This window comes from Drosophila takahashii, chromosome 3R (assembly GCF_030179915.1).
Source record: "Drosophila takahashii strain IR98-3 E-12201 chromosome 3R, DtakHiC1v2, whole genome shotgun sequence".
NCBI lineage: Eukaryota > Metazoa > Arthropoda > Insecta > Diptera > Drosophilidae > Drosophila > Drosophila takahashii.
The window spans coordinates 19392491-19453438 of record NC_091681.1 but is presented as its reverse complement, the minus strand read 5'-3'; the positions used below and the strand labels follow the sequence as shown (position 1 = coordinate 19453438).

The following is a 60948-nucleotide window of genomic DNA, read 5'->3' as shown; positions in this document are numbered from 1 at the left end:
CAAGGCGAGTAGCTCATAAAAAAAAGAAGCAGAAGGACTTCTTGGTAGTGGAAATGGGATTGGGATTCGGAATGGGAATGGAAATGGGAATCTTTTAAATGCAATTTAAGGCTGAGCACGGTGCAGCAGTGCGGCAGAATGAGTCGCTAGAGTTATATGCATTGTGCGGCAATGGGAATGGAAAATATGATTATAATTATAAATATTGCATAAGCAGCACAAACTCACGCACTCAGGAGAAGAAAAGCGGGAGTAGGAGCGGGAAAACCTCACGCAGGACGTGTGACGCATGCGAGCACAAAAACAAAAACGCACAACGAAAAGTGCGTAAGTTGTGCCGCAGAATTGCATATAATGGCCGAAGTATATATACAAAAACCCCTCCAAACACATTATATACCTATACCAATACCCCGTATGCATTCTGTTGAACTGAAGGGGGAAAAATTATACAGAAATGCGAACGCAATTTTCGAGGCCTGCAGCACTCTCGCTGTCTTAGCCAACTCCTTCTCACTGCGAAAAAAAAAGTTTTGCGGCTGATGGTATGCCCCACAGCCCACAGCCCACCGCCCCCTGGAAAAAAACCCCGGCTGATGCATAGCGGTCGCTTTGTTGGCTGGGGGCAGATCAATATCCTTTTATGCGTTTACACATGCATTATGCATGCAGACTTCAACCAACCCACCCAAGCCCAAACCCAATCCAACCCAAACCCTCGGCTGCTTAGAAAAATTACAAAAACAGCAGCAGCAGGGCTAAAAAGAAATGGCCAAACAGAACATCATGCGTAAGTGCCGGCGAACCGGGGGCGTATACGCAATATTTGCTTTCAATTGCAGCTGGTTGGCCAATGGCAAAAAAGAGAAGCTCAACACAAAAAAAAATCGTGGAAAAACCCATTGCAAATGGGCATCAAATTAGCCGTCATCAATATAAGCAGGGGGAGGTTAGGAGGGTTTGGCAATCGAACAGATATTTATTTTAGAATATATATTCATCGGCATATCGAGCACCGCATCGAGTGCCTTCCGCCTGACTTTCAGCTCGAGTCCTATTTGATTTAGTTTTCCATTTGGCCCGATTGGTCGGTTAGTTGTGAAAACTTATTCGTGCGTTCAGTTGTGGGCAAAAGGCCTTTGAAGGACCTCAATCGGTTTGGTATTTGAAAATGGCCAGGGGTTATTATCCACTTACGAGTAGCAGGCTTATGGAATTTGAAGGATGTATAATGAATTATTTTAAATAGGAACGGATTTTATTAAGCTTTTTTAGCATCATTAAGCTGATCAGTAGTCAATCGTTTGTTCAATTTATTAAAAGGAAGTATGGGTGTTTCTCTTTGAAAAATCTTTTTAAAATATATTATTCACCATAAGGTAGTAATTCAGATATCCTAGCTTTAACTGACCATATGTTTTATTAATGATACTCCTAGAAAAATAATTTAACTGAAACTCCACTGACAGATGCTTTTTTGAAAATAGGAGACCATCTGCAAAACTTTTCTCCCTACAACATATTTACATAATTAGCACCCTTGCAACGCTCGAAAAAAAAACAATTCAAGCTCTAATTGTGCAAGCCATTTACACGCCGAAAGTTAATTTCGCATAAGCTGAAATGGCTCGCCATCCCACATCCCACGCCCCGCTCGCCCTCGCATTTGGCTCACATTTTGCGACCTACAACAACAGAAAGCTTGTTAACAATGAAAACAACTTGGCCAGCACACTCGCACACTCTCCAGCAGGGCGAAATACTGTATGGCTTCCTGTGGCAGGCTGTCAGGCATTGAGGCAGGCTACGGCAACCAGTCCGTGGCAGCAGCAAAAGCAAAAGCAGCAGCAGCAACTGCAGCAGCAACATCGGCAACAACAAAAGCAACCACCGCACATAGAGAGAAATTGCATCTGCAGATCAGAGATTAATTTGAATCGGTGAAAAAGAAAAGATTAAAATTTATTAGGCAGGTATATTTTTAGTGTCTTAATATAATTACCCAATACCAATATAAGGAGAAAATAATCTGAAATACTTTGACACTATTAAATATTAATTTAATAAATACAAACTTAAAATGTATTTATTTATATGTTCTTGAATTTTGCAAATCTTATGCTAATAATTTAAAAATTACATTTCAGAATTATTTTGGGATTGTACGTTTTTTAAAATTTTACAGAATTAGATTAGAATTTTAAACCTTTTAAAACCCTTTAAACCTAGACCTTTTATGCATTACATCATTACAGAAATGAAATGAATATATTGTAGTGGATTTAATAATATTTAAATAATAAATAATAATATTTAAAGCCCTTTGTTTTTCTCGCTGTGCAGCAACAGCAATACCTTTGACGCAATGTCAAACACCTGCTGCCAATGTTAACGCCAAACACGAAAAAAACACTCACACATACAGACGCACACAAGGAAACTAAAAAGCCAAAGAGTAGGAGACCAACAACAATAAAGGCAACAAATACAAAAACAATAACAATAGCAGCAGCAGCAATAACAACAACACAAATTGTCCGCCTGTGCGTTTGTTCTTCGGCTGGTTAGGCAACAAATTCTGCGCAAAAAGTGCAATGAACTTTAGCCAAAGCGATGAATTGGGGGAATCCCAAGGGGAAAGGGTTAAGGACGGTGAGGGGAGGGGGGGAGTAGCAAAAATGTCACAGGCTTAGCCAATGTGTAAATAAATGCCTGCATGTGTGCCTGAAAAGGGAGTGAGTGACAGTGAGAGTGCCAGTTGAAGAACAAATTCATTGAGTCCAGCCACAAAAGATATCAAATGCCCAAAATGCCAGCAGAAAAAGAATCTCGAAAAACAGGCATGAGGATACAAAAAAAGGTCAGACTGAAATTAAAATAAATATTATTTACGTCCAATAAATATAATATAACTAATAACTAACTAATATAATAAATACAAATATAGCCAAAAAAAGATCTTTTAAATATTATAATTTATAAATTGATATTTATATTATGTTGTAATTTTCTTCTAAATTTTTTCATTATAATTGTACTTATGTCCTATTCTTATGCCTTACAAAAACTTAAATGGACTGGACTGGGACATGCTTCGCTCGAGAGCCATTCTAAACTTTTTTCGCATGCTAAAAAAAAACAATGTCAAAAGGAATTAATTCCCAATTCATCAAGTTTCGGAGCCAAAGGAACTTACAAAAAAAAAGGCTAAAAAGAAATGCAAATAAAGAGAGTGCAAAGTAAAAACGCAAACCAAGAGGCCCAGAGACCGAGGGAACGAAAAGACCAAAAGACCCAAAGACGGACATCGGCCGAGTAGACGCTGAAAATAAAGTCAACTTGAAATGCGCCGCCAGTTGACGTTGTTGTTGGTGTCTCCTACCCTTGGAAGCGCCTACTCCAAAACCTAAGCCTAAGCCACTCCACACTATGCGATGCCACACCACTCCACACCATACCGTACCATACCACACCATACCATACCGTACCACTTGGATCTGCTCGACTCAACTCCATGGTCGCTGTCAGTTTTCGTCGGCGGAGCCAAGTAACCAGCCGAAAGCAGATGATGAAGCCCTCAAAGTCAGTTACAATAGCAGCAACAACTCGACTACGAACTACCAACAACCAGCAACAAGGCGACATCGGTTTAGGCCTTTGAAAGCACTACACCATGGACATGGCCGCCGAGATATGTGCCCACAGTCGGGATTGACTAAGTTGCACTGGTATAATCAGTAGCTTTATAAGGCCAATTTTATTTACTGACTTTAAAGGTAGAAAGGATTGCTCTAGGATTTTTTTTATATTTTTTACTTATAATTGGAATCGTTACAATAAAATTACAAACTCAAAAAAAACCGAAAGAGGTAAGAAAAAAAATTATTATTATTATATTCTTCAAAATGATCTTCAATATATTTTATGTTAATATTATAATATTATTTATATATAAAATTCTAACAACGGCTTAAATCTTGTCTTAAATTAATCTTATTGTTAAAATGAGAGTAATAGGATTATAAAATATTCAATGTTTTAAAATTCATATTCTCTTTTGTAACAAATAGTTATTATTATATTACAAAATATAAACTTCAAGTTTCTTGTTAAAAATGTTTGAAATATGAGTTAACGAAGACCGACTGTAGATATCCAGGCCAAAGCAGGCGACATGTGCACATATTTTTCTTACTGGATCTTTCGTTCTTTTTTGCCGGCTGCACTCTTTCTTTTATTTTTGTTTTTCCCATGCAGTTAAAGCGCAAATGTTCTCAAATTACCCATATGCAAAATGAGCGTAGAGCGGTGTATGTGGAAGTAGGGAGCAAAAGCAGAAGATTGGTCTACTGGTTCCGACCCGGCTTCGTTTGCCATTTCGGTTGCGCCTCATATTTCGTCTATGAAAGCTTTGGGCCTCCGTCACTCGGGTCTTCTGGCTGCAGCCAACTGACTTTGCCTCAAGACGCCACCAATCCGAACCAGGCCTCCTGCCTCTGCCCCTTTCCCAGCCGCAGATTTTGTGGTAAGTTGGCGTTGACTTGTGGATCTTCGTCGGTGACAATTGAAAGGCAGCGGAATCAAAGCAGAGCAGAAGCCATCAAGGCGTACGATTTCATAGGACAGAAAAAAGGGCTTATTTGGCAACCAGATCTAGCTGGAAATATTTTTGGGTAGAAGGAATGTCTGTAGCTAGGTTTGCAAAAAAAAATTCCAAAAATTTTAATAATTATCATTTAAATGTTTAATAAATTAAAAAAAATTGTTTTTTAAATTTTGCGTTTTTGTTTTTAGGTATAAAAAAAACTTTGAAAATCTTTAAAGTATTTTTTTTACAATATGAGTCATATCAAAGTTCCTTGTTTAACTATTCGCTTTTTATAAAGTAAAGAAGTACTCGATTGATATGAGGTCGAGATTTGATATGTCCATAGTACTCGAGAACTAATAGGTTCATTGGTCTTTTATCGATATCTTGGAAAACTGCAGAACTGAGCCGCTGTTTGTTGTTTTATTTGCGTTACGATCAGTGTTTATTTTGTGCCCTACGCGGGCTGTCCGGCCCCCAAAACCCCCGATTGACCCCCCTGAGCCCCCAGCGCTTAACCCACACTTGCCAAACATGCGACACATGGAGCAGGCTGCCCAAACGTCGTTTCCTCAGTGCCATAAAGTGCTCACTTATTGCTTTTTATGCGCTTTTGATATGTGCATTTGTGTATGTGCCGTGTGTGTGTGTGAGTGCGAATGCATTTGCCAATGCACTTTTCGTCACAGTTTTCGTCAGTCAGTCAAGTCAGTTTGTCAACCACCCATTCATTCATTCCGTTCGTCTTTTGTGCGTTCTCATAAATGCCAAATACTCCGCGTGCGAAAGAGACAGCAGCAGGCGGTGAAGAAAGAGAAGGACATATGGGCGAAGAAAGAGAGGGAGTGAGGGTGCTTAACTCGCCGCAACTTCATTTCGTGAATGCACAATGGGCGACTGACTGCCACTGCCTAACTAACCTACGACAACCGAATATTCGCCATTCCATTTGGCCAAGTTCAATGAACCGAACCTTTGGTTGAATAAACTTCCCACACATACACATAAACTCACTGACACGCACACACACGCACTGTAAATCGGTGACGCGTCGAAGCGCACAAAAAGAATAAGCAACAAAAAAACAACAACAGAAACAAAAGCCAAAAACAACCAAAAGAGTGGAGATATAATGTCTTTTAGTAGGGATGGTCAGGGGTATATTTCGCTTCATTATTCTCTTTCCAAAAGTCTTAAAACAAAAAAAAGAGAAATCTTTATAGAAGGATTTGCGAATTTTGTATTTTTCATTGCATACTTGTGGGCACTTTTATAAGAGATTTCAAAACCCTAGTGATTTATAGAAAACTCAAAATATTTATAACCTCTTAACGATTGTTAAAATATAACCTATTAAATTCTGTACTTATTATAGAATTTATAAAGCAATAAATACACAAGCATATCAACTTGATCTTTAACTTAAAAAACTCAATGTTATGTCACAATATTTCAAATTCTATAAAAATAATACCGTCTATGCTAATGAAGTTCCTATACATTTTCGAATTTTACCAAGTATGATTAGTTTTGTTGTTCCCAAAGTGTTTTGAAAACAATCAATACTAAGCCAATAATTTCCATCATAAACCAAAATTGATGTGCATAGTAAATGGCACATTTGGGCAAATGGAATATCCCTACTGCCATCACATTTGGGGGCGCGATGTTTGCTACTTAAATGATATGCCATCGCTGTATTGGTGTGTGCAAATTGATTGTGCAGCTGTATGGGTCTGGCTCGCCAACTTCTTCGCACTCAACGCAGACACACAACACTTTCTGGTGTTTATGGAATGGCTGATTTCCCTTTCCCCACTCACATTATTTTTATATTTTTTGCCTTTTTGACTCTTCCAATTTGTCTAATTTTCAATGACGTCGCCATCGTCATCGACGCTCCGTCGATGCAATGAAGTAAAAACAAATTAGTTGAACTCCGAACGCTGATGGGAATATGGAATATAGCTATGTACATGAGATAGAGAGATAGAGAAGATACTCAGATCCGGATACATATGCTATGCTGCAAGTGATATGCGGCAGCCAGCGAGCAAATCGAATTTACCAGCTGCTGGCGAAATAATTCAATAATTCGCGCTGGCTAAGCCCCGGATCCCCAGATCCAGATCCCCAACCATCCACAGCCAGATGCAAAACCCAGAACCGCAATGCTCTCTTACCATCCTCTTCCGCACATATATGTATTCTCCTCACTAAGCTGTGAAGACACAAATGAAATTTAATTTCAGCATGCAGTTTGATGGGGCAAATGGAGCAAGAACCCAACTAACCCGTAGCCAACCAACGAAAATAACTGCAAGATATATTAATAAAGCAAAAATTCATATATGAAATTTTAATATGCAAACGAGCAAAAAGCGAACGGAAAAAGAAAAAATAAAATAGGGAAGACCAGCAGAAAAATACCCATACGCCGGGCGAGATGAAGTTGCTAGTTGGCGACGGAGTCGGAGAATCGCAAAGTATCGAAGCATGTAAATCGAATGGTTCGGTTCGGGGAAGTAAGCCGAAAGACAGACGGAAAAACGAAAAAACTGAAAAAATAGACAAGACAGCCATGTGGACGGTTTTTGGCCAGACATTGGAAAAAATTGTGCATATTATCGTAAGGAGAGTGAGATTAAAAATGGGAATGGATTCGCATACGAGGGCGAAAGACAACTTCAAGCGGAAAGTTGTGGAGTGGATAAGTTGAAGTGCCTAAGTCGCAAGTTCTGAGGATATTCAGTTCGACTTGAAGAACTCTACGAAACTTTTTAACGCGACATGGAGGATCCAACTTAAACATAATGCCGTAATCTCCATTCATGCTCTTTCAATGGAATCATTGGGGGTTGGGCTCACGCGAAAATAGACCAGACGCACATTACGTATACGCAGTGTGGCATCCGAATGGCATGGCGGCATGCACCAAGCCAAAAATACAACCGTTGCGAAGTGTGCCTGCCTGGTGCCACACTTTCGCCGCCAATGTCAATGCCACCACCTCACCACCAGCATCACCACCATCGCCACCGCCAGAGGATGCAGCGCCACACAAATCAGAGTCCAACTCCAGTGCCCGGCATCGCCCCAATGCCACAGATATAAGTGCACAAGAAGAAAATGTTTGGTAGAATATTTCTTGAATGTTTTAAAAGTATGCTGAATATTTTAGTTACTGAAAAAATTGAAAAATGAAGAAACGGTCAATAACTAAGGGCAGTCTCTCATTTAAATGTAAATATATTTTGTTTAAATAATTATTATAATTATTTATAATTAAATTTTACCTATGCTGTACAAACTTTGCACAGCTTTTATTTGGGCACTAAAAATTTCTCAGTAAATACTTCCAATACCTATACAAAAATAAATCTGAAGAATCTACCTTTAACCTGAACCCATTTTCAAAATAAATATATTATGGACAATTTGTTAGATAAAATATTACATTTTGTTTTGAACACCGAATATTGGATTTTCCTTTTTAGACCTAATAAATGGCCAAAATGTTTTCCGAAATCTACACTACCTAAATGTTTTGCCGGTGCATCGCCAACCGGCAACAGGCAGCTGGTGGCACGCGGCCAGAGCCGGGAAATGCAGTCTGGCAGGCGGCACGTTTCGTTTCGTTACCATGCTGATGCTGCTGATGCCAAAAATAACAACCGAGAGGCATGAGAGCTGGGGCCAGACGGAGTAGTATGGTCATGGCCATGGCCACGAATGGACGCCGTTTTGGGCGTTTTGTTTGGCCAAAAACTGCAGTGGGGAGTTGAGCAGGGGGCCTTACCCCCTCCAGTGAAGGTCGAAAAGTGGCAACACAGAATTTCATTAGACCGACAGACGGAGTGCAATGCAAATGGCCAACAAGCAACCAGCCAGAGGATGCGCTAGGCCAGAAAACAAGCATAGAAAGCGAAAGCCGCATGGATTTTGGCCGGGACTCTGTGGGTCCAGGTCCCAGCTCCCAGTAGAGGGCCACTACCAGCCAGTGTAATCATGTAATCGGGTCTATCATTGCTGGTTATGTAAGTGGCTCTAACTGCAATTAGGGAGTGGCTGGCATGAACGGGACAATCAACTTGTCAACGCAAATTACGGCGACAAATTAGACAGCTGTCATGGAATTTTCACGAAGAGTGGGTGCCAAAACATGGAGTTTTGTTCCTCGGGCGGTGGGTCAAGGGTTGATAGTTAAATGCCATTAATTGCAGTGACTATCTGGCAAGTTTTTGTTGGGTTTTTATGCTGGAATTACATTCACTTGCAGTTCTGCGTAATGGAATTAAACCAATAATCGTGAAAAGTATTCGCGATAAGACTTCTGCGGTATTGTGACTTTTGCAGCTATTTTAGAAATCATTATGGTTACTTTTCCAAGAACTAGCTAAAATAAAAGCTAGGGAAATCGAATTCCAAATAAGACGATTATTTTATGAAAATTATTAGGAAGCATTAAAAAGATTAGGAGATTCATAATCAGGTCATTGTGCTTAATAAATTTAAGGCCGGGCTCAAGGAATTCATTCCGTTACATTGCACAGCTTAAATGTTAAAGCTTTTAAAAAACTATTAGCATTAAAATAAATTAATAGTAGTTTTTAATCAATGGAACATTAGTTTGGATTATTTTTTTTCGTTTCTAATATTTATAATAATCTTCCAGAGATTTTATTAGAAATATTCACAGTTCCAAAAACTTTATAAAAAACAGTTTCAAGTTTATACAAGCATTTTTTCTTAGAACCTAAACCCTTAGGAGTCTTAAGAACAATCAGACCGCCTTTTTCGAAAAACGCAGACGTCAACTTTTGGATCCGGCATCTGCAGCTACTTATTCGTCCGAGTCAGAGGCTACTTAACCCTACGAGCACAACTGTACCCCAAAAAGAACAAAGCCAGCTAAATGAAGGGCATAGAAAAATGAAGCAAAGTACACACAAAAAATGGCAAAAATGGAGAAAAATGTGAGAAAAAAAATAATGGTGAAAAACGAAACATACACATTCATACGCTAAAAAGTTTGCCCACTCGACGACAGACGTCAGTGGCGAAAGAGACGGGGATAGAGGGTGTGAAAGAGAGCGAGTATGCAACTTGGGCACACGTAGTAGACATTTGTGGAAAGGTTTCGGAGGAGCTCCATGGAGGTACAAAAAAAAATCCAACAGAGAGGCCAGGGGATCCGATGTGATGTGATGTACATGGGAGCATAGAGCATGTAGACAACTGGCAACAATAACGGCATTTTCGATGCACAGAGGCGACGTTGACGAAAAGGACGCCCAGGAAAAGTGGGTGGGTTTCGGGCATGGCTTTTTCTTTTTTCCGAGGGGGTTGGGAAGTTTTGCCCGTCGACGACGAGTTGCCAACAGCCACTTGACACTTCCGTCGTCACATGAATGGAGCCGTAAAAATGCGACGCTTCTGCATTCGTTTCATTTTTGTACTCCCTTTTTTTAGGTTTTTCCTCTTTTTGGGGGGTGCGGCACTTTTATATTTGGCTAGAAAGTAAAAAAAAAAAAGTGTAGAAATGAAGCAAATACATTCATGCATAATTTTTATGGCACTTTGAGTGATAGGGGAGGAGCCGGGCGCCCCGACATCCATTTGGGATGCCAAAACGTTTTGGGAACACGCTCTCCAACACGACTTCCTTTTCCCTATATGTTTTACTCGTTTCGTTTTTTATTTTTTGGTGCATTCACTTAAATGGGAAGCTCCGCAGGGAGTTGGCGCAGGCAAATCCAAGGCGAGTCATTAACGCAGCAACAAAGTGATGATTAGTTGGGGGTGGCGCCGAGTTCTGGCCTCTTGCGGTTCAATGTACGCCCAAAAGCAAATAGGCGGAGGGCAAACAGATAGTGCAGCCGAGCGCACGAACATGTGTTGGCCAGGCCAAGAAAGCCAAGGTAGGTCAGGAAATGGGAGTGCGAGTGGGAAAAGGAATAGGAATGGAAATGGGACAGCGATGAGGTTTTCGCGCACCACTCACAAAAAAAGGCCTAGCAAGTACAGTAGAAATTGTATTGTAGGGAAAAAAATATTTAAATAATAAAAAAATAAGAAGATCGTGTTCAACCAAAAAAAAAACTTGATATGTAACGATGATCGATTTTACATTATGTGGTATCAATTTCGACTTGATATGCTCGAAATGTAAATAACAAGCCAGTTCGAATTTCAAATATGACTTTTTCCCTCCCACTCATGTAACATTAGGCGCTTTACCGCCCTATTTCGAACCTCTGAGAGAAAAAATTTGTAATGCATGGTAAAAACGATATGCCAGAAATTTACCGCGTTACCGCGACTTGATTTTTCTTTTTGGGTGTAGTAAACAGTGACATGGTAGTACCTTTATTCTTGTACAATGAAAATTTTACTCTTATATTTAATACTGTAATTATATCTTAAAGGAAGAGAAGGCAATCAATTAATTTTACACCTCGAAAAAGTAATTACATTTTTCCCCCTGATATATTAAAGATCTTCCGAGGGCTCCCTGTACTTTTATTGAGGCGGGTGTTGATGGTTCGGCTTCTGGACATGGACATGGATCTGACTCCGAATCGGCTACTGGTGGCGACTTGCTCAGCGTTGCATGCGGAGTGGCACGCACTTGGAGGGATCTCCCCTCGGACAGAGGGCAAACACAAACACTCCCCAAACCGAAGGTGCAGACAACTCCCAGGCCGAAGAGGAGTGTTCTTAGGCACTTTTTTCGTTTTTTTTTTTTGTTTTTTGGTTATGATTGACTGAGTTCTGTTGAAACTTTGGCGTCTGCTGGCACGCATGAATTATAATTTTCGAGTAACGAAAAGAAAACCCCTCGAAAAGGGGGGCTTACAATTAGCACTTTTTTGTACTCGCTGCCTCGAGTGGTTCCAGTTGCCCTGATAAGCTGCAGACAGCAATTGCCTTGAGCGAGGCGCTTGAACTCCCCGGCGATCTCGCCCTCTCTTTCTGGACACATCTGGCCCTCTCTTTCTCTTAGTCACCGTGCGGTGGCAATTTCTAGCTGCAAATAGTTTCACGACCTAAAAGTGACAAGCCCCCCCCTTCGCGACCATTTTTGCACAGAGTTTTCCGGCGGGAGTTTCTTTTTTTGACGATAACAAAGTTTACCAACTCGACACAAAAAAACGGTCATAAAATGAAAAAGTAAAGCCCAAAAGCAAAGCCTATTTACGCACCATGTGTGCGAGTCGCCAGAACTCCACTGAACTGCCACCCAGTGCATTATAAGATAAACATTTGTTTTTTACTTTTTCATTTGGCAAATAACATAAAAGCGTTGAACTCGCTCGCAGACTATAAAGCGGAAAATTCGCTTATAGGATCGTGAACACAGATAAAGGCATTAATAAGTGGTGGGAGGCGCAGGAAGAAATGTATCTTAAATAGTCTTCTAAAAATTAGAAATATTCAATATATATTTTGGAGATACACAGTTATAGTATAAAGAAGATTCTTAAAGTGTTTTCTTGAATTACACAAATGTCGTTTTTAAAATGGTAAACACAAAAAATAAGTAAAAAAAACTGTACTTCATAATGACTTTTAGAGAAACTTAAATCGCAAGCAAATAGGTTCATATAAATCCTTATTATGTCATATTTTATAATCAGCTTAATTGCTATCCGCTGAAACATAAAAGTTTCTGAAAAATTCCATTTCAAGAAAGCTTACGCAATCGAAAGGAGCGTTTCCCAGTCGAATCAATTGAACTGTTATCAGAACGAATATAGCCCATATGCCACGCATGAAATTCCTATCGAAACCTTCGCATGGAACGCACTTCCACGAAATCGAAATAATCACAAGTTCTCGCCGAGTTAAAGTTAAAACAAAGAAAAAATCCCAACGTCAGTCGTTTGTTCGGTCAATCAGTCGGTCAGTCAATCAGCCAATCAGTCATTCAGTCAGTCGAGCGAACGGCTCAAGTGCTGAAAAGTTTATTGCCCTGCGAGCGTCTGACTTTTGCTAAGGCAAATATTGTTTAATAACATTTTTAAAAATACAATTTACTGATTAAATGGGCAGCGACGACGAACAACGTCGACGAACGTTGGCACAATGGCGGTCCTACCCCAAGACGAAATTATTTGAGCTCTGTTGTTTTGATGGGGCAATATAAACCGATGAAGGAGAGCAATAAACAGGGACAGAGTTCAGACCCGAGACTAAAGTCTAATGACCCTGACCCTGGGAATCGGAATATTCATGAATGCGTCCAACGTGTTCATCATCTCTATCAATATCACGAGCATCAGCGTGGTCCGGAAGGAGTCCCTCATCAGCATTTTCACCTGGACCTCCATGCTATCCCCTTTGCTCCAAATCAGATGCTCATTGTGCAGCGCTTCCTGCAGCGAACAGCCCATGTATCCGTCGGGATAGAGAATTTGCACTGTCAGGCGCCAAATTAGGATGCAAAATACGCTGGGACTGGGAATGGAAAGGGAATTGCTTTCAAGGAACCAGATCCTGCCGCGATCTGAACTTACGGCATGCTCAAGAATGTTCCGTAGATCCTGGCCGTCCTTGGTTTCAGTAATTTTGTTCAACTGCAGTGAAAGGAGAAAAATTATTTCGTGGCCTACTTGTCAAAGAAAAGTCAGTCCTGATCAGTCAAAAAAATTCAATTTTACATGACTTTACACTACTTAAGTAATTACAAGTATTGCCAATTTCTTTACGGGACGTGCCCAATTTATTTTGTTCTGTAAGTCACTTAAAACTCAAAAAAAAGTATTGCCGAGTATTTATTGGCCATGCTAATGCTAACTGTCAAACTGGTTTCGTGGAATCGTAGAAACAACACGAACAACAGCAACCAAATTGTAAACATTTTTTAATTTTACACATTTAAAATCATACATGAGGAATCTATATAGACAATATGTACATTGTACAATGACCGTTTTTAACCATATTTCAATTTGCTAAAATCGTTTTAACCCTAAATAAGATATATAACTGCCAGTTCTTAAAATGATCAAGATTAAAAAGATTATGTGAAGTTATGTACCAAGTATTAGTCGACAACGGCAACATGATAACCAGAATAATTATGGAATCGAAAACTTTGTTCCTTTACTTCTCTACTTTACACGGTTCCTTTACTTCTCTACTTTACGCGGTGAAAAGAGTGTAGTAGAATGGTGGGTGTCTTTGCAGTGTTAACAATTGAACAGCTTTTACAAAGCTTTTTCAGTTGAATTTAATTATAACAATAAGCCTTTTAAATAATTCTTTTTATTTTAGAAAATTTGATAGAATAGTTTTTAAAGAAAATATAAGAGAGAATTTTTTTTTTGCTTTTAAAAAGAAACTTACCCTCTTAACTCTTAAATTTATATTGTATTGTATATTCCTCTTTAACGAGACAGGTGTTCTCAATTTCTTAGTTCCTTCAAATGAAGCACCGTTGACCAAGGACCGCAAAAGACATCATCGGAGGCAGTGTTCATCATGATGCCATCCAGTGCCTGGAATGCGTCAACGTAAGACAGGTTTTGGAGCTGCTTGCCCATCTGACCGTGCTTGCACCAACCACTGGCCCATGGCCGCCCGCACCGGCGGATCAGTAGAGTGTGACGAGATCCAGCGAACACCCTCAGCGGTGCACAGTCATCGCTATTCTCCGCCTCTTTGGAGCAACCACATTCGGGCAGATCTTGCAACTGGGGCAGCGGATATACAGTAGGCTCTTTTAGGAAGCCACCGGGTTTCATCACACGCATCCCCAGCTGACCGCTGCAGTTGAGGCCCCAGGTGTAGAGGTCTCCGAAGGCGGATATGGCCGCACTGTGCCAACCACCGGCAGCAATTTGAGTTATCTGCAAGACACTTGAATGTGTGACAGCCAAGATAAGTGGACAAGGCAAATATATACCTTGATCCCCGCCAGCGCCTCCAGCAATTGCGGCGTCTCCTCCACTTTTAGTACGGCCTGACCCAACTGTCCGCGCCTGTTAATTATAACACAAAAGTGCAGAAATTGTAAGAAATTAGTATAGGAAAATCGTTAGATTGGGGCTTTAAAATGTGGTATACCCTTACAGTAAGTCTTATTGCAAATAAGAGGTTTCCCCGAATGACTTGGGGTTATAAAGATAAAATGAGAATTTATTAAATAAATCTTGAAGCCAAAACGCAAATAATTTATAAAAAATACATATTTTTCGGAGAAAATGTTCCCCCTCTATATACAAGCTTCCGGTAAAAGTAAGACACCCCTCTCCAAAGGTATTTTTTGCACAACAAAGAGAATTTAAGGTCTTTACTTACAGTCCGTTTCCCCAGGTAAACACGTCACCGTTGACATTGAGGAGTACGGCGTGTTCATGGCCACATTGGAGCTGCTTTACTCGAAACTGACGCTCGGAAAACTGGTGCAGGCAGCTGGGAATGCTGTACACGGAGTTTTCCGCGCTAATCGCTACGTTTATATGCGAACCACAGGCAATGTGCTCTATGATCGGCGATGAAGGCGCCTTGGGAGCCCCAAAGATAAAGCGCTTTGTTCCCGAATTGGATCGGGGAGGAGCTTCTAGTCTAACAACCAATAGTTCCGCTTGCAGTTTTGGTTGCACTCTATAGAGTTGTCCGCTATGCAGTAGCACTAGGCAGTGGGAATCGCCAGCGGCCAGGGCCTTAATGTCCCCCGTTGCCTCGAGGGTCACGCACTCGTTTGGGCCATCATCCAAGAGCCCACGCAGCCACAACTTCCGGCCAAGAGCGAGGGCCGCATACCGCCAGCCGATCGAAATCGTGCACTGGTTCTGGGTCGAGACTGGCACATTTATTTCTGTAATAAAGGCAGGACTGAATTAGTAAGCGTACGGTGAAAACTCTGTATAAATTGATTTTTCTACTTTTCTATACCTTTTTAGGGGAAATTTTTATGTTCTGTTAATTATATTCCCTTTTACTTAAGCATTATAAATTGGGATTAGCTGGTTGGTCAATTTATTAAAGTTCATAGCACTGTTTTAGTTGATTAAAATTTATCAGAACCAATTAAAATACAGTCTGTCTTCTATGCACGGCTCAAAACATTGAGTTATAAAATTGGCTTTGCAATTTAAACTATTGAGGAACAAAAATTCTTCATAAAATTTGCTTTAAAGTTTAAACTATTGAGAAAAGAAATTCTTTGACTTTAAATCTAACTAAGATAAATATAACATTTTAAATGGAATCTTTAATAATATTACTATTTATATATGAATGTATGTAGCATTTGCAGAAGAAAAAATACTTTAAGTCAGATATTTGCTTGATATCAAATATTATAGAGGTTCTATAAAATGTTCAATAAATCGCTTATTTAAGTGGTTTCAAGTTCTATATAAACAAGGTTTCATTTATCGAGTGCCCACTGTGGTAACTAAGTGATCGGCTTTTGTTGCCGGTTACAAACCGCTGAAGCCGGCCGCGCAGTCGACGTCGCCGCTTACACATTCATGCTGGCCAAATGCGTTGAAGCCCGTAAATAGCAGGGGCATCTTCTTCCCGTTCCCGTTCCAATTCCAAATCCGCTCCCCCACCTACCGCCACCTCCTCGGCCCCTCTCTTTCGCTCCTTTGCAGCGGTTGCCTCGGCGACGTACTGTTGTTGCTGCCGGAATTTGTTGGAGCGTTGAGCGAATTTGTTTTCAGTTGTTGTGCAGCGCTGAACTTGTGATGTTGTGTTTGGTGGTTGAAGTAGTCGATCCAAGTCCCGAACTCTCCTGAAGACACCTCCTCCACCAGAAGACACCGTCGCCGGGCAGTCAGCGGATCACCGGATCCCGGGAATCGAAGATATAGTGACGCCGGAGATCGTCCCGCCTGCTGGCCACCGTTCCCGCGTAGATTATAGGATGGTAGGTTATCGCCCGGTTCCGTAACAGCCAATTAAGTGCCTTGTTATTCCGTAATTGCACGATTTGTTTTCATTTTGCGATCGTCTCCATGGTAACACGCTTCCGAAACTTTCCAGCACTTTTTCGTTATCGAAAATAACTTTTTTTAGCACTACCCCGAAAGTTTTTGGCGCGCACTTATCGATATTTAAATAGAGGCAAAAAACAGAAAATCAGGAAAAATGTTAACGGGTTTTTGTTACTTAGCTTTATAAAACCGGAGTGCTACAGAAATAACTTACAATCGACAACCAATATATGTATATTTTATCTAAAATTAATGTTTTCATCGTCCTAAAGATAAGAAATTTATTTTTATTTTATTTTCTAGCGAATAATAAAAATGTATATTTAATGCAAAAGAAATTTTTGTAACACTCTAAGATATCTTAAATTTTAAATTCGGTAAAAATAGAAAGGTATGCATATTTTTTATTAATGCATTATATTTAATTAGTGGAATATGGCTGGCTTTTTGTAATATCAATAAATCCCAATCAATCACAATTCTGTTTTGCTTTTGTTGCACGCTCTTATCTGAAATCAAACAATTTTTTTTTGATAAGTGCACAGGTTGATAAGCTCTTTCCAATCTATTACTAAGGGCCTTATTGTTTTTCACTCTTTTTTGTTATTTAAAAAAAATTGTTTTTGTTTTTATTTAAATAGAAGGCGTTGGTGGTAAATAAATACCCTCAAGCTTTTTAATAATTTCTTGTTGGATTTTTATTCCAGTTAAGCAAGATCTAATTTCATTTCGATTATGTGAAAATTATTATATCTTATCATGAACGTTTTTTTATTTTACATCTCAATTACAAATTTTTTAAGAAAATAATAATCTCTTAGATGGATCATACATTGCAAAGTTGTATTGGAGGATACTACCAAGAATAGGCTTTTTAAAGAATAACTTGTTTAATGGTATTCGGGCTACGGTTTTTTTTTTCTTCCAAACATTGCATAGAACATATTAATTATATTTCAAATATTTTAGGGTCTGCTATCGCTGTTGCGTAAACTGAGACCCAATCCGGAGAAGGAGGCTCGCATCCTGCTCCTGGGCCTGGATAATGCGGGCAAAACAACGATACTGAAGCAAATGGCCTCGGAGGACATTACCACGGTGCGTATAAAAGCGGCGAACTTCTTCCGTTTCCCCCATAAAATACGGAGTGAAATCCCGCAGGTTACGCCCACGGCTGGCTTTAACATCAAGTCCGTGGCAGCCGATGGTTTTAAGCTAAATGTTTGGGATATCGGCGGCCAATGGAAGATACGTCCATATTGGAAGAACTACTTTGCTAATACCGATGTGCTGGTGAGTCTGTTATTGATTTCAATCCTTTATTGTTATAAAATAAAATATATTTATTTTAGATCTATGTAATTGACTGTACGGATCGGGCTCGATTGCCGGAAGCGGGTAGCGAGCTGTTCGAGATGCTGATGGACAACCGTCTAAAGCAGGTTCCCGTGCTGATCTTCGCCAACAAACAGGACATGCCGGATGCCATGAGCGCCTCCGAGGTGGCTGAGAAGATGAGTTTGGTCCAACTGCAGGGACGAACCTGGGAGATCAAGGCCTGCACCGCTGTGGATGGCACTGGCCTCAAGGAGGGAATGGACTGGGTCTGCAAGAACATGAAGAAGTAATCTTAAATATCGCAATCGTCGCTTGTTAAGTTGTCTTTAAGATCTAAATATACGTACCTACTTTTATTTTCACTTAATATAAACAAGATTTTAACCTTTTATTTGAAATAATATATTTAAATTCTTCACGATTTGGATTTGTTTATATTTTAGGAAGAATTGCGAATTAATTTTAATGTTCGATGCTTTCAAAACCTTATAGGAAACAGTTTTATACAAAAATTTTCATTTTCAAATCTAAAATAAATTTAGTGAGTAAACAAAATATCAAAACAACCAAGAGGGCAGTGATTTGTAAATCACTTATTTCTACCTGATAACTTAAAATCATTCTAAAATTTTACAAAAGACACTTTAAATTTCGATCTCCATGTGCTTTAACGGACCCGTTTCGCTCATCAAAAAGATCCTGCCCAAGGGGTCACAAAAATCCTGTCTGCTCATCTTAGGATTGGATAATGCTGGAAAATCCACCTTGACAGCGCGCCTTGCAGAGGCTTTTAATGGCAATGTAAGACTCAAGGTTTTTTCCTTCTGCCAAATGTAGCCTTGAATATTTACAGGCCAAAGAAACTAATAAGCAGGCCAATGAGTGGAGCTTCACAATCAAAAACGCCAAAGTGCAGTTGTGGGATATTAACGGGGAACTGAAGAACAGGCAAATCTGGCCAAACTATTACAAAAAGGCCAAGGTCTTGGTGAGAAAAGTATTTCGGAAATTATAGATTCGACTTTAAGCGTAGAACCGTAGATTTTCGTACTGGACAGCAAGGATGCAGTGCGTCTAAGCGAGGCTCGTTGTGTGTTATGCGATGTTCTGATGCACGAGGAGCTCAACAAAGCTCCTCTGCTGATCGTGTCCAACAAAAAGGACATTCCGGGATCTCTGCCATTATCCACAGTGACCGATTTGATGGGTCTGGATCGCTTAGATGGTCGGGATTGGGCTTTTAAAGAATGTTCAATGCAGACAGGCTCTGGTATTCAGGTGGGTGGTGTTCCATATTGTATCGAATAATTTATATAATGGTTTACTGTTTTGCGTCAGGACATCGTGGGCTGGATTACCAATGAGATCAATAGGAACAAATAGTTATTCAACATATTTTACATTTTTTGATAGTTGTAAATAATAAGTAAATTGCCTAAAAAAAATAAAATATAAATTTTATTTTGTAAATAATGATTCATTCAGTTTCCTGATGCTACCAAACATTATGTCGTCGATTTAGTGTGTCGTTATTTTAATTAATATATTAATTCAAACGTCTGCTAATCAGTGGCTTGACATTGACCCTGTCAATTATTGAGACGCTCGTGCCTGACTAGCAACATTGTGAGGACAAAGCCCTTTTTCCCACAATAATTCTAGCAGATAGCACAGCAGGTGTCTTGTTGTTGTGTTGGGCCTATAAAAAGGTTTGTTACAGAATGAATTTCCACAGTTTAGCAACAGTGGTTGAAATGAATACTACCCTGGCGATTCTAATCATCTCTGCCCTGGCTTTGGTCCAGGCGAGTACTTTTCCCGGATCTGATGAGGATTACTCGGCATGGCCGGCTGCAACTTTAGCGGAGTCTCCCCATCCGCACTCCTCCAATTGGCCCTGCGATGTGGGTCATTTCCCCGCGGCATACGCTCTGATGCACAAGGTGGATAAGCGATTGGAGCGTATTGACAACGAGGACACCAAGAAGCGGATTGAGGACTTTGCGGTGGATCAGTTGAGGCGATGCACCTCGAATGGACAGATGGACGAGCATTGCGTGAAGCGTTCAATTGGCTTTACCATGTCATTTATTCACCACCAGAAAACGCAGGCGAATCGGTTGTAAGAAATACTGTAATTTGGCAAAATCAATTGCGGGCATTAACTGAAAATAAATAAAATGTATTTTATTTTATCAATTTTATTTCGGTGAAAGTTTCTCTAAAAAACATCAACTTTTTATAAAATTATCAAAAATAAATAATGAACGAAAACGAAACCGAAAAGTTAAAAATATGAATTTGAAATCACATCTTAGGACAAGTCTGACTTTTAGAACTAGGAATACTGGCATCCGTTTCACTCGACGCTTGGGACCTGAGTTTCTGGTACTTTTCCTGTTCGGCCAGCAGCCGATCCTTTTCCATTTTGGCGAACTTGCTGCCCGTGTAGAGCAGCTCCTTGAAGCGATTCCTTCGCCGCTCATCCATGCTATATCGCCGCAACATATCCCGCCTGTCCACGATGGACATGCAGATATCCTGGCAATCGCGCGACGGCTGGCAGAAGCTCCAGGAGCCAAAAATGGTGTCCACACAGCCGCAGGTGCGACAGTAGCCGATGAAGTGGCCGATCAGGTTGGAATTGGCCTTGCGGAAGGAGAGCGAAAGCGGTCCGCCGAGTACCATTAGGGTGTGGCCGGAAAAGTGCCAGTCGGTGAGATTGTCGAGGAGTTCGTGGGCTCGCGGCGGCACTGTTTCCTGCACACTTATGTTCAGCGAGACGCCTTGAAAATTGGGAGCCTTGGCCTCGGCAATATCCTTTAACTGGGTCTTGTTCATCTTGACGCACTGACGCACAAATCGACAATGACCACCTTTGTGTTGACTACACGAGGGCCTCGCCTTTTCCTCGCCATCCGAAGTCATGGGTGGGGATTTGATATTTATGCGAACTCCCAGGACAAGGGACTCCCAGGAGCCGTTTAGGTCACAGGGGGAACCTAAAGTTAATAAGAGTTTTTACATATATTAGCTTGATTTAGGGAACTTACCATCGGCTGGATCCACAAAGCAGCAGGGCAGGTTCTTCTCCTCCTCCTCTTCCGCGGACTTGTTGCATTTGGTAGCCTGAATATTCTCCAAACGCTGCAGAATCTTGTCTAAAACCGGGGAAATCCCCGACTGCTCCTCCTGTTGTTGCTGTTGTTGCTGCTGTTGTGGCTGTGACGGTTGACCCATCGATTGACACGGAACTTGGCACAAGACCTCAGGTCCTCTTTTGAAGCTACTTCCGATCTGACTTGCTTTTAAAAGGAGTTTCGTAACTCAAAATAATGATATAACTATAGTTTTACTTGCTTACCTGGTTGTAGGTGATTCTGCACTAGTTTAGCTCGTCCATCTCCTGAATTTACTGCTGCGTTTTGACCACCTCCCACAATTCTTTGGGCCAGCTCCACAGGTGAGAGATTCATTTGGGTGGCCATGTTATCAATGACATTATTACCACCACCCATTAATTGTGGAGCCTGATTAACTAAAACCTCGGGAAAAGGCGCTGGGAGTGAAGATCCGGAAGGGGAATTACCCATGAGTATATTCCTCTTCGCGGGTGTCCCCAGTGGAGATTTGCCTCTCTCGAGGACCTCCTTCCACCAACTCTGCTTTGTTTTTAACGCCTGATTAAGGTTATCGATCTGCTTTTGGTACTCATCCACCAAGTTAAAGAAGGAAGATTGCTTAATGGCCTTCAATCCGCTTATAATTTGTTTGGGATCCATTCCAGAGAAAACTTCTTGCCAAGGGTTTATAGACTGCGCTTTGGTCTCGATCTTGGGAACACACCCTATGAATTTAGTTTCTAATTTTGGATCAGGCTTAGAGGTAGCTGCTTTATTTGGTGGTTCCTTTTCAGGTATCACATTCTCTTGAATGGGAGTGCTAGAGGGCTTATATTTCGACTTAGTCTCCGAAGTTTTCTTGGGTGTTTCACTAAGGCCTGGCTTTATTAGGGGAATGTCATTCCAAATGAGCTGACGGTTTTTGGAATTCGGCAAGTAATAAGGCTTTAGGCCGCCGTTCTTATTACTCTCCTTGTTCAACTTGATAAAGGTTTCCAGAGCCCTCAGATAATTATTATTGTTGTTTGTGCTTGGAGCTGCCACCGGAACACAGATCTTGGTGGGTGTCCTTATTTCAGGTTCGATACTCTTAAAAGGAGTGGCTTTCGTTTTATCACTCTGACTGGGAAAGTTGTCGTCCCCATTCATCCTGCGACTTGATTCGCTGTCTAAAGGATAATCGGCTTCGCTGGTAATTAGCGACTGCCTAGGGAATTTATGATCACTAAATAGCTGACAAAAGCCCTTCTTGTACTCATCGTAAAGCCCACCAGCCTTAATGGTTGATCTTCTTGAGTTTATATCATCTAGTAAACTTTTGAAAGCTTTCGAAGCACTTCCGGGTTCCTCGTTTTCAAAGATCCCGGATAGATCATTTTTTTTAATAGCTCTCAAAGAAGCCCTACTTTCTGTCACCAGAAGAGCATCCTGCTTGATTTGATTCTGTAGGTTGGGCTCCATTTCCTCGCTTATCTTTTTGGCCAATTCTTTAACCAAATCGCTTTTTTGAAGGCGCTCGATCACATCCATTAAATCGGACAATGCGCTCAATCTTACAGATCCCGAAGAACTAATGGGTTTGGTTGGGTTTTCCGTCTTGGAGGCCGAGGCCAAACTGGGTGTTGGCTGTTGCCAGGCTTTCAGAAAATCCTTGTAAATGCGATTGAGTTCGAAAATTCGTCGCTCGCCAGGATCCTGCGCGTTTTCCGGTGTTTTGACTCGTAACACATTTTCGGGCACATTCATTTTCAGCAAAATCATACTACTTACCAGGGGAGTTTTAGCCTCGACTTTTGCCTTAACACTTTGATTTTCCCTATTTCGATAGGGAAGACGGGCCAGGCATTTTGCCGATGGCATGGGTCGATCTTCGGTTGCATCGTATTTGATAATGGGAAGTTCTGTAGAGTCTTTCTCTGCAGCCAAGGGTTGGCTTGATTTCTTAGTTAATGCGACTACATCTCTTTGGAGTGGTGCATCTTTCGAATCGATTTCTACCTCATCCTCGGTATCATCTCCCTCTCCCTTTAATCGCTGTCGATATGCATCATACAATCTACTATAATGCGTAGGTCCCATGTCGTTTTGGTTTTTCGATCCAGATGAGGCCTCCTTAGGACCCACACTGAGTTCTTGATTCTCTGCCTCTGCAGAACTGATTGGAACCAAAGGGGGTGTTACAAGTATGAACGAAATAATAAGCAGATATCTAGACATCTCATGTTTTTCTCACGAATTTGCGGTTTTCGTTTGAGTGGTTAGTATTTATTAAGTGTAACTATACAAAATATTTGACTTTATACGAAAAGATATTTAGATGATTTGTCACTATCGGGAAAATAAAAAGAGAAGTTAAGTTTTAAAATAGTACCTAATAAAATAAAAATTCAATAATTTTCCTTATTTTATTTATTGCACAGAAATTTGATTATGAATGGCTGTTAATGAATGTTATATCAGACGATTGTCCTCTTTATCGGGATCCTCAAAGGAGCTTCTATCCTCGGAAATCACCTCGTTTTGCTCGTTCTTCATGTGAACGACACCTTGCCTTACCTCGCTGACTTCCATATACGGATAATAGATGTTCATATGTGGCTTGTAGGATTCCTTTATCACCTGCGGCGAGGTCCAACGCAGCAGGGAGTGAGGGGAGCCCAACTTATCGCTGGTACCTGTCATGTGACCCGCTCCGAAAGGCTGCTTTCCCACCATCGAACCCGTGGACTTGTCATTCACATTGAGGCTGCCCACATTGAATCTGAAGGCCTCGTAGGCCTCCTCAATGAATCTCTGATCCCTGGCGAACACCGATCCTATTAGTCCATGATTTATCTCGACCACCTTGGCCATGGTCTTCTGGAGCTCCGCATCCGGATAAACGTAGACACCGAGAATGGGCGCCAACAGCTCCTCACGACATATAATATTATCCAGATCTCTGACCTGCACAACCGTGGGATCCACGTAGTAACCGACTCGCTTGTCACAGTTTCCGCCGATCAAGACCCGACAACTGGGACTCTGGGCGATATATCTTAGCCACATGTAGATGCGATCATACGCCCGTCGATTGATAACCGCCGAGCAGAAAGTGTCGCAGTAGGTGGCTTGTCCGGTGACCAGGGAACCGGTGACCCTCAGGAGGGGCTCCCGAATGTGGTTCTCCCACAGCGATTGCGGGACATACAGCATCGAGCAGGAGGAGCACTTCTGGCCGGAGTACTCGAAGGCCGCTCGAATGGTGCAGGCCACCGCCGTCTCGGGTTCCGCCGAGGGATGAACGAAGTGGAAGTTCTTGCCACCACCCTCGCCCACCAAACGGGGATAGTTCTCGTAGTAATGGATATTCTGGGCCACCAGTTGCCAGAGCACTTTCAGAACCGTCGAGGTGCCAGTGAAATTAATCCCAGCCAACTTCGGATGCTGCGTCACTGCGGCGGCGAAGGTCGTCTCCTCGGCGGGCACAAAGTTCACCACCCCCTTGGGCACGCCCGCCTCCCTCATGGCCTTGAAGACGAAATAGTTGGAGAGAATGGCCGAATCGGAGGGCTTCCAGAGCACCGAGTTGCCCATCAGGGCGGGCGTGTAGGCCAGATTGCCGGCGATACCCGTGAAGTTGAACGGACTGATGGCGGCCACAAATCCTGGAGATTTCAAATTAATTATTAAATCTATTGAATGGAAAGATATATTTTCTCTTACCCGACAGTCCTCTCAGCCTCATGGAATTCCTGCACTCCCGTAGGGTATCGTTGACAGGTTCATAGTTGGCCAATTCGCGCAGGAATACCGGGTTAATTCGCATAAAGTCCACCAATTCGGCCACATCCATCTCAGCCTGGCGCAGCGTTTTTCCCTGGCCCAACATCGTGGCCGCAATGATGTTGTAGCGGTATCTTCCGGCTATCAGATCGGCGGCCCTTTCCCAAATATCAATCCTTTCGCTGAGTCTCGTCTTGTCCCACTGCACCTGAGCCTCCAGGCTCTTATCGATGGCCATTTGGATGAGAACGCGGTGGGCGTGGCCGTAGTGGGCTATGGGCTTCTGGATATCGTAGGGCAGCACCTGCTGCAGTTCCTCGTTGGCCTGAAACTCCTGACCGTTAATAACGATCGGAACGTGTTCCACTTTATTGAGGACTCCCAGCAGGGCGGTCTCAAGTTCCAAACGCTCCTTTGAGCCCTCTTCATACTGCAGGAGCTCCTCGTTGGCCACCTTGTCGTCCAGCGTAAAGTGCTCCGTCAGATCGGTGCTCTTGCTAGTACTTCTAACCGCCAGGAGGCTAATATAGGAATACTTTTTTTTAACTTTTTTTTTTATCAACCATATCACTTTTTTTTGCTATTACTCTGGTCAAATATGAAAATCAGCCCGAACATATTAATTCAAAATATAAAAATCATTTTTTAACTATCTCAAATAAGCCATAAATCGTTGTTTAATAACTTTTAGCGATTACGATCCCTAACGTCTCTATAAGAACTTATTACAGAAGTTACCAGACAAATATTAACATTTATTCTGGGTTAAAATAAATTAAATATTCCAAAACTCTGATATTTTTTGAGAAATATAATATAATAAAAGTCTTAAAGTCTATCTGATATTCTTTCCTTTAATATTTAAGTCCGAAGTAAGTTTTTATAAAAATTCAATTATTTTTTCATTTTTATATTATGGAATCCAGGTTGTTGAATTGCTAAAGTTTTTGAAAATTGAATTGCATTGACCGAATCTCAACCATTCAGCAAATCAACGGTTCGGGGAATCCCCTAATTAATAACTGGCTTTTTCTTCTAGCTATTTTTCTGCACAGGTCTGATATACCATCCCTGAAACTATCGATAGCAAAACAGCTGATAGCTCGATAAGAGCACACAAATAATAACAAACACGCTGCTCCCGAAGCCAAATGTTATTATTCTGTGATGCAATAAGGTTGTAATTCGTTTACAAAATGCAGCTCACCCGCCTTTTACTGAAGCCTCGAGCCTCGGAAGTATTGACCGCATATTTGAAACAATGCCATGAACCACCCTGGACATCATATTTCGTGAAGGTAGGAGGCGCTTATCTCCAATACCAATTAGCTATTATACCAGGATAACCAATTCCAGTTCCGGGATGTGACCAACGATCAGCGGGGAATGTCCCACTTCAACTGGACTTTGGAAAGTGGAACCAACTACCACATTCTGCGCACCGCCTGTTATCCGTATATGAAGTATCACTGTAGCCGAAGGGAAATTCAGGATCTTTGGCTGGAGGACAAGTTCTTTCGCTTCCTGAAGGTGATTAATTTGGGTAAGTCTAAGTACCAGTTCTTGTATTATAAACCATATTCTATTACTACTTTAAAGTGAATTTATCCTTGCATTCTAGGCTTACCTATGCTCTTCTACGGACTGGCTGCCATCCGTCTAATTAGCCACACAGAGATCGTTCATGTCAGCGATAAGGTGAAAGTTCCCATATATTTTCTGTATGCTGAGGACAAAGGTGCCAGCTTTTGACTTCAGAATAGTGAAATGTCAGAAAAAGCCTTCTTGTCGAACTATTGTACATATTTTCCAAAAGTACTATAAACTTAAAAAAGAGGAAAGCTTAAGAACAAAGAAATTATAATACAATTACAATAGAACATTGGAAAATGTTATCCAATTTATTTGTCTTTTTGAGAAATTCACACAAATCCCTTTTCACTTTACATCTTCACTTTATGTGTTAACTTGACTTATATTTCTGTTAAAGCTATTTAATATAACCATAGATTTTATATTTAGTAACCCAAAAGTTAACATTTCTTTGAAATGTCCTGAGCAACACACTTTCAACAAAACAGAAACGATAACAACCAACAAAAATCTTTAGTTTTTGCAGTCAGTCGGATGATTTTCGCAGGTCTCATCATAGTTATCCAGGAGTAGGGCCTTCACAGAGGCCTCGAACTGGGTAAGCGAGCAGGGTGCATCGCAATTGGGAATGGTCAGCTCCTTGGGGAATTTGTCTTCGCTGTTGTAGTAGTAAACCAACTGCAGAAAATATAAATTAAGTATTTAAAACCTTCGTATTATTAGTATTACAATAACCAACCTTCACTTCAAAGTCGCCATCACTGAAAGACTTGCTGTGATGAAGCTCAAACGCTAGTGCCGATGCATATTCAGGAAGCTTAGTGGTCTGATCCAATATCCCCAAGGAATTCATCACATTAACCAACGTCACATCATGTCCTGAATATAGGAATATTTTCCTATCGGGATTCAGGTTCCTCTTCCGCTTATTCTGCATTTTGATGAGAATTTCCGTAAGAAAGGCTCCACCCTTAATCCGCTTCATCAGATTGGTTTCGGTAAAAAGCGTATAGCTACGTTCAGCCAGTGGTCTGATCTCCTCGGGATATATGTTCTCAGTCCAATCGGGCAACACCAGCCCAGCCTCCTCTTCGGTTTTAAGTGTGCCATAAAGTAGTTCCACATCCAATACATTTGAAATGTTCTAAGGGATTTCAGTATGTGGAATAAAAGAATAAAGGGAAGGTACAATTTATATTAGTAATTTAAAGTTAAGTAAACAATTGTATACTCTCTCCCACCTTGCCTGTATTCTTTGTCAACAGTTTGTACAACTCCATGTTATCCTCGTTCAGTTTCTGAAGTTCAGCAGGCGGTGATTTATAGAGCTTTTGCAGGATGTGGTCGTATTTCAAGCATGGTTTCTTTTGGGCCAATAACTGAAAGAGATATCGTACTGTTAGCTTAATGACTTGCACTTGGATTATGGATATACGATTGCACTCACAATATCATCATTTCGCGATAGCGTATTCACGGCCACCGGCTGCCACGGAATGGGCAGCACATTGTTGTTCTCCAGCGGCGGCATCATGCCCGCCAAGACGCTCTGGGCGCTCATCTAAAAGATAACACACGGCCAACTGATTAGGGCACCCCCATCTCGGACAGATAGTTAATAGTTAAGAGGGGGTTTCTTATCGGAACGATTGACGCACCACACAGCGTTCCGCCGCCGAACTGAGGACATGCACCTGCTGCTGGGTGTAGAGGCTGTTCGAGGGCAGCAGCCGGTAGTAGCGTATGCGCAGATTCTTCCCCAGGTTGTAAGCCTGTAGAGTGCCTTTCTATAAGATTAAGTAAAAAACAAGAAAACAAATTAATTTAAAATGTTTAACTCATTAAACTTTTTACTTAAGGGATCCAGACCTTAAGGCACATTTAGAATTTTAGAAACACCAAAAAGTTCGCAAAAATCAATAAACAATATATATCTTAAACTTTTATATTATGATCTATTAAGCATTAGAAAATTATATCACAATCTTTGCTAAAATCTTAACTTTCCTGAGAGATTTAGCACTACTTTTTTATTGGTTTTTTGGTAATTATAGGACTTGGGTAGATTTTTAATGATTTAAATTTTGTAGATTGGATACTAAAGTGAAGTAGAAAGCAATTGAAAAATATAATTTTGGCATTCATGATCTTGATAAATATTTCACACATTTTCTCTCAAGTGGTTAGTGGATCACTGATTAGTTTCTAGTTGTTTAATAAGATAGATACTATGTTTATTACCAACCGGTGTAAGAGCTCCCATGCCGCCCTGCCAATCGTGGGCTGCATGCGGATCCAGCGGATAGAAGCCACTCGGGTTCTTGGCCCCGTGTCGGAACAGCTGGTGGGGATTGATAAACACAGTACTCAGTTGGCGTTGCTCATGGCAATATGTTAGTCGCAGCTCCAGCTTACTATGGATATCATGCGTAGATTCCGCAAACCCTGCTCGTCGTTGCTGTCGCCGAACACAAAGTATGCCATCATAACGAAACAGAGGGCACTTCCCAGGGCGATCACCGAAATTTTGGTGCCGCGACGCGATTTGCAGTCCATTATTAGGGGTTCTATGCTCCTGCTGCAGTTGATCGAGAAAATATATTTCAGATTTGCAGCCTAAAAATAGTTTTTTGTTTATTTTATAGCGAGTGTTTTCGATTTCGCTGGCCCGTCTACGAAAATAATAATAAATAAGTACAAGTCACGTCCGATGGCAACAAAAGCCGTACAACAACTGAGCGGCTGGCGATGGAGGGCAGTCCCGTCCCACAACTAGAAAGAGAGGGGGCGATAAGTGGAGATAAAGAGGGCTATACAAAAAAGAAAGAGAGAGCCGAGAGACTGGGAGACAACTTTTCGTGTGATTTCAGCGATGTGATGTGAGCAACTGAGAGCAAAGTCGATGGACATGTGCGAATAATCAAATTAGTTGCTCAATGGGAGTGCAAATTAGGTCTCGACTAGGTGCTACTGTGTACTAAAAGGGGGTTTAGCAATTGACACTTATGTGACGAATATTCGAAGACAAAAGATTTGAGTAATCGTTTATTGTCTTTGAACTTTTAACAAGTCTTTGAATTTAGTTTACGACGAGGCATCCCATTATGCTAATTATTTAAACTTCCTAGTTTATTGTCTGTAAAGATCACTCTACGACGAAAAATCGTTCTTTTTGTCAAAATTAATCATCCAAATTGATTTTGCAAATTTTTATAAAATATATATATTTAGCTCACTATCAAATTGCAACGATAAATCAAATTTGAACAGCTTCAACATTTCTACACATGCAATATGCAATACAGGTAGTGTGTATGCTATATGTACATCTGAAAACGCATCTGGAAATCGGTCTGCTGAAAATAAATTGGGAAATAGGAACGTCAACGCAGAGCTGAAATTTTCGGAACTCTAACTGGGATCTATGTCCTGGATATGTGTGGCAGTTCGGTATCATCTTCAGATTGTTCGCTGGTGGGCTCCTCGACCAGGTAACCCTGCTCGGCCTCATAGATGCGCCTGTGCGAGATCTTTTTTCGCTTCTTGGGCACCTCCTCTTCCTTGATTGGTTCAGGTTCCCCTGATCTCGACTCCTCGCTGATCTCCACCGACGAGTAACCCTTCGATGAGTGCTGGGAATCACTGGACTGATGCACTTCCTCCTGCTCCGCTCTATCGGATTCGGAAATAAGATGGTCTAGGCAGAGATCAAGCTGGGGAATCTCATAGCCGTAGCCCTCATCATCCACTAGATCATTCTCCACTTGGACATAGTGATGGATATAGGTGTCGGGTGACATGGAGCTAATGGTGGTGTAGATTAGACCAGTTTCCAGGTTTTGACTGGTGGGCAGAGCCAAGTGCGTTTGAACATCTGAGAGGTAGTTGATCACTCCCAATGGTCCGGCCACATAAAGGGCATCTGTATCGGGAATGGACCAAGAGGATGAGTCGCTGTCTAGTACTGGATCAAGCTGATAGGCACTGATTGTGGCAGCGGCACTATGGGTCACTCGATAGTCATAAATTCCGGGCATGATGTATTCGTAGATTCCCAAAAGGCTGCGGCTTCGTATTGATCCAGACATTACGTTGTCTAGTCACTAGATCTTGTGGATCTTCCTTATGTTACAAATAATATCCAGTAGAGGACTCCTCAATGGGTGCCAACTGATTAACCACGTTTAGACTAAATCTCAGAAAATATACGCGAACATCAAACTGTCGCACCAAACGGAACTGCAGACAAATCTCAAGGATCATTAGTTCTGGTGATCGTTCTCTTGAGGATCGGTGAGGATGCTTCAGCGTGTATGTAAGTGCTGAAATTAGTTTTGGTGATGGCAACGTTGCCCAAATGAGGACTGTGTCTGCCAGGAACGGAAGACGAAACGAATTTGGAATTTCATACGACGAAAATTTTGAACTTTGCTCAACTAGCTTGCCTTAACATTCGAACACAACCATCACATTCAAGCAAATGACACTAAACTAGACGTCTTCCAGGAACTCAAATGGGATCCCAAGTGAGGTAAGTTGCTCAGTTGACTTAACTTATTTATTTTATTTATTTTAAAATTTAAATCGTAGTTTAAATCGTATAAATTAACTCTACACACAGTCTTTATTCTTAATAAGCGTAATGCAGCTTCCTTCGGTATTGACACCTCGTATTAATTTCCTCCTAGGACACACCTTTCCGTATCCAACTCCTCATCCGAATTCATCCGCTGGCAATCGCCGTGACCCTCGGAGCAGCGTTTGTACAACACATAACTGAACCACACGGTTAAGGGGAGCAATGCCAGTCCCAGTGGCATCAGAAAGAGCAACAGGAACTCCCGGGGATCGCTAGTTGGAACACCCTCCTCACCACCGCTATCGTAGTCCGACCAGTACTCCTTCTCCTGATCCGGATCATCCTGTACGGGCAGCACTTCGAGGAATGCCTCACGGATCTTGTGACCCCGATAGCTGATGGCCACGCAGGCGTAGTGACCGGCATCTCTGAGTCTCACCCCATCCAGAATCAACTTGCTGAGATATATCTGTGGTGCCATCAACTTTTCGGGATCAGTGGACAGCAGCTCATAGGTCCGGCCATTGTAGCGGACTATATGTGTGCTGAAATTGGAGGCCGTCGATGACGAGGAGGATGCCTCTCCAGCTGACTGGGTGCCCACGTAGGTGTGCCGACGGAACCACTTGATTGTGGGATGCTCCTCGCTGTGAACCCGGCATTGGAACACCACCCGACTGCCCACCAACGTGGTCTTGTTGTTGGGATACGAGTCCACGAACTCGGGAGCAGCCAAGGAGGTGTCTAGAAATAGGAACAAGATGATAATTTATATGACATATTATTACCTTAAGTGAAAGTACTCACTCTTAACATCCAGCTGATAGGTGCGAACCAGTTGAACATCCACAGCTTGAGATTTATCCCAAAAGGGAGGATTAATGCTGCACTTGTAGAGTCCCGAATACCGCTCCGTCACATTTCGGAGCCACAGTTCCGGACGGCAAAGACTCGGCTCACAGGGCAAAGCAGTCCATTCGTCCACAGACTCCAGATGATGGCAATTATTCTCACTGCATTGCTAAAGAGTTAGGGTTCAGTATTTAACAAAAATGATTTTATTGAAAGTTAAAAATCTAAAAATACCTTGAAGTACCAATGTATCTTGATGTCATCCAACATTCGCTCGTCCACGAGACCCTTGAGATTGCACTGCAGTTTGACATCAAACCCGGCTCTCTGTTGAATTAGCTCCGTGTTCTCTGCACCAGCGAAAAATACAGAAAAAAAAATTCCAAACCATTCAATCAAGGCAATGCCAATTGTTTACTTTTTTCTGTGTCAATGATAGCCAAAATGACAGTATCTTATCAAGCGCTGTGCTACCCGAAATTGCGATTAACCTTCTGAACATTTTGACGAATGAATGCGGAAACGTGGGGTTACAAAAAGAGCTGGCTAAATAATATTGAATATTTTATTTTCGTAATCCCTTTGAATAGGGATAGCGTAACCTAATTTTGTATAATTAAGGGTAACGCTAACTCACCTGTATAGTCCACAAAAAAACCACTGGATTCTTCAAAGCCGCAGAAACAAATGAGAATCAATAGCCAGATGTGGCGAGACCACAGATCACAAATCATCGTATCCATTTCCATTTAGCATATCCGCGACATTGTCTTCCACTTATTATCGCTTAAGGAACCTGTCGAACACTTTGATTAGTTACTTTGGGGCACACACAATGGCCTGGCATTTATTTATTTGAATTCCACTGACTGGCCATTCGTTTATTTCCCAAATGATCGATTTTCATTTAATTTCTTAGCAAACATCCGAGGCTCTCCTCCAAGTTTGTATTTATTTATTTATTTATTTGGTCTACGCGGTTGCATTTCCACTCGCTCTAGCACATTTTTCACACATTTTATTGTGCGCTGTCGGTGATGAGTGTAAAAATCCACTTTTGTTTATTTACTTGGCCATTTGAAGCGAACGGGTGCTCTACATTGGCTCACAAACACAAGCACTGGGGCACAAATCCTTGGTGAACACTGTTCATATATATAAATTATCAGAATTTCGCCTCTCATTTATTAATAAATAGTGAGTGCCATTTATGCAACAATAAATCATTGCCGCAGCGATAATGCCCGTTTATCAATTGAATGGCGGCTACCAAAGAACTTTCGGTGGCACTCGATAGATTGAGAAGCGCGTAGAACGGTTGAGAGCGTATGAAACGTTTTCAAAAATTAATGTTCCATTTTGAACGGTATGCTGCTGGAGAATATTTATGATTTCCATTGGGGATATAAAATATCAGAAATACACTTTTAAATACAACTTGATTGGAGGTAATATAGAATGAAATGATCTTTGAATTCATTTAGCTTTTGTTTTGATTGTTTTTTTATGTTGGCAATACATGTAGCCTTTGTCTTTGCCATTTAAATATTCTGTATGCATTCTAATATAATAAATAAATTTATTTAAGTAGAATGTCACGAACAAATCATTTCTCGATCACTCTCCCCGACCACGAAACACAAAACTCATAAAACACTTTTGATGCGAGGGACGTTTGTTTATGCATTTCGTTCGCCTTCCAAGATCTGCGATCTCTGCCCATTGTGATGGAGATTTATCTGTGTTGCCCCACTTGATTGGCATCGACTCAATTGATTTATACGATATCATTTATTAGGTGAAAAGTTGATTGTTTAATAGACAATTTGTTTACCGAGCTGGCCGAGCAGTGGAATCAAAATAGGCGCAAACACACTCACTGTGGCTAAGAGCGGATGGACAACTGACACGATGATGGCTTCATAATCGCTGGTGCTCTGCTGATAGGGCGTATTTTTTTTTTTTTTGTGTTTCAGTTAGAACTCCGGGTCTGCTTCTCCGGTTACTGAATGCCACACACAATTCGCTCTTTGCCACTGGAATTTGCGAATTTCGCAATATGTTTGCTTTCCTCCGTCTGGAGCTCCAATTGCTTGTGCTTTTGTTTTCCTCCCGGCAATTGGCTATTGTGGTCCGTAAATATTGTAGCCACATCGATCTCGCGATCGTTTTCTTCCGTACGCGTTCCGTTCGCGGGGCTGGCTATCAACAAACTACTGTAATACACGATTCGAACAAGTGTTACCCCTCGGCGGCGACGGCAGCGGCCATCGTGGGCAGTGCACTGGAAAAACAATATGTTAAAATCCAATTGCCAATTATTTGATGATCCATTGCATGCCATTCCAAGAGGTACTAAATTTAAAGTAAAAAAATAACATTTGTAAATTATAATGCAACTTACTTTGATGATCCATTACATGTTGTCAACTTGCAATAAAATCTTGAGAGATTTTAGAATATATATCTTGTAGATACAACTATCAAGTGCTTTTACTAGAACTAATAATCTTGCTTTTGTAAATATAAAATTAAATCTTTTATTAAAAACCCACATTTGACTTCAATTTCTTCAAGTGTTCTATTGCTATAGGTGCTGGCATTGCTGGGAACAACAAAATAAATGTGTTTTATAAGCAGTTTTGCTTATCGCATATCAATATCGGTGCGTAAATATACAGTAGTCGATGGAGTGGACCGATATGGGGCCTAGGCAGACACCTATGTACATACTGTATCCAGTGAAGGCACCCGCTATTCACAGCTATTCGTACTTCCACTTCCCCCACCCGAAGATTAGACTGCATTGCGGCTATAGCTGGTTGCTAAGCTTTATCGGGGCGATCCGAAAATTTGTCTAACCCCTGAAAGGGAGATACGAGTACAGTATTGGGGGAGGAGAAGGAGGAGGTCATGTAAATTCATAGCTCTGTTTATACAGCTCTTGTGCGGCTCATCGGTGGCCCATGGTTGGGTTTTATCACGGCATTCGAACCGTTCGATCGGGTTTGGTTTGGGTTTATCGGGCGGTGTTGGGCTTATCAAGCGGCCTATAAACGAAGCGGGAGCCACCGGCAGCTCGACGACGACGCAACTCGGCGATACCATTGATGGCGTCTATAGATTGCTGCCAATGGCGACAACAATGCCACCAATTTGACCAGCTCCAATGCTCGCGCAACAAATCCAAATTAATGCCCAATGGGCTGGTCAACAAAAGCCCCCCAGCCAGACCTCTTGATAACTCCCCCGATGGGCATGTGAAACTGATTAATGTGGCATTATAAATAGATCTCAAGTATGTGGTTGGGACTTAATCGAAATTAGGTAACTTTGGGTCAAACTTTATTTATGGTATTTACGATAAATAAACAAATGCGCTTGCAATTCGATTTGATTTCTCTGGAGCCCATAACCTAATGGGTAATTTTCATAAATTTATAACAGTTTATTGGGGTGATATAGCACTACACTTAATATTAAAAAAAAATGTTATTTTTCATTTTACCGCTCTTTTATTTAGACCTTAAGTTTATTAACTTTGAATTTTAAGGATTTTATTGGAACTAATCTAATTGTAATTATTTTTCTTAAAATAGGTTTTGTTTTTAAACAGAATCAAGATATCTTTGAATTTTTATTTCACATGTCACGTCCTGAAACTTCATGAGATCTCATCGCTTTTTTGGCTCTTGCTCGAAGTTGATCTAGAAATTTCCGAAAATAATTTGTCTGATTTCAGGGAAAGAAATAAAAATGGATCAAAATCAAGGAGTCTTGGGCGATATGGAATTTGGTGCAATGAAATTACTTATTGAAAAGGCCAAAAAGTCCGCGACTTCAAAAAGTAACCAATTCAAAAGGGAAATGAAGAAGAGTGAAAATGAACTTATAGCAATGCAAGATCCGGTAAGATCCTTTTTAAGCCAAACATTTCTGGTTTTATCTAATAATCCGTGCCAGGTGAATCAAAAAATATTGAAAAATGTGTTCAAGCTCCAAGATAGTCTCTTGATGGATGACATCGAGGAAGCTCAAAAAATGGAGAAGCAACTTGAGGACATTGAAAGTTCCTCTGATGATGACTCAAACTTCGGTATGGAGGAATATGAAGCTGAAATGTGAGACGCTAAATCATCTATCTTCAATAGTGTTTAATTAAATTGTTTTGTTTATTTACAGGGCCAAATATCAGCTTAAGAATAAATATGAGAATGCTCTGAAGGACAATAAGAAATTAGAAGCCGACGCTAAACGTTCTTGCAATGATCCAAGTCCCGATACAGAGAACAATCTAGCTGATCTGTGAGACCAAACATTTTTATTAAGTGTAATATTCAATCGACGCTTTTAACTTTTACAGAAAACAACGCCACAAGCATGAAGCAGAAGTTTTTAAAAAGGTGCACGGAAAACTGATGTCCAGCTTCAAGAAGGATATGGACAAGCTCATGGGCAAATTTGATGCGGAGTACTCCCGGCTCAGGAAGGCCCATTCCGAGGCTATGGCAGACACTAAAGGGGAACAGGATAATGCCGATACCTCTAGCACTCATCAACCCTAGAATACGTTTTAAAGTTTAAGAGCATTTTACACTTTACACTTTACACATTACAAATGAAGTGCCAAAGAAACCAGGGAAGGGTCGAAGAAAAATGTTCCGAAGCTAGTTTATGTTATTTTAAATTTTAATGTTATTAATTGCATTCCAAAAATGTACAAAAATTCTAAAATTTAAATCTAATGATTGAATACTGTAATTATTTGTAAGAAAGCTAAGAACGTGAAATCCTAAGGAAACCTTTTAAAAATAATTCCTTTCTTTTGTGTATATTTATTTTATTTAATAAATTTCCTTGTCTTGTTTATTTATTTATATATATTTACTTTATACATATATTTTATTTCTCTTTCTTATTATTTCTCCTTTGGCTTTAATTCACCAAGTTCCGTGGCATGCTCCGCCAGGAGATCCAGCATTACCTCGATCTTAAGGTTGCACATATTGTTCTCCTCCTCGAGGGCCCGGAACTTCTTGTTTAGCCTGAGCATGTCGTCCACGTCGCCCTTTCTGGACGAATGCATCCAGATGCCGTCCGCAAAGCGCAGCTCCTTGTTACCCAGAGTCAGGGAAATCTGGCGGAAGTCGTCCAGCTCCTCGGTGGCCACCGGATGTCCAATATTGCAACGACCCTGACGCACCGGAATGGGCTTCGATTCGAACTTCTTGTTGAAGAGCGGCATGGCGAGCGACTGAAACGGAGAGTTGACCATATTCCGATTATTGGACTATTTGTTTTGACTGCCCCGTTGCCCAGGACAACGGACACTTGTCGGGGGTCAGCGCCCGTGGCAGGACTCGTGCCTGGGTTTTTACTACAAGAAATACCTGCTTAAAGGGTGGCAGGCGGTCACAGATTGACAACGGACAGCAAAAGTCTGCCAGTGGCATAGAACCGGTGGAATAAAATGGGCTTCTAACCGCACGACAGTTTAATTGGATTCGGGAAAAAAATATATTAAATTTCCTTTAAAATGGCTGAGAACCCAAAAATAAATAAACACGACCTGCTTCAAAGCTTACTTGATTAAAGGAACATTTCATATTATTTCTGAATAAATAATAAACTAAATTATTAATATTATAAAGGAACAATGATACAAAAAAACACAAATGTAAACCAACTTAAGTACTTATAAAATAACACAATATAATCATAAAATTGTATTTTTATAATGACTACCTAACGCCAGAAAGTTCGGAAATACATATGTGATATCAGACAAAAATAATTATGACACATCAGGAAAACAAGCATGCGTTTCCCAGGTATCTTGCAATAATACATTTGTGTAATGAAGCCAGCAAATAACCCAATCCCCCATCAAGCAGCAATGTGCGGGATGTGGCCGAAGGAGTGGAGCGCCTGGTGCGGGACACCAACCAGGATCTGCGCAACTTTCGGCAGGAGCAGGCCCATCTGCGCGTCCACGTCAACGGAGTGGTGGAGGAAAATCGCCGACTAAACAGCGAGTTGGCTAAGTGCCGGAACACCCTGGCCAATGGTGATTACCAGGATCTCAAGCAGCGCCTTCTGCTGACCAACAATGCTTTGGACGCGGCCAAAAAGCAGGTGGAAGAGCTACTCAAGGAGCGGAAGAGCTTGCAGACCATGCAGGACTTTTCCAAACGGACCATCGAGAACATGGAGCTGGAGCTAAGGAACTATCGCGTCCAGATGCAACAGTCTGGCGATGATCAGGTATTAAAGTCATTAATAATTTAATATCCAAACAAAATATGAAAAGGGGCCACAGAAATCGTTGATCGCTGAAACCATAAAATTCTTAGAAAATTGTCACCTTTTAGCAAGGTACAAATACCTTTTATAACACTATAAGGAGACACTTTTGAAGACTTCTCAGCTGAAATATAAACTTTCCCAAGCCCAAGTGGCCCATGTAAAATATGTCAGTTGACAAATGATTATATTAAGAGACTTTCGGAATGCCATTCAGTTTTAGTTTGGAAGCCCACAGCAACACGTACTTTTTCCAAGTCTTGAATACTACTTTTCATATATTTTTAAAACCGAAAAGTAAAGATAATTTTTGTGTATAAATTTACAACATTTTGAAAACATGAGTGAAGGGAAGGTAAAGGGAAGCCAGCCGAAAAAGCAACACGAGAAGGAGGAAATCGATGAGGAGGAGAAAATGAAGAAGCTTCGTCGCAAACGGATTTTAAGTCAATTATCCCGGGCTCCTGGAAAATGTCCTCTGGGCAATTGCGAGCAGGTTTTATTTCCCTCGGGTCTTTTGGCTCACCTTCTTCACAGACACGGCCAGGATCCCAAGACAAAGGTGTCGATCATCTACGATAATCAGCCATTCCGTTTGACCTTCAAGCCGGATTCCTTTGAGATGGGAGTACCGCAGGCCCTGGCCATTTTGCTATATGCTGGCACCGAGGGCAGACCCCAAACTCGACCAGCTCGCCGGTACTTGAGTTTCTCCAATTGCGGACTTTTAAACGACTTGCGTCGTTACGAAAACCACTTGACGTTGGTCCTGATGTTTTGCAAGACCACCTGGAGCTCCATGCTGCCCGATAGGGAACTTGCCGCCGAGCTGGAGGAGTCTAACAGACCCGAGAACACCATCTATCTCATGTGGTTGGTCGCTCCAGTGACCGCCAGTCGAATGTTCTATACCATAACCGCCTTTGATCGCTTCTATATACAATCGCGTAGCGTCATCCGGAAAGCTAGAAACTATGCTGTCTCGCAGGATCCCAAGGACTTCCTGTGCGGTGAATGGGATTACCTGATGCTCCGCCATGAAGAGGCCATGGATTTAATGAGTAACGTGGCGGATCCGAACAGAGATGGCTTGGCACCGGGCATTCGTCTGGAGCTATTTGTGCAGGAAGATCTTTCTTGGTGCTCCCCGGAAAATGGGACCTCTAGAGATGTGTTGGATAACTACATAGGTCCTGGCACTAAAATGCCGCGTAATAAGATGAATCTTTATCGTGATGCCCAGGGGAAACTGTCCCTTAACCGAAAGCCCCTCTCGATTCCCACGATTGGCAGTCCAAAGGTTTCATATTTGGAAATGGATAGCTATCGGCAAGAGGAGGCGATGAAGAATATAAAGGTTCTGCGAAATGGTTCCAGGAAAATGACAAAAGCAAGGAGAAAGGGGGAACATATGCAGGCTGGCCAAGAAATAAGTTACTCCTCTGACAGTAGAGATATATCCCTTGATAGTTCTCTCATAAACACGATCATAAGAGATCAAGAAAAGCTTCTTAAAAAGGGTCTTAAAACTAATCAAGAAGTAATTTCTAAAGAAACAAAAAATTATAAAAAGGACCATGACAAATGCAACAAAAACCTACAAACTAAATTGTCAAAATATTTGATTCCTTCAGAGCGAAGAAAAGCCAAAGCAAGAAAGCTATTAAAACGAATAAACAAGTATCTAGAAACTTGTCCGGAAGAAAGTTCTTCTGCAACCGAATGCGAAGAATCTCTTGAAGAATTTACTGAAAAAAAGACGACGAAGAGAGGCTTAGGAGGAGAAGGCAAGGTATTTGACCATCAACTAACTATTAAAAACCCGAAACAAAGAAAAACCGAGTCCCCAGAAAAATCTTCAAGATCCTGTGTGAAAGCAGGATCAAGCCGAGGAGTAACTAACGAACCTTTACATGAGTCTATACTGAATTTGCAAATTCCGATAGCCAAAGATGTACTAGAAACAATGAAAGAGGCGGTCATAAATTCGGTCAAGGAGGCGGTGAGAAAGGTGGCCGAACAGACAGTCATCACTCAAATAGGTCTGCCGCCAGAACTCATACTTGAAACGGAACCGCTAGAGGAACCTGAAATAAATCCTGAAACCAAACCAGGAATCGAACCGGAAACGGATGACAAAGCTAAAGCTGATTCGGAAACGGAAACAGAAACGCCACTAAGGAATCTAGCCAAAATCCCCGCAGTTTCAATCGGCATTGAAGCAGTTCTAGGATCCGATTGCGATACATATTCAGAAACTTGGTCCCAATGATATCCCTGTAAAAGATATTGGCCATCCATTTTCTCATTATCTCTTCCAACTCTCATCCTACAAATTTTAGTCCTTATTATACAATAAATTACCCAAATTCGGGTAGCATATCATATTATATTTTGTGAGAATCTTTCGTTGTTTTCATTGGCATTATTTAAATTCCAGTTTCACCACATAGAAATGGCACTACTTAGTGTTTAGGTTTTTTTTTAAATACATGGATTTAAATTAAAAAAGATTGCAAATGCGATGTCCTGGCAGCCGTGAAATGTGTTTGCAAAATTATAATGAATATTTGCCGAATTATATTTTACTTTACATTCTTGACTTAATTGAATTTCGTATGATTTTTTTAAGCAAAAACGTTTTTCGATCTTTATTGCTCAATAACTTTCGAAAGCTAATTTACACACAATTTTATTTTTTACTTTTATATTAAAAGTGCTGAATTCGCGCTGAATCCTAATGTACATTAATATAAATTATTCGCGAATTCAGCGCTGAGCGGTTTTTGTGGCAAACGCTCATCTTAATTCTGTAGCACCACCAAAATAATAATTTTTAGTAAGCTTTGACTTTATCGTTTATCTTGGGGACCAGAAAACAACCAAAAAATCCTAAATTACACTAAACAAATTTTTCGGATTATTCTTTTAGATTATCCAGCGGTACTCAAAGGCCATAAAAATGCTGGAGTCCAAGGTGATTGCCCAGCAGGAGGAGCTGCGTACGCAAGCGGAGACCATAAGGACGTTGCACGAGCACAAGCAGAGTTCGGGAGAGCAAGTGCAGCAATTGCAATCCCAATTGAGGGATCTGGACCAGGATCAGGTCAAGGTGTCTAGCCTGCAGAAGCAGCTAAAGGAGTACGAGCTCTCGCTGAGCCACACCCACAACTTGCTAATGGAGAGCACGAGGCGGGAAACTACGGCCATGCGAAAGGTCGAGGAGGCCATTACACTCAGCGAAGAGGCGACCAGGGAGAAAATGGAGGCCAAAAAACTGGCCGAGGCCTACAAGGAGGAGGTCACTCAGCTGGCCACCAATATTGGCACCATCATGGAGGAGGCTTCCACACGCGTGGACACCGAAGTGGCCCAGCTGAAGAACAGGCTTAAGCAGAAGGACAATTTTATTGCCACCATCAAGGAGAAGGTGGGATATAAATGGTTATATTATTTTCTGCTTATATGTCCTCTCATTTCAGCTTAAAAAGCAGTCTGCCGAACACAAGTCGGTGGTCCATCTGCTGGAGACGCGGAACAATCGCCTGGAGCACAAATACAAGGAGGTGCTGAAGCAGAACGATAAGCTGGAAGCCGAGGTGGAGGTCACTTGCAGGCGACTCACCGAGCTGGAGCGATCCCTCAACGAAGTGCACTGTGAAGATGATCAAGATAGCAAGATGTGAGTATATAAGTTTAACAGTTGATTACTTTTTAAAATAAAATACAATTTAGGAAGCTTTAATATACAAAATAAAGTATGTTGACTGATAGTGTGTACAGCTCTAAGGTAAATACCAATGAAAACCGTTTAAAAACTTTGTTTACTCTTGCAGGAAACAGCACTACGAGTCTCAAATGGAGCGCTACCTACTGGCCCACAAGCAGATGAAGTCCAGCTACCGGGTAGCAATGGACGACATAACGCAGCGCTTCGAATCTGTTATTTACCAGCTGAGAAAGGAGAACTCCGAGCTGCTGGCGGACAACGAGTTGCTGAAGAGCGGTGCCGCCGGTGACGGTACCAGGCAGCCTTTGTAGACCTTAACGCTGATTTTACAGTTGTACAAAGATATATTTTATGATTACTATTGAACATATTAAATTACTTTTATGAGATCGCTACGAGGTGACTGTGGTCTGTGCATTGCGACCGGGAAACAAACTGGGGAACCAGTAGGCGGGCTCATCCTCCGCCTGCTTGTCGATCCAGCAGAGACCCTCGCCGAGCACCTTGTCCAGTGACTGCTGAGCACGGAATTCGGTCCAACTAGGGAGAAAAGATAGAGAAATTAGGTTAATGCTGAAATGGATTTATAAGTAAGGAAGAAATACCCTAAATCCTTTATCAGCTGACTTTGCGTAACACATCCTTGTTCCGTGTTGGATGCTGCATTCAGTATGTTGGTCTCCTCCATGCTCAGCTCTCCGGGAATGGACTGAACTATATATTTGCCCTTGCCCAGTTTGTGCACCACAAAGCTGTAAGTTTAGTTTGGAAATGATATGATTTACGTTTCAATAAAAAGATATTAAACCGAAAAAAAATCCAGGGACCGTAAATAACAGTTATTGCAGTCTATTATTTTAAAAAGACTAATATGCTTTTAAGTTAAAAACGTTAAAAATCAGCGAATTTGGAAAACAATTAGAACATAATTTAATAATAACTATAAAGTCGATCAAAAATCAATCACATTAGAATCAATAAACAGGTAGGCCTTACAAAATAAAAGTTTCCATATTTAATTAAAAAATGATCTTTAGATGATTTAATTATAATAAGGAAAAGTTTATTGTTTATTGCTGGGAAATATATTAATTTTTTTAGTAAATTCAAATAATTTGTATGCATTTTTTTTATGAAATTTAATATAGTATTTGTTTTCGAAATATGCTGATAGAGTGCTTAATCATATTTAAGGTTCCTGATCATAATGCAAAGTAATTGAAAATAATAACCCATACTTTACTCCACCATTATGACTCACTTAGAAATAGTGGAAAAACCCTTACCCATTGCCAAAGATGGTCAGTTTCTTGGCGGCCATGAGGATGTCCTCCTTGGTGATCTCCTGGTGGACCGAACTCTGGCCCCTGGCGGCGATTAGACGTCTTCGCAGCTCGTCCAGTTCCATGAGGCCGCCGGTCTTGTGATTGGCCGCCAGGCAGACCTCCACCACCTGGACGCCCAGTTCGTAGTAGAAGTCGCCCATGCCCAGCACGCTCCAGAATCCCTTGCCGGTGGCCAGAGGATCGACGCCAATGGCGGCGCACATTTCCTGAAACTGTTTGCGAAACTGCGCGTTCTTGCGGATGTCCTCCTTGTGCTTCATCGCGAACTCCTCGAGTTTCACGCGGAAAACCTCCATTTGCTTGGTCATCTGCTCGAGTTGGTTTTCCTGCAGGTCGGTGCCCTTGTCCTTGTACTTTTCCGCAGCCAGTTTCTGCTGCTGAATGGCTCCTAGGCCCACGCGTCGCCGCATTTTTTGTCCTTTTAGTAGATATTTATAAACAAAATCGGAATTTCTTCAATGAAAATTAATCACAACAATGGCAAACAGCTGTTTTACTTACGTTAGCATTGTGTGTTACGTTACGTTATGTTACGAAAATGTGCTGTTATGTTAGCCGAGTGCTGTTGTGCGCAATGTTAACTATTTGAATTTCATGGAGGGATGAAATGAATCAAGAAATAAATAAATAAAAAAAAGAGAAAAACAAGAGAGAACGCTATAGTCGGGTGCCCCGACTATCAGATACCCGTTACTCAGTCAAAGGGACTTTGATCCGCCGTAACTTTTCAACGAATGGTCCGATTTAAACAATTTCTTCTACATTTCCATAGGTATTCATAAACACAATAAAACTGCATTTTTAGTTTTCCGAAATATTGAAATTTCTAAAATCGTATATTAGCGATTGTGGGCGTTAGAGGGGGCGTGGCACCCTTTTAAATCAAACTTGCGCAGCGTAGGAACTCCTAGAATCTGCATGCAAAATGTCAATCTTCTAGCTTTTATAGTTTCCGAGATCTCAGCGTTCATACAGACAGACGGACAGACAGACGGACAGACAGACAGACGGACAGACAGACGGACAGACGGACATGGCTAGATCGACTCGGCTAGTGATCCTGATCAAGAATATATATAGTTTATAGGGTCGGAAACGATTCCTTCTACCTGTTACATACTTTTGCACGAATCTAATATACCCTTTTACTCTACGAGTAACGGGTATAATACAACATTTATAAATATGTATGTAATTCGTAAATTACATATGGGCACTTCTAAAAAAAACGCATTCAAATATTCCATCAGAATTCGCTAATTTCTGGTGGTGTATGAACTTCCCCGAAATCCACTTCTATTTTTGTCCCGAGCGAATACGGCAGTTTTTTACCGATATCTTAAAAACTAAAAGTGGTACAAAATCAAGATTTTTTCCAAAAATAGAGCTTGGGAAGAGTGAAAAGAAAAGCCCATAATTAAAATTAAAATCCATTGTTTTACATTTTTTTTTCAACTTTAAAGGTGTGCAAATGTCCCGAGCGACATTTTGGAAGTGCCCATATTGAAATGCAACCTAATAATAAATACGAATTGAAAATTGTAGAGCCTCCACCTATAATGTTATAGCAATTTTGTATTTTTTTGTACTTTGTTCCATGTTCCATGTTCCATGTTCCATGTGCCATGTGCCATGTGCCATGTGCCATGTGCCATGTGCCATGTTCCATGTTCCATGTTCCATGTGCCATGTTCCATGTTCCATGTTCCATGTGCCATGTTCCATGTTCCATGTTCCATGTTCCATGTTCCATGTGCCATGTTCCATGTGCCATGTTCCATGTCCCATGTGCCATGTTCCATGTGCCATGTGCCATGTTCTATGTTCCATGTGCCATGTTCCATGTGCCATGTTCCATGTTCCATGTGCCATGTTCCATGTGCCATGTGCCATGTTCCATGTTCCATGTTCCATGTTCCATGTTCCATGTGCCATGTTCCATGTTCCATGTTCCATGTTCCATGTTCCATGTTCCATGTTCCATGTTCCATGTGCCATGTTCCATGTGCCATGTTCCATGTGCCATGTTCCATGTTCCATGTGCCATGTTCCATGTGCCATGTGCCATGTGCCATGTGCCATGTTCCATGTTCCATGTTCCATGTTCCATGTGCCGTGTTCCATGTGCCATGTTCCATGTGCCATGTGCCATGTTCCATGTGCCATGTTCCATGTGCCATGTGCCATGTTCCATGTTCCATGTGCCATGTGCCATGTTCCATGTTCCATGTGCCATGTTCCATGTGCCATGTTCCATGTGCCATGTTCCATGTGCCATGTGCCATGTTCCATGTTCCATGTTCCATGTGCCATGTTCCATGTGCCATGTTCCATGTGCCATGTTCCATGTGCCATGTTCCATGTGCCATGTTCCATGTGCCATGTTCCATGTGCCGTGTTCCATGTGCCATGTTCCATGTGCCATGTGCCATGTTCCATGTGCCATGTTCCATGTGCCATGTTCCATGTTCCATGTTCCATGTGCCATGTGCCATGTTCCATGTGCCATGTTCCATGTTCCATGTGCCATGTTCCATGTTCCATGTGCCATGTTCCATGTTCCATGTTCCATGTGCCATGTGCCATGTTCCATGTTCCATGTGCCATGTTCCATGTGCCATGTGCCATGTGCCATGTTCCATGTTCCATGTTCCATGTTCCATGTGCCATGTTCCATGTGCCATGTTCCATGTTCCATGTTCCATGTTCCATGTGCCGTGTTCCATGTGCCATGTTCCATGTGCCATGTGCCATGTTCCATGTGCCATGTGCCATGTTCCATGTGCCATGTTCCATGTTCCATGTTCCATGTTCCATGTTCCATGTGCCATGTGCCATGTTCCATGTGCCATGTTCCATGTGCCATGTTCCATGTTCCATGTTCCATGTGCCATGTGCCATGTTCCATGTGCCATGTGCCATGTTCCATGTGCCATGTTCCATGTTCCATGTTCCATGTTCCATGTTCCATGTTCCATGTTCCATGTTCCATGTTCCATGTTCCATGTGCCATGTGCCATGTTCCATGTGCCATGTTCCATGTGCCATGTTCCATGTTCCATGTTCCATGTTCCATGTGCCGTGTTCCATGTGCCATGTTCCATGTGCCATGTTCCATGTGCCATGTGCCATGTTCCATGTGCCATGTTCCATGTGCCATGTTCCATGTGCCGTGTTCCATGTGCCATGTTCCATGTGCCATGTGCCATGTTCCATGTGCCATGTTCCATGTGCCATGTTCCATGTTCCATGTTCCATGTGCCATGTGCCATGTTCCATGTGCCATGTTCCATGTTCCATGTGCCATGTTCCATGTTCCATGTGCCATGTTCCATGTTCCATGTTCCATGTGCCATGTGCCATGTTCCATGTTCCATGTGCCATGTTCCATGTGCCATGTGCCATGTGCCATGTTCCATGTTCCATGTTCCATGTTCCATGTGCCATGTTCCATGTGCCATGTTCCATGTTCCATGTTCCATGTTCCATGTGCCGTGTTCCATGTGCCATGTTCCATGTGCCATGTGCCATGTTCCATGTGCCATGTTCCATGTGCCATGTTCCATGTTCCATGTTCCATGTTCCATGTTCCATGTGCCATGTGCCATGTTCCATGTGCCATGTTCCATGTGCCATGTTCCATGTTCCATGTTCCATGTGCCATGTGCCATGTTCCATGTGCCATGTGCCATGTTCCATGTGCCATGTTCCATGTTCCATGTTCCATGTTCCATGTTCCATGTTCCATGTTCCATGTTCCATGTTCCATGTGCCATGTGCCATGTTCCATGTGCCATGTTCCATGTGCCATGTTCCATGTTCCATGTTCCATGTTCCATGTGCCGTGTTCCATGTGCCATGTTCCATGTGCCATGTTCCATGTGCCATGTGCCATGTTCCATGTGCCATGTTCCATGTGCCATGTTCCATGTTCCATGTTCCATGTTCCATGTTCCATGTGCCATGTGCCATGTTCCATGTGCCATGTTCCATGTTCCATGTTCCATGTGCCATGTGCCATGTTCCATGTTCCATGTGCCATGTTCCATGTGCCATGTTCCATGTTCCATGTGCCATGTTCCATGTGCCATGTTCCATGTGCCATGTGCCATGTGCCATGTTCCATGTGCCATGTTCCATGTGCCATGTGCCATGTTCCATGTTCCATGTTCCATGTTCCATGTTCCATGTGCCATGTTCCATGTGCCATGTTCCATGTGCCATGTTCCATGTGCCATGTTCCATGTGCCATGTTCCATGTGCCATGTTCCATGTGCCATGTGCCATGTTCCATGTTCCATGTTCCATGTTCCATGTTCCATGTTCCATGTTCCATGTTCCATGTTCCATGTTCCATGTTCCATGTGCCATGTTCCATGTGCCATGTTCCATGTGCCATGTTCCATGTTCCATGTGCCATGTTCCATGTGCCATGTGCCATGTGCCATGTGCCATGTTCCATGTTCCATGTTCCATGTTCCATGTGCCGTGTTCCATGTGCCATGTTCCATGTGCCATGTGCCATGTTCCATGTTCCATGTGCCATGTTCCATGTGCCATGTGCCATGTGCCATGTGCCATGTTCCATGTGCCATGTTCCATGTGCCATGTTCCATGTCCCATGTGCCATGTTCCATGTGCCATGTGCCATGTGCCATGTTCCATGTTCCATGTTCCATGTTCCATGTGCCATGTTCCATGTGCCATGTTCCATGTTCCATGTTCCATGTTCCATGTGCCGTGTTCCATGTGCCATGTTCCATGTGCCATGTGCCATGTTCCATGTGCCATGTTCCATGTGCCATGTTCCATGTTCCATGTTCCATGTTCCATGTGCCGTGTTCCATGTGCCATGTTCCATGTGCCATGTTCCATGTGCCATGTGCCATGTTCCATGTGCCATGTTCCATGTGCCATGTTCCATGTTCCATGTTCCATGTTCCATGTGCCATGTGCCATGTTCCATGTGCCATGTTCCATGTTCCATGTTCCATGTGCCATGTGCCATGTTCCATGTTCCATGTGCCATGTTCCATGTGCCATGTTCCATGTTCCATGTGCCATGTTCCATGTGCCATGTTCCATGTGCCATGTGCCATGTGCCATGTTCCATGTGCCATGTTCCATGTGCCATGTGCCATGTTCCATGTTCCATGTTCCATGTTCCATGTTCCATGTGCCATGTTCCATGTGCCATGTTCCATGTGCCATGTTCCATGTGCCATGTTCCATGTGCCATGTTCCATGTGCCATGTTCCATGTGCCATGTGCCATGTTCCATGTTCCATGTTCCATGTTCCATGTGCCATGTTCCATGTTCCATGTGCCATGTTCCATGTGCCATGTTCCATGTTCCATGTGCCTTGTTCCATGTGCCGTGTTCCATGTGCCATGTTCCATGTGCCATGTTCCATGTCCCATGTGCCATGTTCCATGTGCCATGTTCCATGTGCCATGTTCCATGTGCCATGTTCTATGTTCCATGTGCCATGTTCCATGTGCCATGTGCCATGTGCCATGTGCCATGTGCCATGTTCCATGTTCCATGTGCCATGTTCCATGTTCCATGTTCCATGTTCCATGTTCCATGTGCCATGTTCCATGTGCCATGTTCCATGTGCCATGTGCCATGTGCCATGTTCCATGTTCCATGTGCCATGTGCCATGTTCCATGTTCCATGTGCCATGTGCCATGTTCCATGTGCCATGTTCCATGTTCCATGTGCCATGATCCATGTTCCATGTGCCATGTTCCATGTTCCATGTTCCATGTGCCATGTTCCATGTGCCATGTTCCATGTGCCATGTTCCATGTTCCATGTGCCATGTTCCATGTGCCATGTTCCATGTGCCATGTGCCATGTGCCATGTGCCATGTTCCATGTTCCATGTTCCATGTTCCATGTGCCGTGTTCCATGTGCCATGTTCCATGTGCCATGTGCCATGTTCCATGTTCCATGTGCCATGTTCCATGTGCCATGTGCCATGTGCCATGTGCCATGTTCCATGTGCCATGTTCCATGTGCCATGTTCCATGTCCCATGTGCCATGTTCCATGTGCCATGTGCCATGTGCCATGTTCCATGTTCCATGTTCCATGTTCCATGTGCCATGTTCCATGTGCCATGTTCCATGTTCCATGTTCCATGTTCCATGTGCCATGTTCCATGTTCCATGTTCCATGTTCCATGTTCCATGTGCCATGTTCCATGTGCCATGTTCCATGTTCCATGTTCCATGTTCCATGTGCCGTGTTCCATGTGCCATGTTCCATGTGCCATGTGCCATGTTCCATGTGCCATGTTCCATGTGCCATGTTCCATGTTCCATGTTCCATGTTCCATGTTCCATGTGCCATGTGCCATGTTCCATGTGCCATGTTCCATGTGCCATGTTCCATGTTCCATGTTCCATGTGCCATGTGCCATGTTCCATGTGCCATGTGCCATGTTCCATGTGCCATGTTCCATGTTCCATGTTCCATGTTCCATGTTCCATGTTCCATGTTCCATGTTCCATGTGCCATGTGCCATGTTCCATGTGCCATGTTCCATGTGCCATGTTCCATGTTCCATGTTCCATGTTCCATGTGCCGTGTTCCATGTGCCATGTTCCATGTGCCATGTTCCATGTGCCATGTGCCATGTTCCATGTGCCATGTTCCATGTGCCATGTTCCATGTTCCATGTTCCATGTTCCATGTGCCATGTGCCATGTTCCATGTGCCATGTTCCATGTTCCATGTTCCATGTGCCATGTGCCATGTTCCATGTTCCATGTGCCATGTTCCATGTGCCATGTTCCATGTTCCATGTGCCATGTTCCATGTGCCATGTTCCATGTGCCATGTGCCATGTGCCATGTTCCATGTGCCATGTTCCATGTGCCATGTGCCATGTTCCATGTTCCATGTTCCATGTTCCATGTTCCATGTGCCATGTTCCATGTGCCATGTTCCATGTGCCATGTTCCATGTGCCATGTTCCATGTGCCATGTTCCATGTGCCATGTTCCATGTGCCATGTGCCATGTTCCATGTTCCATGTTCCATGTTCCATGTGCCATGTTCCATGTTCCATGTGCCATGTTCCATGTGCCATGTTCCATGTTCCATGTGCCTTGTTCCATGTGCCGTGTTCCATGTGCCATGTTCCATGTGCCATGTTCCATGTCCCATGTGCCATGTTCCATGTGCCATGTTCCATGTGCCATGTTCCATGTGCCATGTTCTATGTTCCATGTGCCATGTTCCATGTGCCATGTGCCATGTGCCATGTGCCATGTGCCATGTTCCATGTTCCATGTGCCATGTTCCATGTTCCATGTTCCATGTTCCATGTTCCATGTGCCATGTTCCATGTGCCATGTTCCATGTGCCATGTGCCATGTGCCATGTGCCATGTTCCATGTTCCATGTGCCATGTGCCATGTTCCATGTTCCATGTGCCATGTGCCATGTTCCATGTGCCATGTTCCATGTTCCATGTGCCATGATCCATGTTCCATGTGCCATGTTCCATGTTCCATGTTCCATGTGCCATGTTCCATGTGCCATGTTCCATGTGCCATGTTCCATGTTCCATGTGCCATGTTCCATGTGCCATGTTCCATGTGCCATGTGCCATGTGCCATGTTCCATGTGCCATGTTCCATGTGCCATGTGCCATGTTCCATGTTCCATGTTCCATGTTCCATGTTCCATGTGCCATGTTCCATGTGCCATGTTCCATGTGCCATGTTCCATGTGCCATGTTCCATGTGCCATGTTCCATGTGCCATGTGCCATGTTCCATGTTCCATGTTCCATGTGCCATGTTCCATGTGCCATGTGCCATGTGCCATGTTCCATGTTCCATGTTCCATGTTCCATGTTCCATGTTCCATGTGCCATGTTCCATGTGCCATGTGCCATGTTCCATGTTCCATGTTCCATGTGCCATGTTCCATGTGCCATGTGCCATGTGCCATGTTCCATGTGCCATGTTCCATGTGCCATGTTCCATGTCCCATGTGCCATGTTCCATGTGCCATGTTCCATGTGCCATGTTCCATGTGCCATGTGCCATGTGCCATGTTCCATGTTCCATGTTCCATGTTCCATGTTCCATGTTCCATGTGCCATGTTCCATGTGCCATGTTCCATGTGCCATGTTCCATATGCCATGTTCCATGTGCCATGTTCCATGTTCCATGTGCCATGTTCCATGTGCCATGTTCCATGTTCCATGTGCCATGTGCCATGTGCCATGTTCCATGTGCCATGTTCCATGTTCCATGTGCCATGTGCCATGTTCCATGTTCCATGTTCCATGTTCCATGTTCCATGTTCCATGTTCCATGTTCCATGTTCCATGTTCCATGTTCCATGTTCCATGTTCCATGTTCCATGTTCCATGTTCCATGTTCCATGTTCCATGTGCCATGTTCCATGTGCCATGTGCCATGTTCCATGTGCCATGTTCCATGTGCCATGTGCCATGTTCCATGTGCCATGTTCCATGTTCCATGTGCCATGTTCCATGTGCCATGTTCCATGTGCCATGTTCCATGTGCCATGTGCCATGTGCCATGTTCCATGTTCCATGTGCCATGTTCCATGTTCCATGTTCCATGTTCCATGTTCCATGTGCCATGTTCCATGTGCCATGTTCCATGTGCCATGTGCCATGTGCCATGTTCCATGTTCCATGTTCCATGTTCCATGTGCCATGTTCCATGTTCCATGTGCCATGTTCCATGTTCCATGTTCCATGTGCCATGTGCCATGTGCCATGTTCCATGTTCCATGTTCCATGTGCCATGTGCCATGTTCCATGTGCCATGTTCCATGTGCCATGTTCCATGTGCCATGTTCCATGTGCCATGTTCCATGTGCCATGTTCCATGTGCCATGTGCCATGTTCCATGTTCCATGTTCCATGTTCCATGTTCCATGTGCCATGTTCCATGTTCCATGTGCCATGTTCCATGTGCCATGTTCCATGTTCCATGTGCCTTGTTCCATGTTCCATGTGCCATGTTCCATGTTCCATGTTCCATGTTCCATGTGCCATGTGCCATGTTCCATGTTCCATGTGCCATGTGCCATGTTCCATGTGCCATGTTCCATGTGCCATGTTCCATGTGCCATGTGCCATGTTCCATGTTCCATGTGCCATGTTCCATGTTCCATGTGCCATGTTCCATGTTCCATGTGCCATGTGCCATGTGCCATGTGCCATGTGCCATGTTCCATGTGCCATGTGCCATGTTCCATGTTCCATGTGCCATGTGCCATGTTCCATGTGCCATGTTCCATGTGCCATGTTCCATGTTCCATGTGCCATGTTCCATGTTCCATGTGCCATGTTCCATGTTCCATGTGCCATGTTCCATGTGCCATGTTCCATGTGCCATGTGCCATGTGCCACGTTCCATGTTCCATGTTCCATGTTCCATGTGCCATGTTCCATGTGCCATGTTCCATGTGCCATGTGCCATGTGCCATGTTCCATGTTCCATGTTCCATGTTCCATGTTCCATGTTCCATGTTCCATGTTCCATGTGCCATGTTCCATGTGCCATGTTCCATGTGCCATGTTCCATGTTCCATGTGCCATGTGCCATGTGCCATGTGCCATGTGCCATGTTCCATGTGCCATGTTCCATGTTCCATGTGCCATGTTCCATGTTCCATGTGCCATGTTCCATGTTCCATGTTCCATGTTCCATGTTCCATGTTCCATGTTCCATGTTCCATGTGCCATGTTCCATGTTCCATGTGCCATGTTCCATGTGCCATGTGCCATGTGCCACGTTCCATGTTCCATGTTCCATGTGCCATGTTCCATGTTCCATGTTCCATGTGCCATGTGCCATGTGCCATGTTCCATGTGCCATGTGCCATGTGCCATGTTCCATGTGCCATGTTCCATGTTCCATGTGCCATGTTCCATGTGCCATGTTCCATGTGCCATGTGCCATGTGCCATGTTCCATGTTCCATGTTCCATGTGCCATGTTCCATGTTCCATGTGCCATGTTCCATGTTCCATGTTCCATGTGCCATGTGCCATGTGCCATGTTCCATGTTCCATGTTCCATGTGCCATGTTCCATGTTCCATGTGCCATGTTCTATGTGCCATGTGCCATGTTCCATGTTCCATGTGCCATGTTCCATGTTCCATGTGCCATGTTCCATGTTCCATGTTCCATGTGCCACGTTCCATGTTCCATGTTCCATGTTCCATGTTCCATGTGCCATGTTCCATGTTCCATGTTCCATGTGCCATGTTCCATGTGCCATGTTCCATGTGCCATGTTCCATGTTCCATGTGCCATGTTCCATGTGCCATGTGCCATGTGCCATGTTCCATGTGCCATGTTCCATGTGCCATGTGCCATGTTCCATGTTCCATGTGCCATGTTCCATGTGCCATGTTCCATGTGCCATGTTCCATGTGCCATGTTCCATGTGCCATGTTCCATGTGCCATGTGCCATGTTCCATGTTCCATGTTCCATGTGCCATGTTCCATGTGCCATGTGCCATGTTCCATGTTCCATGTTCCATGTTCCATGATCCATGTTCCATGTGCCATGTTCCATGTTCCATGTTCCATGTGCCATGTTCCATGTGCCATGTTCCATGTTCCATGTGCCTTGTTCCATGTTCCATGTGCCATGTTCCATGTTCCATGTTCCATGTGCCATGTTCCATATGCCATGTTCCATGTGCCATGTTCCATGTTCCATGTGCCATGTTCCATGTGCCATGTGCCATGTTCCATGTGCCATGTGCCATGTGCCATGTTCCATGTGCCATGTTCCATGTTCCATGTGCCATGTGCCATGTTCCATGTTCCATGTTCCATGTTCCATGTTCCATGTTCCATGTTCCATGTTCCATGTTCCATGTTCCATGTGCCATGTTCCATGTGCCATGTGCCATGTTCCATGTGCCATGTTCCATGTGCCATGTGCCATGTTCCATGTGCCATGTTCCATGTTCCATGTGCCATGTTCCATGTGCCATGTTCCATGTGCCATGTGCCATGTGCCATGTTCCATGTTCCATGTGCCATGTTCCATGTTCCATGTTCCATGTTCCATGTTCCATGTGCCATGTTCCATGTGCCATGTTCCATGTGCCATGTGCCATGTGCCATGTTCCATGTGCCATGTGCCATGTGCCATGTTCCATGTTCCATGTTCCATGTTCCATGTGCCATGTTCCATGTTCCATGTGCCATGTTCCATGTTCCATGTTCCATGTGCCATGTGCCATGTGCCATGTTCCATGTTCCATGTTCCATGTGCCATGTGCCATGTTCCATGTTCCATGTGTCATGTTCCATGTGCCATGTGCCATGTTCCATGTTCCATGTGCCATGTTCCATGTTCCATGTGCCATGTTCCATGTTCCATGTTCCATGTGCCACGTTCCATGTTCCATGTTCCATGTTCCATGTTCCATGTTCCATGTTCCATGTGCCATGTTCCATGTGCCATGTTCCATGTGCCATGTTCCATGTGCCATGTTCCATGTGCCATGTTCCATGTTCCATGTGCCATGTTCCATGTGCCATGTTCCATGTGCCATGTGCCATGTGCCATGTGCCATGTTCCATGTGCCATGTTCCATGTGCCATGTGCCATGTTCCATGTTCCATGTTCCATGTTCCATGTGCCATGTTCCATGTGCCATGTTCCATGTGCCATGTTCCATGTGCCATGTTCCATGTGCCATGTTCCATGTGCCATGTGCCATTTTCCATGTTCCATGTTCCATGTTCCATGTTCCATGTGCCATGTTCCATGTTCCATGTGCCATGTTCCATGTGCCATGTTCCATGTTCCATGTGCCTTGTTCCATGTTCCATGTGCCATGTTCCATGTTCCATGTTCCATGTGCCATGTGCCATGTTCCATGTTCCATGTGCCATGTGCCATGTGCCATGTTCCATGTGCCTTGTTCCATGTGCCATGTTCCATGTGCCATGTTCCATGTTCCATGTTCCATGTGCCATGTGCCATGTGCCATGTGCCATGTTCCATGTTCCATGTTCCATGTTCCATGTTCCATGTGCCATGTTCCATGTTCCATGTGCCATGTGCCATGTTCCATGTGCCATGTGCCATGTTCCATGTGCCATGTTCCATGTTCCATGTGCCATGTGCCATGTGCCATGTGCCATGTGCCATGTTCCATGTTCCATGTGCCATGTGCCATGTTCCATGTGCCATGTTCCATGTGCCATGTTCCATGTTCCATGTGCCATGTTCCATGTTCCATGTGCCATGTTCCATGTTCCATGTGCCATGTTCCATGTTCCATGTTCCATGTTCCATGTTCCATGTTCCATGTTCCATGTGCCATGTTCCATGTGCCACGTTCCATGTTCCATGTGCCATGTTCCATGTTCCATGTGCCATGTGCCATGTTCCATGTTCCATGTTCCATGTTCCATGTTCCATGTGCCATGTTCCATGTTCCATGTTCCATGTTCCATGTGCCATGTTCCATGTTCCATGTGCCATGTTCCATGTTCCATGTTCCATGTTCCATGTTCCATGTGCCATGTTCCATGTGCCACGTTCCATGTTCCATGTGCCATGTTCCATGTGCCATGTTCCATGTTCCATGTGCCATGTGCCATGTTCCATGTTCCATGTTCCATGTTCCATGTTCCATGTGCCATGTGCCATGTGCCATGTTCCATGTGCCATGTTCCATGTTCCATGTTCCATGTGCCATGTTCCATGTGCCATGTGCCATGTTCCATGTGCCATGTTCCATGTTCCATGTTCCATGTGCCATGTTCCATGTGCCATGTGCCATGTTCCATGTGCCATGTTCCATGTGCCATGTTCCATGTTCCATGTTCCATGTGCCATGTGCCATGTGCCATGTGCCATGTTCCATGTTCCATGTTCCATGTTCCATGTTCCATGTGCCATGTTCCATGTTCCATGTGCCATGTGCCATGTTCCATGTGCCATGTGCCATGTTCCATGTGCCATGTTCCATGTTCCATGTTCCATGTGCCGTGTTCCATGTGCCATGTTCCATGTGCCATGTGCCATGTGCCATGTGCCATGTTCCATGTGCCATGTGCCACGTTCCATGTTCCATGTGCCATGTTCCATGTGCCATGTTCCATGTTCCATGTGCCATGTGCCATGTTCCATGTTCCATGTTCCATGTTCCATGTTCCATGTGCCATGTGCCATGTGCCATGTTCCATGTGCCATGTTCCATGTTCCATGTTCCATGTGCCATGTTCCATGTGCCATGTGCCATGTTCCATGTGCCATGTTCCATGTTCCATGTTCCATGTGCCATGTTCCATGTGCCATGTGCCATGTTCCATGTGCCATGTTCCATGTGCCATGTTCCATGTGCCATGTTCCATGTGCCATGTTCCATGTTCCATGTTCCATGTGCCATGTGCCATGTGCCATGTGCCATGTTCCATGTTCCATGTTCCATGTTCCATGTTCCATGTGCCATGTTCCATGTTCCATGTGCCATGTGCCATGTTCCATGTGCCATGTTCCATGTTCCATGTTCCATGTTCCATGTTCCATGTGCCATGTTCCATGTTCCATGTGCCATGTTCCATGTGCCATGTTCCATGTTCCATGTGCCTTGTTCCATGTTCCATGTGCCATGTTCCATGTTCCATGTTCCATGTGCCATGTGCCATGTTCCATGTTCCATGTGCCATGTGCCATGTGCCATGTTCCATGTGCCTTGTTCCATGTGCCATGTTCCATGTGCCATGTTCCATGTTCCATGTTCCATGTGCCATGTGCCATGTGCCATGTGCCATGTTCCATGTTCCATGTTCCATGTTCCATGTTCCATGTGCCATGTTCCATGTTCCATGTGCCATGTGCCATGTTCCATGTGCCATGTGCCATGTTCCATGTGCCATGTTCCATGTTCCATGTGCCATGTGCCATGTGCCATGTGCCATGTGCCATGTTCCATGTTCCATGTGCCATGTGCCATGTTCCATGTGCCATGTTCCATGTGCCATGTTCCATGTTCCATGTGCCATGTTCCATGTTCCATGTGCCATGTTCCATGTTCCATGTGCCATGTTCCATGTTCCATGTTCCATGTTCCATGTTCCATGTTCCATGTTCCATGTGCCATGTTCCATGTGCCACGTTCCATGTTCCATGTGCCATGTTCCATGTTCCATGTGCCATGTGCCATGTTCCATGTTCCATGTTCCATGTTCCATGTTCCATGTGCCATGTTCCATGTTCCATGTTCCATGTTCCATGTGCCATGTTCCATGTTCCATGTGCCATGTTCCATGTTCCATGTTCCATGTTCCATGTTCCATGTGCCATGTTCCATGTGCCACGTTCCATGTTCCATGTGCCATGTTCCATGTGCCATGTTCCATGTTCCATGTGCCATGTGCCATGTTCCATGTTCCATGTTCCATGTTCCATGTTCCATGTGCCATGTGCCATGTGCCATGTTCCATGTGCCATGTTCCATGTTCCATGTTCCATGTGCCATGTTCCATGTGCCATGTGCCATGTTCCATGTGCCATGTTCCATGTTCCATGTTCCATGTGCCATGTTCCATGTGCCATGTGCCATGTTCCATGTGCCATGTTCCATGTGCCATGTTCCATGTTCCATGTTCCATGTGCCATGTGCCATGTGCCATGTGCCATGTTCCATGTTCCATGTTCCATGTTCCATGTTCCATGTGCCATGTTCCATGTTCCATGTGCCATGTGCCATGTTCCATGTGCCATGTGCCATGTTCCATGTGCCATGTTCCATGTTCCATGTTCCATGTGCCGTGTTCCATGTGCCATGTTCCATGTGCCATGTGCCATGTTCCATGTGCCATGTTCCATGTTCCATGTTCCATGTGCCGTGTTCCATGTGCCATGTTCCATGTGCCATGTGCCATGTTCCATGTGCCATGTTCCATGTGCCATGTTCCATGTTCCATGTTCCATGTTCCATGTTCCATGTGCCATGTGCCATGTTCCATGTGCCATGTTCCATGTGCCATGTTCCATGTTCCATGTTCCATGTGCCATGTGCCATGTTCCATGTGCCTTGTTCCATGTGCCATGTGCCATGTTCCATGTTCCATGTTCCATGTTCCATGTGCCATGTTCCATGTGCCATGTTCCATGTGCCATGTTCCATGTGCCATGTTCCATGTTCCATGTGCCATGTGCCATGTTCCATGTGCCTTGTTCCATGTGCCATGTGCCATGTTCCATGTTCCATGTTCCATGTTCCATGTGCCATGTTCCATGTGCCATGTTCCATGTGCCATGTTCCATGTGCCATGTTCCATGTGCCATGTGCCATGTGCCATGTGCCATGTTCCATGTGCCATGTTCCATGTTCCATGTTCCATGTTCCATGTGCCATGTTCCATGTGCCATGTGCCATGTTCCATGTTCCATGTGCCATGTTCCATGTGCCATGTTCCATGTGCCATGTTCCATGTTCCATGTGCCTTGTTCCATGTTCCATGTGCCATGTGCCATGTTCCATGTTCCATGTTCCATGTGCCATGTTCCATATGCCATGTTCCATGTGCCATGTTCCATGTTCCATGTGCCATGTTCCATGTTCCATGTGCCATGTGCCATGTGCCATGTTCCATGTGCCATGTTCCATGTTCCATGTGCCATGTTCCATGTTCCATGTTCCATGTGCCATGTTCCATGTGCCATGTTCCATGTGCCATGTTCCATGTTCCATGTGCCATGTTCCATGTGCCATGTTCCATGTGCCATGTGCCATGTGCCATGTTCCATGTTCCATGTTCCATGTTCCATGTTCCATGTTCCATGTTCCATGTTCCATGTTCCATGTTCCATGTTCCATGTTCCATGTTCCATGTGCCATGTTCCATGTTCCATGTTCCATGTTCCATGTTCCATGTGCCATGTTCCATGTGCCATGTTCCATGTGCCATGTTCCATGTTCCATGTGCCATGTGCCATGTGCCATGTGCCATGTTCCATGTGCCATGTTCCATGTTCCATGTGCCATGTTCCATGTTCCATGTGCCATGTTCCATGTTCCATGTTCCATGTTCCATGTTCCATGTTCCATGTTCCATGTTCCATGTTCCATGTTCCATGTTCCATGTTCCATGTGCCATGTTCAATGTTCCATGTTCCATGTGCCATGTTCCATGTGCCATGTTCCATGTGCCATGTTCCATGTGCCATGTGCCATGTGCCACGTTCCATGTTCCATGTTCCATGTTCCATGTGCCATGTTCCATGTGCCATGTTCCATGTGCCATGTGCCATGTGCCATGTTCCATGTTCCATGTTCCATGTTCCTTGTTCCATGTTCCATGTTCCATGTTCCATGTTCCATGTTCCATGTTCCATGTGCCATGTTCCATGTGCCATGTTCCATGTGCCATGTTCCATGTTCCATGTGCCATGTGCCATGTGCCATGTGCCATGTGCCATGTGCCATGTTCCATGTGCCATGTTCCATGTTCCATGTGCCATGTTCCATGTTCCATGTGCCATGTTCCATGTTCCATGTTCCATGTTCCATGTTCCATGTTCCATGTTCCATGTTCCATGTTCCATGTTCCATGTGCCATGTTCCATGTTCCATGTGCCATGTTCCATGTGCCATGTTCCATGTGCCATGTGCCATGTGCCACGTTCCATGTTCCATGTTCCATGTGCCATGTTCCATGTTCCATGTTCCATGTGCCATGTGCCATGTTCCATGTTCCATGTTCCATGTTCCATGTTCCATGTGCCATGTTCCATGTGCCATGTGCCATGTGCCATGTTCCATGTGCCATGTTCCATGTTCCATGTGCCATGTTCCATGTGCCATGTTCCATGTGCCATGTGCCATGTGCCATGTTCCATGTTCCATGTTCCATGTGCCATGTTCCATGTTCCATGTGCCATGTTCCATGTTCCATGTGCCATGTGCCATGTGCCATGTTCCATGTTCCATGTTCCATGTTCCATGTGCCATGTTCCATGTTCCATGTGCCATGTTCTATGTGCCATGTGCCATGTTCCATGTTCCATGTGCCATGTTCCATGTTCCATGTGCCATGTTCCATGTTCCATGTTCCATGTGCCACGTTCCATGTTCCATGTTCCATGTTCCATGTTCCATGTGCCATGTTCCATGTTCCATGTTCCATGTGCCATGTTCCATGTGCCATGTTCCATGTGCCATGTTCCATGTTCCATGTGCCATGTTCCATGTGCCATGTGCCATGTGCCATGTTCCATGTGCCATGTTCCATGTGCCATGTGCCATGTTCCATGTTCCATGTGCCATGTTCCATGTGCCATGTTCCATGTGCCATGTTCCATGTGCCATGTTCCATGTGCCATGTTCCATGTTCCATGTGCCATGTTCCATGTTCCATGTGCCATGTTCCATGTGCCATGTTCCATGTTCCATGTGCCTTGTTCCATGTTCCATGTGCCATGTTCCATGTTCCATGTTCCATGTTCCATGTGCCATGTTCCATATGCCATGTTCCATGTGCCATGTTCCATGTGCCATGTGCCATGTGCCATGTTCCATGTGCCATGTGCCATGTGCCATGTTCCATGTTCCATGTTCCATGTTCCATGTTCCATGTTCCATGTGCCATGTTCCATGTTCCATGTGCCACGTTCCATGTTCCATGTTCCATGTGCCATGTTCCATGTTCCATGTGCCATGTGCCATGTTCCATGTTCCATGTTCCATGTTCCATGTTCCATGTTCCATGTTCCATGTTCCATGTTCCATGTTCC

The 60948-nt window shown here is 43.2% G+C and overlaps 16 protein-coding genes across 24 annotated transcripts; 7 read left to right on the top strand and 9 right to left on the bottom strand.

Moving 5' to 3' along the window:
* Positions 1 to 12579: 12579 nt before the first annotated feature.
* On the bottom strand, positions 12580 to 13239 carry LOC108064570 (uncharacterized). Its single transcript, XM_017152160.3, has 2 exons — positions 13108 to 13239; positions 12580 to 13048 (listed from the first exon to the last, which is right to left on the bottom strand). Exons 1-2 carry the CDS (start codon positions 13110 to 13112, stop codon positions 12784 to 12786), a joined length of 270 nt encoding a protein of 89 aa, XP_017007649.1. The 5' UTR covers positions 13113 to 13239; the 3' UTR covers positions 12580 to 12783.
* A 740-nt stretch (positions 13240 to 13979) lies between these two features.
* Positions 13980 to 16145, bottom strand: LOC108064567 (RCC1 domain-containing protein 1). The gene is made up of 4 exons (XM_044394048.2): positions 16029 to 16145; positions 14894 to 15413; positions 14499 to 14574; positions 13980 to 14442 (listed from the first exon to the last, which is right to left on the bottom strand). The coding sequence occupies exons 1-4, from the start codon at positions 16111 to 16113 to the stop codon at positions 13999 to 14001; spliced, it is 1125 nt and encodes a 374-aa protein (XP_044249983.1). The 5' UTR covers positions 16114 to 16145; the 3' UTR covers positions 13980 to 13998.
* Positions 16146 to 16342: 197 nt separating this feature from the next.
* dnd (dead end) lies at positions 16343 to 18264 on the top strand. 2 transcript variants are annotated; one of them, XM_017152159.3, is made up of 4 exons: positions 16343 to 16472; positions 17509 to 17637; positions 17701 to 17832; positions 17892 to 18264. In XM_017152159.3, exons 1-4 carry the CDS (start codon positions 16470 to 16472, stop codon positions 18165 to 18167), a joined length of 540 nt encoding a protein of 179 aa, XP_017007648.1. In that variant the 5' UTR covers positions 16343 to 16469; the 3' UTR covers positions 18168 to 18264. The 2 variants fall into 2 exon arrangements, with proteins under 2 accessions (XP_017007648.1, XP_017007647.1); XM_017152158.3 differs by having other exon boundaries at positions 17509 to 17832.
* A 202-nt stretch (positions 18265 to 18466) lies between these two features.
* Positions 18467 to 19366, top strand: LOC108064428 (ADP-ribosylation factor-like protein 3). Its single transcript, XM_017151936.3, has 4 exons — positions 18467 to 18678; positions 18731 to 18865; positions 18919 to 19155; positions 19216 to 19366. The coding sequence occupies exons 1-4, from the start codon at positions 18538 to 18540 to the stop codon at positions 19258 to 19260; spliced, it is 558 nt and encodes a 185-aa protein (XP_017007425.2). The 5' UTR covers positions 18467 to 18537; the 3' UTR covers positions 19261 to 19366.
* Positions 19367 to 19601: 235 nt separating this feature from the next.
* Positions 19602 to 20081, top strand: fit (female-specific independent of transformer). The gene has a single exon (XM_017151913.3). The coding sequence runs from the start codon at positions 19632 to 19634 to the stop codon at positions 20001 to 20003; it is 372 nt and encodes a 123-aa protein (XP_017007402.1). The 5' UTR covers positions 19602 to 19631; the 3' UTR covers positions 20004 to 20081.
* Positions 19769 to 23280, bottom strand: LOC108064407 (uncharacterized). 2 transcript variants are annotated; one of them, XM_017151914.3, is made up of 3 exons: positions 21242 to 23272; positions 20931 to 21182; positions 19769 to 20879 (listed from the first exon to the last, which is right to left on the bottom strand). In XM_017151914.3, the coding sequence occupies exons 1-3, from the start codon at positions 23214 to 23216 to the stop codon at positions 20185 to 20187; spliced, it is 2922 nt and encodes a 973-aa protein (XP_017007403.3). In that variant the 5' UTR covers positions 23217 to 23272; the 3' UTR covers positions 19769 to 20184. The 2 variants fall into 2 exon arrangements, 1 of the variants encoding a protein (XP_017007403.3); XR_011419124.1 differs by having other exon boundaries at positions 20739 to 20879; positions 20931 to 21178; positions 21242 to 23280.
* A 142-nt stretch (positions 23281 to 23422) lies between these two features.
* On the bottom strand, positions 23423 to 26117 carry P5CDh2 (delta-1-Pyrroline-5-carboxylate dehydrogenase 2). Its single transcript, XM_017152136.3, has 3 exons — positions 25972 to 26117; positions 24705 to 25285; positions 23423 to 24646 (listed from the first exon to the last, which is right to left on the bottom strand). Exons 1-3 carry the CDS (start codon positions 26049 to 26051, stop codon positions 23451 to 23453), a joined length of 1857 nt encoding a protein of 618 aa, XP_017007625.2. The 5' UTR covers positions 26052 to 26117; the 3' UTR covers positions 23423 to 23450.
* A 33-nt stretch (positions 26118 to 26150) lies between these two features.
* LOC138913359 (uncharacterized protein C15orf61 homolog) lies at positions 26151 to 26523 on the top strand. The gene is made up of 2 exons (XM_070216844.1): positions 26151 to 26307; positions 26386 to 26523. The coding sequence occupies exons 1-2, from the start codon at positions 26151 to 26153 to the stop codon at positions 26514 to 26516; spliced, it is 288 nt and encodes a 95-aa protein (XP_070072945.1). The 3' UTR covers positions 26517 to 26523.
* Positions 26524 to 26633: 110 nt separating this feature from the next.
* Positions 26634 to 29124, bottom strand: LOC108064554 (lysosomal acid phosphatase). The gene is made up of 7 exons (XM_017152137.3): positions 28773 to 29124; positions 28603 to 28698; positions 28016 to 28144; positions 27805 to 27918; positions 27599 to 27736; positions 27097 to 27501; positions 26634 to 27035 (listed from the first exon to the last, which is right to left on the bottom strand). The coding sequence occupies exons 1-7, from the start codon at positions 28911 to 28913 to the stop codon at positions 26871 to 26873; spliced, it is 1188 nt and encodes a 395-aa protein (XP_017007626.2). The 5' UTR covers positions 28914 to 29124; the 3' UTR covers positions 26634 to 26870.
* Positions 29125 to 29564: 440 nt separating this feature from the next.
* Positions 29565 to 30846, bottom strand: LOC108064562 (uncharacterized). The gene has a single exon (XM_017152151.3). It carries the CDS (start codon positions 30443 to 30445, stop codon positions 29780 to 29782), a length of 666 nt encoding a protein of 221 aa, XP_017007640.2. The 5' UTR covers positions 30446 to 30846; the 3' UTR covers positions 29565 to 29779.
* Positions 30847 to 31015: 169 nt separating this feature from the next.
* Positions 31016 to 33995, bottom strand: LOC108064561 (uncharacterized). Of its 2 annotated transcripts, XM_070217646.1 has the most exons (5): positions 33669 to 33995; positions 32426 to 32594; positions 32023 to 32138; positions 31744 to 31957; positions 31016 to 31680 (listed from the first exon to the last, which is right to left on the bottom strand). In XM_070217646.1, exons 2-5 carry the CDS (start codon positions 32535 to 32537, stop codon positions 31031 to 31033), a joined length of 1092 nt encoding a protein of 363 aa, XP_070073747.1. In that variant the 5' UTR covers positions 32538 to 32594; positions 33669 to 33995; the 3' UTR covers positions 31016 to 31030. The 2 variants fall into 2 exon arrangements, with proteins under 2 accessions (XP_070073747.1, XP_044249999.1); XM_044394064.2 differs by having other exon boundaries at positions 32426 to 33995.
* A 1467-nt stretch (positions 33996 to 35462) lies between these two features.
* Positions 35463 to 36514, top strand: LOC108064420 (uncharacterized). Of its 2 annotated transcripts, none has more exons than XM_070217775.1 (4): positions 35463 to 35697; positions 35785 to 35909; positions 35971 to 36093; positions 36152 to 36514. In XM_070217775.1, the coding sequence occupies exons 1-4, from the start codon at positions 35545 to 35547 to the stop codon at positions 36351 to 36353; spliced, it is 603 nt and encodes a 200-aa protein (XP_070073876.1). In that variant the 5' UTR covers positions 35463 to 35544; the 3' UTR covers positions 36354 to 36514. The 2 variants fall into 2 exon arrangements, with proteins under 2 accessions (XP_070073876.1, XP_017007416.2); XM_017151927.3 differs by having other exon boundaries at positions 35465 to 35697; positions 35752 to 35909.
* Positions 36515 to 36632: 118 nt separating this feature from the next.
* On the bottom strand, positions 36633 to 37492 carry Cby (beta catenin antagonist chibby). Of its 2 annotated transcripts, none has more exons than XM_070217776.1 (2): positions 37374 to 37492; positions 36633 to 37042 (listed from the first exon to the last, which is right to left on the bottom strand). In XM_070217776.1, the coding sequence occupies exons 1-2, from the start codon at positions 37392 to 37394 to the stop codon at positions 36707 to 36709; spliced, it is 357 nt and encodes a 118-aa protein (XP_070073877.1). In that variant the 5' UTR covers positions 37395 to 37492; the 3' UTR covers positions 36633 to 36706. The 2 variants fall into 2 exon arrangements, with proteins under 2 accessions (XP_070073877.1, XP_017007605.2); XM_017152116.3 differs by lacking the exon at positions 37374 to 37492 and adding an exon at positions 37179 to 37360 and having other exon boundaries at positions 36643 to 37042.
* A 44-nt stretch (positions 37493 to 37536) lies between these two features.
* On the top strand, positions 37537 to 42211 carry LOC108064537 (golgin subfamily A member 6-like protein 7). Of its 4 annotated transcripts, none has more exons than XM_070217773.1 (6): positions 37537 to 37619; positions 37683 to 38052; positions 41024 to 41521; positions 41574 to 41773; positions 41827 to 41864; positions 41928 to 42068. In XM_070217773.1, the coding sequence occupies exons 1-5, from the start codon at positions 37585 to 37587 to the stop codon at positions 41834 to 41836; spliced, it is 1113 nt and encodes a 370-aa protein (XP_070073874.1). In that variant the 5' UTR covers positions 37537 to 37584; the 3' UTR covers positions 41837 to 41864; positions 41928 to 42068. The 4 variants fall into 4 exon arrangements, with proteins under 4 accessions (XP_070073874.1, XP_070073873.1, XP_070073872.1 ...); XM_070217772.1 differs by having other exon boundaries at positions 41827 to 41849; positions 41928 to 42067; XM_070217771.1 differs by lacking the exon at positions 41827 to 41864 and having other exon boundaries at positions 37542 to 37619; positions 41928 to 42211.
* On the top strand, positions 38385 to 40494 carry boil (boilerman). Its single transcript, XM_070217770.1, has one exon. The coding sequence runs from the start codon at positions 38432 to 38434 to the stop codon at positions 40361 to 40363; it is 1932 nt and encodes a 643-aa protein (XP_070073871.1). The 5' UTR covers positions 38385 to 38431; the 3' UTR covers positions 40364 to 40494.
* lsn (vacuolar-sorting protein SNF8) lies at positions 41799 to 43652 on the bottom strand. Its single transcript, XM_017152115.3, has 3 exons — positions 43108 to 43652; positions 42427 to 42573; positions 41799 to 42361 (listed from the first exon to the last, which is right to left on the bottom strand). Exons 1-3 carry the CDS (start codon positions 43575 to 43577, stop codon positions 42214 to 42216), a joined length of 765 nt encoding a protein of 254 aa, XP_017007604.1. The 5' UTR covers positions 43578 to 43652; the 3' UTR covers positions 41799 to 42213.
* Between the last annotated feature and the right edge of the window lie 17296 nt (positions 43653 to 60948).

Excerpts from the sequence above, each read along its gene's own strand:
- LOC108064567 (XM_044394048.2), bottom strand. The coding sequence starts at position 16,113 with ATGCCCCTGCTATTTACGGGCTTCAACGCATTTGGCCAGCATGAATGT. Across the intron at positions 14,575-14,893 it reads TTTACCTGGGGAAACGGACT|GCGCGGACAGTTGGGTCAGG; the intron begins GTAAGTAAAGAC and ends TATAATTAACAG. Across the intron at positions 14,443-14,498 it reads AGGCGCTGGCGGGGATCAAG|ATAACTCAAATTGCTGCCGG; the intron begins GTATATATTTGC and ends AGTGTCTTGCAG.
- dnd (XM_017152158.3), top strand. Across the intron at positions 17,833-17,891 it reads TTGCTAATACCGATGTGCTG|ATCTATGTAATTGACTGTAC; the intron begins GTGAGTCTGTTA and ends TATTTATTTTAG.
- LOC108064428 (XM_017151936.3), top strand. The coding sequence starts at position 18,538 with ATGTGCTTTAACGGACCCGTTTCGCTCATCAAAAAGATCCTGCCCAAG. Across the intron at positions 18,866-18,918 it reads ACAAAAAGGCCAAGGTCTTG|ATTTTCGTACTGGACAGCAA; the intron begins GTGAGAAAAGTA and ends GTAGAACCGTAG. Across the intron at positions 19,156-19,215 it reads AGACAGGCTCTGGTATTCAG|GACATCGTGGGCTGGATTAC; the intron begins GTGGGTGGTGTT and ends GTTTTGCGTCAG.
- fit (XM_017151913.3), top strand. The coding sequence starts at position 19,632 with ATGAATACTACCCTGGCGATTCTAATCATCTCTGCCCTGGCTTTGGTC.
- LOC108064407 (XM_017151914.3), bottom strand. The coding sequence starts at position 23,216 with ATGTCTAGATATCTGCTTATTATTTCGTTCATACTTGTAACACCCCCT. Across the intron at positions 21,183-21,241 it reads GCAGAATCACCTACAACCAG|CAAGTCAGATCGGAAGTAGC; the intron begins GTAAGCAAGTAA and ends TCCTTTTAAAAG. Across the intron at positions 20,880-20,930 it reads CTTTGTGGATCCAGCCGATG|GTTCCCCCTGTGACCTAAAC; the intron begins GTAAGTTCCCTA and ends TATTAACTTTAG.
- P5CDh2 (XM_017152136.3), bottom strand. The coding sequence starts at position 26,051 with ATGATGTCCAGGGTGGTTCATGGCATTGTTTCAAATATGCGGTCAATA. Across the intron at positions 25,286-25,971 it reads GAGGCTTCAGTAAAAGGCGG|CCTCCTGGCGGTTAGAAGTA; the intron begins GTGAGCTGCATT and ends TTCCTATATTAG. Across the intron at positions 24,647-24,704 it reads GAGGCTGAGAGGACTGTCGG|GATTTGTGGCCGCCATCAGT; the intron begins GTAAGAGAAAAT and ends TGAAATCTCCAG.
- LOC138913359 (XM_070216844.1), top strand. The coding sequence starts at position 26,151 with ATGTCCCACTTCAACTGGACTTTGGAAAGTGGAACCAACTACCACATT. Across the intron at positions 26,308-26,385 it reads CCTGAAGGTGATTAATTTGG|GCTTACCTATGCTCTTCTAC; the intron begins GTAAGTCTAAGT and ends CTTGCATTCTAG.
- LOC108064554 (XM_017152137.3), bottom strand. The coding sequence starts at position 28,913 with ATGGACTGCAAATCGCGTCGCGGCACCAAAATTTCGGTGATCGCCCTG. Across the intron at positions 28,145-28,602 it reads GCATGGGAGCTCTTACACCG|AAAGGCACTCTACAGGCTTA; the intron begins GTTGGTAATAAA and ends TTAATCTTATAG. Across the intron at positions 27,919-28,015 it reads CGGCGGCGGAACGCTGTGTG|ATGAGCGCCCAGAGCGTCTT; the intron begins GTGCGTCAATCG and ends GTTATCTTTTAG.
- LOC108064562 (XM_017152151.3), bottom strand. The coding sequence starts at position 30,445 with ATGTCTGGATCAATACGAAGCCGCAGCCTTTTGGGAATCTACGAATAC.
- LOC108064561 (XM_044394064.2), bottom strand. The coding sequence starts at position 32,537 with ATGGAAATGGATACGATGATTTGTGATCTGTGGTCTCGCCACATCTGG. Across the intron at positions 32,139-32,425 it reads TTTTTTTGTGGACTATACAG|AGAACACGGAGCTAATTCAA; the intron begins GTGAGTTAGCGT and ends TCGCTGGTGCAG. Across the intron at positions 31,958-32,022 it reads AGATACATTGGTACTTCAAG|CAATGCAGTGAGAATAATTG; the intron begins GTATTTTTAGAT and ends CTAACTCTTTAG.
- LOC108064420 (XM_017151927.3), top strand. The coding sequence starts at position 35,545 with ATGGATCAAAATCAAGGAGTCTTGGGCGATATGGAATTTGGTGCAATG. Across the intron at positions 35,698-35,751 it reads TTATAGCAATGCAAGATCCG|GTGAATCAAAAAATATTGAA; the intron begins GTAAGATCCTTT and ends AATCCGTGCCAG. Across the intron at positions 35,910-35,970 it reads GAGGAATATGAAGCTGAAAT|GGCCAAATATCAGCTTAAGA; the intron begins GTGAGACGCTAA and ends GTTTATTTACAG.
- Cby (XM_017152116.3), bottom strand. The coding sequence starts at position 37,241 with ATGCCACTGGCAGACTTTTGCTGTCCGTTGTCAATCTGTGACCGCCTG. Across the intron at positions 37,043-37,178 it reads GCCTGCCACCCTTTAAGCAG|TCGCTCGCCATGCCGCTCTT; the intron begins GTATTTCTTGTA and ends TCTCCGTTTCAG.
- LOC108064537 (XM_070217771.1), top strand. The coding sequence starts at position 37,585 with ATGACACATCAGGAAAACAAGCATGCGTTTCCCAG. Across the intron at positions 37,620-37,682 it reads AACAAGCATGCGTTTCCCAG|CAATGTGCGGGATGTGGCCG; the intron begins GTATCTTGCAAT and ends CCCATCAAGCAG. Across the intron at positions 41,522-41,573 it reads TTGCCACCATCAAGGAGAAG|CTTAAAAAGCAGTCTGCCGA; the intron begins GTGGGATATAAA and ends CTCTCATTTCAG.
- boil (XM_070217770.1), top strand. The coding sequence starts at position 38,432 with ATGAGTGAAGGGAAGGTAAAGGGAAGCCAGCCGAAAAAGCAACACGAG.
- lsn (XM_017152115.3), bottom strand. The coding sequence starts at position 43,577 with ATGCGGCGACGCGTGGGCCTAGGAGCCATTCAGCAGCAGAAACTGGCT. Across the intron at positions 42,574-43,107 it reads CTGACCATCTTTGGCAATGG|CTTTGTGGTGCACAAACTGG; the intron begins GTAAGGGTTTTT and ends CTAAACTTACAG. Across the intron at positions 42,362-42,426 it reads CAGCTGATAAAGGATTTAGG|TTGGACCGAATTCCGTGCTC; the intron begins GTATTTCTTCCT and ends TTTTCTCCCTAG.